This window comes from Ruditapes philippinarum, unplaced genomic scaffold, assembly GCF_026571515.1.
Source record: "Ruditapes philippinarum isolate M1 unplaced genomic scaffold, ASM2657151v2 ctg4821_1_1_1_1, whole genome shotgun sequence".
Taxonomy (NCBI): domain Eukaryota; kingdom Metazoa; phylum Mollusca; class Bivalvia; order Venerida; family Veneridae; genus Ruditapes; species Ruditapes philippinarum.
The window spans coordinates 68,629-140,717 of record NW_026860278.1 but is presented as its reverse complement, the minus strand read 5'-3'; the positions used below and the strand labels follow the sequence as shown (position 1 = coordinate 140,717).

Sequence of the window (72,089 nt, the reverse complement as noted above, 5' to 3'; positions counted from 1 at the left end):
TCGTATGATAAATACACGCGTCAAGAATTCAAATTGTTAAATGATATAAATATCTATTAATTCACAAACAAAATGTCGCTTATCTTAAATAATGCATAAAACTTTATAAATTTGGCAGCAATTTTGGCATTTTAATTACGTCTACACTTCGGAAAGTCAAAACGCCCGTTCGATTATCGAAGAGTTATTAAAGAGTTATACTGTAATGTGGTCTTTCGGATCATCATCGAAAGAACAACAACCTTTCAAGTACAAATAAGTAGGTACCAGTTAATGCAAAATGCTGTCATATTTGCTGAGCAATTAAGCGCTGTACAAAACACATATTTGTTTTAATAAACATAGTTGATTTTTATTCACAGAAATATTCAAAGCTCAATGAAGATCTTCAATCACGTCAAAATTGTCAACAAAATATGCAAGAGCATGTATTATCCCTTTAAGTTTTATGATTCTCTTATACGAGTGCATAATATTTTAAGATACGCCATCAGATAAAGAATAAATGTAAAGCTTTGCAGCCACATGGAACACATTTGCCCATTGCAAAATAGGTTTTGCAATAAGTATTGTATTTGGGGAGATACAACGAACCGTGCATTAGTTAAAGAGGCTTGTGTCATACTCTTGAAAACCTATCTTGAAACTGCTGAAGAATCTGCAGATAGGGACTTGAAGATTGAAGTGAGGATTGAGTCCGGGAAACGCTTTTTAATAACATAAAATCTACGTAACGTAACATTTATTCCTAACTTGGTGTATAATTAAATAAAAGAATTATTTCCGTTCAAGAAACATGGTAGAATTATGTGTGCCAGAAATGGAATGATGTACAAATTAAAACAAATTCACTCGAGAAAACTTTTGTGATTAATTTGATATTTTATACAATATGTAGTATGTACGTCCAAGAAACTCTGCATCGCAAAACAAAATATGCATTGCCCAAGTCTGTCTAAATGAATTTGTGGTTACAGATTTAAGCATTGATAGAAAAACACTTCAGTAAAATTTTTGACTATATACAAGTATCCGGGTTGAAATGTTGATTAAATTAAACTGCTACGCGGTTGAAAATGTTTTTTACCTAACCTCTGATGCACTTGAAAATAATATACACCAAGCATTTTGTCGTGCCAGTGATATGAATCTTCTAGAAAACGTTTGTTTCCCATCGCAGTATTATTATCACATCCACAGTGTATTAATTTCACAATGTCTCAATGTTAAATCATTTAAAGGTAACAGAGCGCTTGCAGAGTGTTTACTTGTTATACCGATATGTGAAATAAACAAACGTAAATTTTTTCTTGTTTACTTGATTTTCTAGCTTTTTTTAAACATACCAGCGTTAATTATAATGATGAAGAATGTTTGGGACAACACTTATTACATGATTTCAGTTGGTAACAACAGGGCATCATCTCAACCTTAATGTTACGTTTTCTCTATCAATGTGTTGAGATGATATTTGATGATTTAACGGCTAAAAAGGAAAAAAGGAAAAAGTTGTTTGGCTTGAAGCATTATTATAGTTATGATAACCTAGTAAGCAAAATATAATTTATTATATCATTTGAAATCATCGTCAGTACACGTTACATTAGAAGTTCATAGTAAAATTATCTTAGTATTGTCTTTTTACATCTTATTTTGACAGTTTTCTTGTTGCATTTGCCATCATACAGAAATCGTTTTTGGAAGTAATTTACATATCATGAAATGAGTTTGATAAGCAGCCAAAAGTATATGAAAACATCCGGGAGCTGGCGTTTCACTGTTAAAATTATATAGTTATCTTTGTGTGTGAAGTAAATCAGCCCTTGCATAAATGTTTTGAACCCTTTTAAGTGTTTAGATATAGATGATAATAATTATGCTCCGCCTATTTTATAAAATATTGAGGATATTGATATACAGTTTTTGGCTTTCTTATCGTATCACATATGCCTACTATTTTACTTTCTTTACAGGTGAATACTTACCATAATTTTGTAATATTCAACATATATCAAGGGAATTTATGACATATTTTGATTACCATTGGAAAAAGCATTAAATAACGAGATGTGCAAATAAAGAGACAGTGACAAAGTCCGCCGTATTTGCTTAGTATTTTAATCCGTTACCAAAACATGTATTTGGTACCCGTTAAAAAGGTCAATATTGTTGATATTATTTATAGAAATCTTAAAAGCTCGAAGAAAAAAAATATAAATGAGGTATCGAATGCCTTATTTAGTATCATTTTCATTGTTTTATGTACATTAAAGTCTATATCAATTTATTCAGCACTTCAAAAACGAACAGCTCGTTAGATTGAATACAAAAATCCAAGCTTGAATGAACTGATTTATTCCAACGTAAAACCAGGAAGACAAAATTAGTTTTGATGATTTATTTAAGGTTTGACGAAATTTAAATTTCAATGGCTTGTGTAAAAATATCGACACGAATTTAAGTATATGCGACCTTCGTCCACATAATGTTATGTTACAATATGCCTAACCTGATACTAATTTAAGGAAACGTAAATCACGATTGCTTCAAATAGATAAAGTTCCAAATTTATTTTCCACAATATAGAAATTAAACCTCACTTCGTGTCATATCAACGTCAGCGCCATTAACGAAATGTTATTTGTCAACATTGCATTTGTGTTTAGTTGGTTTACTTAGCAAATGGTGAACTTATAACTTCTTCAATGATTATATTAAGCACCAGTCAAGAATTCTGATTCCAGCCATGACGAAAAGTCTCATATTGTGATAGCCTGAAAGATAGGTGAACTTTCAGCAGAAAATAATATCAATTTGTTTTTTGAGGGAGGGTAATTATTGAAAAATGTCAATTAGAATAGAATAAGAAAAGAATGAAAATTTACATGCTACCTTCTTCGACGTTTCCGAAAAAGACCGCTATCACGCCGCTCTCAGCCTCTTATGTAGGTGCTAAAAGTAACCAATGAATCAGTTATAAATTCTGTTCTTGGGTGGAATAAAGAGTTTAATCTTTAGCATTGATCTATATATTGTTAATAAACATGTTTGAAATACGTTTGCTAGTACATGTAATAGAATAATGCAAAAATGTAGACACATTAACTTGAGAGTGCTCTTTGTGCATAATTAATCATCTAATTAATATTTCACGTCTAAACATCATTATTTTGTAAAGTAACATTTAATAAGTCATATTTGAGCAAGTAATTATTTATGATGATTGACATGTAGCTTTATTATAATGTATAAGAAGTAACTATGTAAAAATAAAAAAATGAAAAAGTGTAATAAATATCATGATTGAATCATAAAACGTTTCCTATGAATTGATATTAATGAATCATATTTGTTATCGAAATAAAAACTCAATACGGATGTTATCTTAGTGTTGCATCGACCTTTATATTGTCAACGTGGCGTCTATCATACATAAAGATAGTACTGACGTCATTCTACGAAGGTGGTCAGCAATTTACAGATCCTTATATGGATAAACCATAATTTTATTGCCAATTTTCACTTAACATAAACCGAGTATCGACATCCCCTTGTATGATATGAGGTTATTTATTTTTTATGGGTTGACATGATGTTTGTTAATTTAACAGCAATCATGCTACAATAGCTCATAGTTTTCAACATTATTGCTATATTTACATTTTCCCTGTTAACAGAAAATTCTTATATGCATGATGTGATACAATGTCCAGTTTTCACTGATTCACGTATGATAAGATGTTGGCTGATGTTTCAAAATTTACATAACGAAGAGTTCCTTTAACAAATGAATGATTTAATAGTATTGATTGAATATATTTCGTTCAAATATTAATGTCTTAATACATATTATGTCAAATGTGAAATAAACCGCCTGTGGTGTTTTTGCTGATCATGAATAAATGATAAAATGATAAATGTATGCGTCAATAATTCAAATAAAATTGTTAAATAATATGGATATCCATTAATTTACAAAAATGGCATCCATCCTAAATGATGTATTTTTTGCATACAATTTTCTCATTTGTTTACGTCTACATTTTGATTGGCAAAACACCCATTCATTTGTCAATGTAATGCGGTCTCACAACAACCTTGCTATATTTGCTGAGCAATTTAGCGTTTTACAAACACATTAAAAATATTTGTTTTTAATTCAATTCAATTCAATATCTTTATTGCATTAAACGTTTTACAATGCTTATAGCACATACAAATATACACATTGGCAAATAATTAATATTGTTGATTTTTATTCACATAAATATTGAAAGCTCAATGAATATCTTCAACGGGTTAAACTAAGATGTCTTATTAATTATATGGGAATATTATGTACTATAAATCTATACTAGTTATTAAGCACATTAAATCGTTAAAGCTGCACGCCTCGAGATGAGCAAAAATATTTCAAGAAATTCAATCTTTAGAAAAATGTATTAAATGAATTAATTATTTACATGTTATGTGCGATTAATGACAGATTTTACAGTATCAATCACTATAATTCTACTGCGTAACTAACGCAGTAAGAGGTATTTATGTATATTTTGACATCATTTCTTGGTAATTTACGTGGATTGAAAGTGGTTTTCAAATTTTTCATGAAAATTAGCATGAATCTGGAGGCATGCTGCTTAAAAATTTAGAGGTTAAACAGTCAATAGAGAATGGCATAAATATAAAGCAATAAGCTTAAAGTAATGGCATATGATACCTTACTGTAGACACAATTTGTCGTTTGAACTTTAAATATGAATATTTGTACTGTTATGTACTTTAGCCACTAGAATTAGAACAGCCAAAAGCAAATACGAGGTAGTACAACATGAGGTTGGAAAATTTTGTTCTAAATTATCAATGAAAATTGCGCTTCAAGGAGTAAATTGCCACATTGTTTCTTGCCAATCTAAGGTATTTATTGTAACACTACAATAAAGAAAAGAAGGCAATAGGTTATACAAATTTACAAATTCATATGTACTTGTTATATTCATTGACGTTTCACAACTTTGATAGACAAAAGTCAATGCAAGGTTATCCTAAGAATTGCTATTGGACTACAACCATCGTACATGTAAAAATTTAATTTGTTTTTTTGTACTTATTTTGGTATATGTAAAATCACCATTTTTTCTTTTACCCCGTGTAATTTTTTTTCTTGAAATTTTCCCCGCCCCAGAAAATTTAAATTTTTTGTTCCATTTAAATTCGGGAAATCTAAAATTTTAATTTTAATTTTGGGTTTTAACCAAAAAAGGGACACCCGCCGCGTTAGCAATAAATGGTTTCCATTATGATATTTGAGTTTTGTGTCATGTAAAAATGATTGCCAAAATATGTAAGAGAACAAAAACAGAACAGAACAGGTATTTTATTCAGATTATACCTCATGTTGTATATAAGAGCATGTTCATCACTTTTTGGTTTCATGATTCACTTATACATGTGCATAATATGTTAAGATACGCCATCAGATAAAGAATAAAAGAATTGCAGACTGCGAATTAAATATTGTATATGGGGAGATACAAAGAGCAGTGCATTTGTTCAAGAGGCATTTGCCATACTCTTGAAAGCCATTTGTGAAGCTGCTGATGAATCTACCCAATCCAATTAACACGTGAAAACTCCCAATGATTAATATGATAATTTGTACAATATCGTTCGACGTACAAGCAACTTTGCATCGCAAAACAAAATATGCATAGCTCATGACCGTCTAATTGAATATATGGTTACAGATTTAAGCATTGATAGAGACACACTTCAGTTAAAGTTAGGTAAACACACACAAAAAATATATGGCTATTTATCCGGGTTGGATGGATACTGAAAATGTTGATCAAATTAAATTCCATCGTCACGTAGTTGAAGATGTTTTTTTAACTAACCCCTGATGCACTTGAAATTAATATATACCAAGTATGTTGTCGTGTCAGTGATATTAATCTTTCAGAAGACGTTTGTTTCCCATCAAAATATTTTTATAACATCCACAGTGTATTAATTTCACAATGTCTCAATGTTAAGTCATTAAAAGGTAACAGGGCGCTTGCAGAGTGTTTATGTGTTATACCGATATATGAAATAAACAAATCCATTTTTTCTGTCTTGTTACTTGATTTCCTGGCTATTTTTATTTGATTTCTATACGTGTTATTTACATACACCAGCGTTAATTATGATGATGAAGAATGTTTGGGACAACACTTATTACATACTTTTATTTGGTAACAACAGTGCATCACCTCACCCTTAGTGTTACGTTTATCTACCAATGTGTTGAGAAGATATTTGATGATTTATTGGCTAAAAAGGAAAAGTAAAAAATTGTTTGGCTTGAAACATTATTATAGTTATAATAACCTAGTAAGCGAAAAAATTATTGTATCATTTGAAATCATCGTCCTCAGAACACATTACATTAGAAGTTCATAGTGAAATTATCTTAGTATTGTCTTTTTACATTTAATTGTGACAGTTTTCTTGTTGCATTTGCCATCATACAGATATCGTTTTTGGAAGTATTTTACATATCATGAAAATAGTTTGATAATAAAAGTATAAATGAAAACATCCGGGAGCTGTCGTATCACTGTTATAATTATAGTTATCTTTGTGTGCGAAGTAAATCACCCGTTGCATAAATGTTTTGAACCCTTTTAAATGTTTAGATATAGATGATAATAATTATGATCCGCATATTTTATGAAATATTGAGGATATTAATATACATATATTGACTTTTTTGTTATGTTAAATATGTCTACTTTGTTTTATGTTTTTCAGTTGATTACTGATTTATCTGTGAACATTATATTTGATAATTTGTCAGTGAAAATTATCAAAATATAATGTCACACTTTTCAATGACGAAACCACTTTTTTAAGATTTTTCCCATGTGGTACCTCAGTTTTATGTTTGCTGACAAATCTGACATTGTCAGGGCTGTTTAGAGTAAGGCAAAGCTAAAATTGATAAATAACTTAAATTTCAAAAGTAATAAAAAGAAGAAAACTACTTCAATTCATTCAAATTACCATTCATCAAATATCGTCTCTATTTTTTGTCTAATTTTTACAGTCTGAAAAATATAATTTCTTCCACATGGGAAACTGCTCTTCATGACATTCGGGCATATTTAAGTAGCCTACGAGCAATAACTGCCTAATGCAGTATGAAAACTTGAAAAGCAATGGCAGCCATCAGCCCGAATAATATTTAAACAACCCAGCGTTCGTAAGACAGCCTTTTAACAATTCCACATTTTCCAATTTCCTGGCCGCTTTTTGGATGTTTACACATCTGTCAACACTTATTTATTGTCTATAACAATCCTCAAATAAGTTTTCCTTCTTCTTAAAAGATGTATGACTGACAAATCCAAATGATATCCCTCTGAATCAAACACAACTATTTTCCTCCCATCAAATACACAACTTTTAAAAAACGGCTGCCGCTTAAATTTTACAAAGCCAGGTCTAATATAAATTCACAGTAAGTAGGATGGTGTGACTTTTTCTACTAGTAGAACTGTTTGTTTTTATTATTTAAGCATGCAATCAGTCATATATTTTGAATAAAATGAATAATATCACCGCCATATAACCTTGATTTTTGAACTTATTTGTCAGCCCATGACTTCTTGTAGTTTATGAGAAATTCGACTAAAATGAGGCTAGTGGGGAAAACAGATTTTAACATTGAAGTTAATATCAATGAAATTTCGTTTTAACTTGTTTTTAAGCATAGAATAAAAGAATTCTTGTTTGTTTGTTGTGTGAGATATAATTTTATTTCATCTCGTGAACTTTAAAAACAGTATTCTCACTCGTGGCTAATACGAGAAATAGAAAGAATGAAAATTTACATGCTATCTTCTTCGACGTTTCCGAAAAAGACCGCTATCACGCCGCTCTCAGCCTCTTATGTAGGTGCTAAAAGTAACCAATGGATCAGTTATAAATTCTGTTCTTGGGTGGAATAAAGAGTTCAATCTTTAGCATTGATATATATATTGTTAATAAAAATGTTTGAAACACGTTTGCTAGTAATAGAATAATGCAAAAATATAGACACATTAACTTGAGAGTTCTCTTTATGTATAATTGATCATTTAAACAATATTTCACGTCTAAACATCATTATTTTGTAAAATAACATTTAATAAGTCATATTTGAGCAAGTAATTATTCATGATGATTGACATGTAGCTTTATTACATAAGAAGTGAAAAAATGAAAAAGTGTAACAAATATCATTAATGAATCATAAAACAAGTTTGCTATGAATTGATATTAAATAATCAAATTTGTTATCGAAATAAAACTCCCCCAATGTGGATCTTAGTGTTGCATCGACCTTTATATTTTTAACCTGGCGTCTATCATATATAAAGTCAGAACTGACGTCATTCTACGAAGGTGGCCAGCAATTTAACGATCCTAATATAGATTAACCATACTTTTTTGCGAATTTTCACTCAACATAAATCGAGCATCGACATCCCATTGTTTGATATTAGGTTATTTCTTCTTCTATGGGTTGACATGATGTTTGTTGATTTAACAGCAATCATGCTACAATAGCACATAGCTCTAAGCATTATTATAAACGTTTTCCTAGTGACAGAAATGTCTTATACAATGTCCAGATTTTACTGATTAACGTACGATAAGATGTTGGCTGATGTTTCAAAATTTGGCGAAGGAAGAGTTCCTTTGACAAATGAATGATTTAATAGTATTGATTGAATATATTTCGTTCGACAATTGATGTCTTACTACATATTATGTTAAATGTGAAATAAACCGCCTGTGGTGTTATTGCCGATCATGAATAAATAAAAGTATGATAAATACCAGCCTCAAGAATTCAAATTGTTAAATGATATAAATATTTATTAATTCACAAACAAAATGTCTAAAATTATGAATAATACTGTATAAATTTGGCAGTAATTTTGGCAATTGTTTACGTCTACACCCCGATGGACCAAAACGCCCGTTTAATTGTCAAAAAGTTATTCTGTAATGTGGTCTTTCGAATCATCATTGAAAAGACGACAACCTTTCAAGTGCAAATAAGTAGGTATTTGGTGATGGCAAATGCTGTAATATTTACTAAGCATTGAGTTTGGTATATTTTGTATTTAATTATCAATGCAATCACGTGTCTGGCCATTCTATTTGCTAGTGAATTGTTACATTGGTTTTCTTGCCAGTCTAATGTATTTACTTTACCAAAGCACGATAATGATGGAAGAAGGCAATATATGGTACAATTCGGTAAATACGTATTTACAAATTTATCTATACTTGTTATATGTATGAACGTTTCACAAATTTGATAGACAAAGGTGAATGACGGTTACCGTTATAATTGCTATTTCGGTATAACCTTGGTACATGTAATAATTTAGTTGTCGGGCACTTGATATTGTATATGTACATCACCATTATTTCTCTTATAACATGTACTAGTATGTGTTGTCATGCAATTTCTGTCCAGAAAGTCAAATTGTTCCATTTCATTATGAAAGTCTAAAATAGTTTAAGCTATGCCACTCAAAGTATGACACGACCACGTTAACAAGAAATTTATGTCCTGAGATACCATGAGTCGAAAATAGTTTCCATTAAACAAGACATTTGAGTTTTGTTTCATGTAAAAATGATTGACAAGATATGTAAGAGCAGAACAGAACAGAACATATAATTTATTCAGATTTGTACATAGGACATCATGTTGTATATAAGAGCATGTATCATAACATTTTTTTCATGTTTCACTTAAACAGTACATTATATGTTTAGATACATCGTCGAATAAAGAAAGAGTGGCTTTAACGCATTTGTAAATTGCAAAAAAATATTATGATATGGGAGATATATGTACAAAAATCAGAGCATCGGACGAAGAGGTATGAGCCATACTTTTGAAAGCTATACGTGAAGCTGTGGAATAATCAGCACAAACAAATTAACACGAGAAAACTTCCTGTGATTAATATGATAATTTATACAATATCGTTCGTCCGAGCAACTTTGCATCACAAAACAAAATATGCATAACTCCTGCTCGTCTAATTGAATATGTGGTCACAGATATAAGAATTGATAGAAAAACACCCCAGTTGAAGTTAAACACACAAAAATTCGACTATATATCCGGGTTGAATGAATACTGAAATGTTGATTGAATTAAATAACATCGTCGTTGAAGATGTTTTTTACCTAACATCTGATGCACTTGAACTTTATATATACAAAGCGTTCTGTCGTGTCAGTGATATTAATCTTTCATAAGACGTTAGTTTCCCACCAAATTATTTTTATAACATCCGGATTGTACTTATTTCACAATATGTTAAGTCATTAAAATGTAACAGAGCGCTTGCAGAGTGCTTTACGTAATTTACCCGTATATGAAATAAAGAAATCCAAACTTTTTTTCTTGTTTATATTTGATTTCCTTGTTAAAATGATGTTAAAATGTTGACAAAATTTACATGAGATAGCTTTCTGTGTATCATTATTAACTTAAGCAATATTTACGTCCAAAAATTATTTTGCAAAATATAATTGATATTAGGGTATAACCTTGGTTAATGTAATAATTTAATTATCGGGTACTTGATACTGTATATGTAGTCACCATTGTTTCTCTTATAATGTGTATGTATCTCACAGCAAATTTTTGCCAGAAAGTCAAATTGGTCGAATTGTCTCATTCATTTGAAAGGATAAAAATGATTAAATCTATGCAACCAACATGTGACACATCCGCTATTTGATTAATTTAAGCTTCAAGACATCAGGATCCCGACTAGTCTTGGTTCATGTCAAATTGATTAACAAAATATTTATGAGCGAGCATTGTAGGAGCACATTTGTCTCGGAGCACATTTGTCTCACGAGATGTGACCGATGTGCTCGTAAACATTCATATTTGCGAAAAATGGGAAATGAGACAGATGTGTTGTGTTCGACATACAATAGAAAGGACACTCGAAGCACATTTATCTCACATTTTTCCATAAAATTCTAAAATGGTAATAATTATGCCCGTCCACGGCCACGGAGACCCCTAAATGATCTAAGGAAGAAAATGAGATGACCATCCCGCACGTTTTTTGTTTTCATCAGAAACATATTAAAATATCGCCATTTTCAGAGAAGTGATGCTTTCAGATCTGCCATTGAAAAGCACTTACAACGTGCATGAGTTCCTAAAAGAATCCGGTTAATGCCATAATTATGGAATATTGGGTCTCGCAGAATCGGGCGAGAGGAGACACGAAGCCAGAAGCGGGGCACGATATTGTAACACAAGATCTCGCAATGTCGAAGCATCCTGTACCACAAAATTTCACGGCTCGCTTCATGTTTTGCCGGAATGTCGCTTTTCTTGTCGCTCGCGCATCGCTTCGTGCATGTGTTTCTCAAATGCCTGATGATGACAAAGGAACCAGTGCGGGAGCCGTCTGGGCTTGTCGCCTAATGGCGGACAGGTTATTGACACTTTTTTCACACTGCATGTCTATAGACGTCAACACGTCAAGCTATTTTCTGTTTAATTTTCATCATGGAAAGGTTTTTGATATTTCGGTTGTAAAAAAATGCGAGCAAAGGTTGTATTTGATTAAGTAATTTTCAATCTTATTTATGGTGGTTCTTCTTTCACGTCACAGTAGTGTAATTCTTAAGTGATTTTACAGTAACAAATCTGACGCTAGAAATTTGTCTTTCATCATTTCATATCAGTTGTAACATATCTCTTTAAAATGAGATAAGGATTTGATTTATATAGAATATAAAGGGAATTCTATTTAGTGGTATATTGCCTCTTTCGCGTCGACGTACGATATGCGAAGCGAGACGCGAAATTCAGGTGAGATGCGAAACGAGTCGCGATATTGTATCGTTCAAATATCGCCCAAATACGGTGATCCGTAACATTTTTGTCTCCCTGAAACCGACATGCACGATGGTACAATGGTGATTTCAAGCGCGAAGGTACGATGATGAAGAAACAATGATGGCACGATGCTAAAATCACAATGATGCGATGACACGGTGTTGAAAATAATATCGCGTTTTCAACATAATGCCAATGCAGTTTCATCATCGTACCATCGCATTTTTATCACTGACTATCACGTTTTCATCATCGTGCCATCGCTGTTTCACCATCGAACAATCGTTGTTTTAAGTTTGTATAATCGTGTTTTCACCATCGTACCATCGCGTTTTCATCATCATGCCATTGTGTCATCGCGTTTTTACCATTGTACCATCGTGAACGGGGTTCCGTATGTTTCAGTATTTGCCTTCAGGTTTAGCCAATCAAATTCCTTGAATTAGAGATATTATAATTGATAGTTTTACTGTAGATTTTAGGTTTTAGATTTCATAAAAAAAAAACATTTGTAAACCTATTTTTGATTACATTTGACATAAGGTAAAACGGCAAACCTAACAAAAAATCTGCATGAGACAAATGTGCCTTCTTGTCCCTTAAAAATTCATGAGACAAATGTGCTTTCTGGTCCCTTAAAAACTCGATCGGAGCACATTTGTCACACAAATGAGATTTTTGGGGTAGACATTTGAGGTCCCATTTGTCTCACGTTGGACAAATGCGACCGCATCGGTCTTACGTAAGACAAATGTGCTCCGAGACAAATGTGCTCCTACAATTGTGTATCATCGTTTCTTTGTTTCGTGATCCTTTTATACGAGTGCATAATATATTAAGATACGTCGTCAGATAAAGAAAGAATAAAAGCTTTGCAACCACATAGAACAAATGTTCCCATTGCAAAATAGATATTGTATATGAGAAAAATACAAACAGCCGTGCATAAGTTGAAGAGGCTTGTGTCATACTCTTGAAAGCCATTCTTGAAAACTGCTGAAGAATCTGCAGATCCCTACGTTGTGTTATGGATAAAGTTTGTTAAACTTGACTTGGGGACGATTTGCCGCTTTTCATGGAATGGCACTAACGTGTCACGTTATAGGTTCCCAGATAACTGCCATATGAACACATCTGCGGATGTTTCAAAGTTCTAAATATAACCAGTTGATGTTAAACGATGAACTCTGCTTAAGCCGATGTTAAGGGAGCGTGGACGGTAGCTTTTAATAACCACTATCGTGCATGAACAGACTCAATCAAACCGAGCCTGCAACATTTACAATTTTGCCGTGTTGGGTTTTCTTTAGGGATTCTGTTTTTCTCTATTTTCTCTATTATTATTTTGAAGTGCGAATGGAGTGCTGGGAAACCCCTTCAATAACATATAATCTACATTACATTTATCTCTAACTTGGTGCATGACTAAGTTGGAAAAAATGTCGTTACAAGAACTGAAATAAAACGTGAGACATTAGCTACTGGCATAACTTTTAAATCAATTAAATTGAATCGATTGACTCATACCTTTTAACAAAAGATGTTTATCTGACAAATGTAAGTACATTCAAATTATGCTCATTTTTGTTATTCGTCATTATACGTGTGATAGGAGACCGTTTTCATAACAGATACCGAGTCCGAATAAGTACGCATACAATTTCATTTTAAGTTAATGAATAAATAAATAAATAAATAAATAAATAAATAAATAAATAAATAAATAAATGAATGAATGAATGAATGAATGAATGAATGAATGAATGAATGAATTAATGAATAAATCAATCAATCAATCAATGAATGAATGAATGAATGAATGAATGAATGAATGAATGAATAAATAAATAAATAGAATAAATAAATAAATAAATAAATACAAATTAGTTAATTAATTAATTAAATTGCTGATTATGATAATTTCTTGATCCAAATATATATGTGTGCAATTAACGTGCTTTTTTCAAATGCTATTTGTCTATAGCTCAATGTAATAACCACTGTAAACCGCTACCATTTATTTGAAACTTTTGAGTGGAGTTTTATATGTTTAGTCATCAGATACACGCAGTTGAAAAAGACCGCCTATTACATGTATATACTCTTTGAATAGTTCCCAAATTTGAAAGCAGCAAGACACTTTAATTTAAAATGGTCACAACTAGAAGAATTTTGAATCATTCAAGAATACTGCCAGCAATTAGTAAAGTAAATGTACATATTGCATAGAAATATAATCATAAGATATGTTTATCTAATCGAAGTGAAAAAAATAGTTAATTCCGAAAATGAAAAGTAAAATTGTAGTAAAAAATTGAATATACATGTATGTATCATTATAAAGGAGATACAATAATTGTTCATTTTCATTTAAAATATTTGTTTTACATTTCGAAAAAACGACACGAATATAATTCAATGGTATAATTTATATTCCGAAGATTCTTTCTTTCAATTCTACGTTAAGTGTCAATTTCTATATTCGTCTGTGTAGAGATTTTTTTATCATTGAATATATCACCTACTTTTAAAATAATTGAAAAGGCAGCTTTTCATGAAATCTTGTTTTGATATAGAGTATAAAGGTCGGATGAACTCTTAAAAAGACACTTCAGTTGGTATTTTAATGTATTAACATGTAGCTGACATCGAGTCAATAGACCGAGCAGTCAGAAGAGAATGTTACACAGACCGGAACGGTTGTTGTTATCACAAATCAATGTACTGTAGATAATTTTTAATATTCCGTCTGTTTAGAGTTTTAAAGATATACTATGCTCAAATTAAATATTCAGCAATATTGATAATTACTAAACCGTCTCTTTGTAAATATATAAATAAACATGTTTTGACTTCACACAAAGTAGATATGTTATGTTTAAAAGTAGATATGTTATGTTTAAAATTCAATGCACTATAGGTGGTCACAATATGAATATAAAGGCGTGTCATTAAAACAAAAAACAACAAAAACTAGCAGGTTACTTAACGTTAATGGCTAGTGAAATTAGGCATCATTGAAAAGTGACATCGCTAGTCTGTGTGCATTCGAGTTGGTATAAATGGTGTTCGGTTAATACGAAATACATTACGGAAAATTGTACATCTAAATTTAACAGTCATAAATTATACAGTGGATAGGATAAATAAATTCTCATAGGTATACTGAAATATCTGCGCATGATATGAATATCTAATATAAATTTGATACACAATACAATTATTGAAGGATATTTTGCGACCATCATTTACATATGTGTATACGTACGTTCCGGATAGTTTTCCGAATATAATATCTTTAAAATAGTGATGTTATGTATAATGCCTGTATTAAAATTTTCAAAGTTTAAAAAGTACAATATCAATTATATCTAAAATATAACTGAGTAAGAAATATAAAGGGCATGTTGTACTGAGGCTAATTTTATTGACTCATTTCCTGCATTGCATAGGTTAAAGCAAGTGAACGCTCCCCCCCCCTCCTTACATCGGCTTAATCAGTATAATTATTGTGTTATTAAGAGGTTAATTCAAATGATGAAAACTTGTTGACAACGTTTTTTTTTTGTATTTATATAAAGCAAATTGCTGATGAAATTATACTTTTATTATATTAAAGAAATGTATAAACAAAATATATTCTGAAAATATATGTATTTGTTTTTTCCCCTTATATAATTTATTATTCAATTTTGCTATATCATAGCGTTGTAGAGTAAAGTAACAAGTATCCCAGATATATTAAGATTTGAATTGTTTGTATGTCCTTGCTCGTGTGGTACCCCTTTTGGGTGCCGTTGCTTTTGGATGTGTCGGGTCTGTGTTCCGTAAACGATTCTCCCCCTTGTTGCTTTTTATTGTAATAATTATTGTAATATTTATTGTAATATTTATTCTAATATTTATTCTAATATTTGATACGCGTAATTTTTAACATGTTATTTTGGAATCGGTTAAGTTTAAGATTTTCTTCGAGTCATTAAAAATAAAACCTTGTGAAAATAAATTGATAGTGTGCTTTGTCGAGTTTTACGATTTAAAACATAGTTTATCAATAAAATTAAAATTCATTTGTTATAAGTATATCCCAGTTGCACGGCATAAAAGTAGAATATAATGTATAACAGTTAGTTTAGTATATTTTTCTTCATAAATCTCATCGTCTTTATCAATCTCACACAACTTATTTCAAGAACTGGAATAGTATCAATATGTTTCATTTGACGGCATACATTTCTTTCAAATTAACACATTTTTCACACAGTCTTTTTTTAGTCGGTATGCAACAAAAAACCGTTATCGACTTATAAAACTATTGACTTTTCTACCATTTTAACCCCTGAAAGATATATAAACCTATGGACAGACTGTAAAGAAAAGAAACATTTAACAGACCAAAGCTACCTTTGTCGGTAGATTCACATCTGCTATATAAATAAAAAGACAATAATACATATTTTACTAAGTCTTACAAAATAAACAAAAACACAATATATTTCTATTAAATAAACACAATTTATATAATGCATAAGTAACCTTACACAATGTCTTGTGTATCAATCTAATTTAATTTAAATGGTTGTTCAACATTGCATTACAAATAAAAGCCCTATCATAGATCTTATGTTGTAATATCAGACAATCTACCTTTAAGCCAATTTTAGAACTGACATTAAAGGACGCAAATATCACTGATCATTCATCGGTGAAATTTTTTTTATTGAAAACCGATAGAGTTCAATAGACGTTATTTATACAGGTAGTGTTTGCTATTATAAGTTTTGCACAACGTGACACTTACTGTTTAAAAAATACAATTGATATAATTTCCTAAAATAACGAATTGGTACATCGGTTAAAGTTTCAAGTTAAGCATGAAACGCACTACCCGTGCCTTAAACGAGGTTGTAGATGTCGACAGTCAATGTTAATGTGCGATCGTGAAATATATATAAAGCAGTTAAACCGTACACAACAACTCTACCGGGGTATATCATTACAAATATGGACATTTAAACAATTAAGATTTTTCAAACACCTGTGACGTGCATGTTGACTGTATTCGCTTATTAAGGGAGAAAATAGTGTGCCATTGTTTTGCTTTTTTTTTCATGTGGAGTTAGATATAGCTTGACTTCTTAACAGGTATGCTTTGATACGTTAAATCGATAGTTTCATTAAGGTAACAGTTCATGCGTATGGAAATTGGCAAAATGTTAGACAATGCTATTGATAGTTAAACTGAAGTTTTACCTTTGATTTATATGAACCCGTTATTAATTCTAGTATATCTATATTAATTATTATTTGAAACATATTTATAACGCTGTACTTTTATTTGCGTTTAAAGTCATGAGCATAAGTTTCGCTTAACTGCTTATTGATTATATTATGATATAAAAGCTCTGTGTCACGGGTATTATAACACTTTCGCAAATTACAAAACGGTTTTAATTCAGAAGAACATTTTATACACCAACAAGTGCAAAGATTTAAAAATAACATGCTAAAATCATAAAAGTTGTATGCCAATATAACAATATCATAATTGACAATTCATTCAAAGTAGGTCATGCATGCATATACAATTTCGTACATTCAACCCTGTGTTGAAGTCAAAATAAGACCCGGGTGGATTGAATTACTTCAACAAAAGGTTAATTATGGAGTAAAGTATGCGACACGTGGACAATTTTAATCAAATGAAACTTAAAAAGTTTGAATCATTTCGCTTGGTATATTGCAATGTCACAAAGGGTCAGGCCGTTCTTGTTTGTCATCTTATTTAATATATATGGTGATATTACTTTAAGAATTTTAAATTGTACAAAAAATGCTTACACATAGTATACCATTTGATTTTGGTGGATAGAATACACGAAAAGACCTCTTTTCATCCAATTACCGGAAAATATTTTTTATCCAATACCCTGAAAAAACCCTTTTTTTATCCATTAGTGATAGGTATATATATGTATAGAGTATAAGGTCAATCAATTCTATGTCAGATAAGATTGAGGAGGAAAATACTACTGTATCAAGAGGCAATGTCAAATGGAACTTTAATCAGACAATGCCCAAAATTTGCAAGTAAGTCTTGTAAGCATTGTTGCAACCTTGTACTTGCAAATAATGAAGTTAACAGACCACCAAGACCATACATACACAATTATAAACCATTATTACTACTCATTGCAGGTGGAAACGACCTTAAATATTTTACAGTTTCTAACATAAACGCTCATCAAAGATATCCTACTTAATGTGTCTCTTAAACTTGCACCAGATTAACGATAAATCATGCTCAAATTTGATGTTTGAAAATATTGAAAATTGCTACACAGTTTCTCTGTAAATATGAAGTCAACATGTTTCGAATTCACACAGAGTAGACATTTTAAGTTTAAAACCCTATACAATATAGGAGGCCACTATAAGAATAAAAAGTGTCATTAACATAACTGGCAGTTGTTTTTTTGTGTGTTTTTTTTAAGAAATACCAACTTTACTTGACCGGTAATGCAGCTTCCCATACAAAATGTTAACATTTTTAAAATTCAAATTAGACATATTTCGCGAGAAGTTAATAGATTTCAATAAATTTCTGCGATAGAATTATTTTACCCAAAGATGAGTATAGTATATCTTTGGTGTTTGGATGAACATCACGGTTTAAAATGTTATGTAGACAATATAGGCTGTTGCCTATATCACAGCCTTTGAAGTGTTTATTAAATATTTATAATAAATACATTATCCTTGCCTCCAGAAATCTTTAATGTATTTTGAGAATTCAAAAAATCTTCATACATGTAATGTATTATTCGTGTAATTGATACATATACTCTCAAATATGTGTACCTACTTTTAATATTTTGTAAACAAAACTTAAATGCGAAGGTGTCATTTATCAGTATGCACAACCTTTTTAAGAGCTACAGGTCCTTTTTAGTTTTAGAAATAAACAAATGCACATCCGCATATATCAATTTAACACACAAATGTACACCCGTTTATATATAATAAGAACAAGTGTTTAGATATGTTTCAAAAACGAAATGTTTAAAAATTGTACATTATCAGACAAACTATTTGGCAGTGTCACTAGAAATAGTCAAGAGTGAATTTTGCGATAATATTATCTTGAAGTTCAAAGCTATAAACTGAATTTTTGACCTTCGATCTTCAATATCAGTGCTATCTTCCCGATACTAAATATTATCATTACATGGCATATTAAAGATACTGTTGTCAAATGCATGCATTCCGTTCAGATAGTATGCAGTGGTTTTTAAATGAGTTGGGGTTCCGACCAGTAACACTAAAATATCATTATTTGAGCTACAGTATATTGTTATCCTTTTATTCATAGCTTTGAACCCACCCCAATTAAAAAAATATATTAAGTAAAATTGACTTGGGAAATAATTGGAAAGGTGTTAATAAAATAAGTTTTAAGGAACAATAACCTAAATGTTCACAATATTAATATAACGGAAATTGTTACTATTAAAGTCAGAAGGGGACATTGGCATTTTTGTGCACCTCTTTCAAAATAATATAAATTAATGTTCGCTTAACCTACAATCATAATCAAAGTAAAATATTGAAGGCTGAAAAAATAATCAAGCTTAATCGAACAAAAAGACAGCAAACATGAACCGAAAGCAGTTTTTAATGTTACATAAATTATATTTCTCCATGTCCCTTTATCATTTAGTTGGTCGAATGGTAAGAAAATTGGGACACTTCTGTTACGTTTTCATACATACATTTCGTTACTAAGTTATCAAAGCTAACACATTGTCTCTTATGTTTTTCATTATGCACAAACTGTCAAATATATTTATAATTCTGTTTCAATGTTAAAATTGCGTGCCATTTTTCTTTACATAAAAGTATCATTTCTGTCCACTGTATACAAAAGAAATAGCCTTCCTTCTTCTTTTTTCCTCTAATTATGTCATGTATTAACAATTTCTGGATAGATCTAGTAATTTAACATACAGTTTGTTTAGCAATTTGATGTAACTGCTTCTTGATTGTATGGGGGTATTACACATTTGTTTCATAAATATACAGAAACGTTTTGACTCTCCACATACTTGATACTTTAAAGTCTACAAACTTAATATTTAATATTAAATTATTTACTATCATAGTTTTTTGTTAGTATAAACCTCACCTTATTAACTGCTGCTTGAGCATCATTCTACTTTTTTTATTCATAATTGTCACCTCTTGTGTCATGTTTATACATGGAATGAGAGAAATAAATAGTTTTTGACTTAAGTTTATAAGAATTTATTTTAGTTCAAATGTGTTGAAAGCTATAAGCTTATTGAAAAAAAAACTCAAATTCATTTCTTGAACCAATCAGTACTAAGCATTGCAAGACGTTGAAAGTTTCCTGCTAACGAAAACAACGGCTTGCCCCTACACGCGGCTAGCAATGTTTAGATTACTAGTTCGGCACATTAACCCCTCGGTCATGCCGCCACTCAGTTTTTAACTTTCACGTGACTAAAATCTTTTTCAAAATTACGATACAAATAATCTCTGGATGGTTATTTAAAAAGTATACTTTTCATTGATGGCACACATTTTATTCCTTGTCGCTGAACTTTGCACTACAAAATGTACTTTAGACAGTATACAGTTTTAAATTACACCTCTTTTATAAAAGTAATAAATGTAATTTTCGATATCAACGGTTGACCAGTTTTTCTAAATTGGGCGGTGATCACAATTTCGAGTTGCGAGTGGATCAATATAAACACATTTTCATTCAGACCAATCATGATTCTTCTGACAATAAAGGTCAATGTCAAGGACGATCAAATAGACGTCATTTATTTACCTTGATGAAGTTCAAATTTGCGTTCTATTTGATTTGCTTTGTTCTTTGTTATGTTTTGCCTTCCGTTCTTCATTAAATTGTTCATTTGATATCTCTGTTTACATTATTATTTTTTAAATATATATATTACGTGGATATTAAATGACATATGAATTCACTGACTTGCGGTTGGCTGCAAAGAAAAATGTTTTTTTAATGATATTGAATGTTCGTAAATACATGTGTTTCTGCCTCAACAAAATTTAGAAAATTGTCAAATTCTGGATAGTTAAATGTGCGCCGTCTTAAACCATTTTGTTAAGTTACTTTTCAATTCTTAAGGGTTCGTATTTTTGTCCGATATTTGCCGCAACATTGTATTATTCTTATTGATATAAAGTGTGAAATATCATAGTTATTTTTATTGACTTTCTTTTGAAATTGATCAAACTATGACTTAGGTTAAAAATAAATGTATACATACGCCATCAATTTTTGCTGTTAAAAAGGAACCTAGCTGGAAACTAAATAACATTTTCAAACTATTATTGTAAATATTAGACGCACAGAAATAGTTCTAACGGGTATAAAACCTACGTAGACATACATGTTTAAATGCAAAGCCGCTGATATGTAAAGTTAAAATCTGTACATATGCAATGGAAATCAATTAATATACGATTTTAACTTATTAAATTCATGGTCATAGGGCGTTTAATTCTATAGCTAAAGATATGAATAATGTTTAACTCATTATTGATATTTTTAGGATGTAAACTTTCTGGTCACGAAAACTATGTTCACTATTTTAATAATTCAAATCATGTACTGTTTTTATACCTTTCAGCCTCTGTGTAAAACTGCCTTTATTGCTAAACCTTTGGGATTAAATTGTTTAATTTTCCTACTAATATAAAAAAATATGAAGGAATAAACATTACCAGGGGGAGCGACGCTCAAGAAACGCCGCACCAACAAAACCCTGCCACACATTATCCAAACATTTATGTTGACAAAACGTCTAATATTCTAGTATATAAATCACGTTTTCTTTGTTTACTCTAAATATAGTCATTGTTTATTGGAAACGTACATAATTGTTTATTGAACACAATCATTATATTTTTGAAATCTGATGTATTTTGAAATAATCAGCTTACTGGACATCAAGTGTAAGGAGTCTAAATGTTCTTGCTGTCGGAAAATACATTTTGAGACTCGTTTGTTCGATCGTCTCTCCGTGCGTCAGTCTAGGCAAACATCAAATGGTTTATGAGCTTAATTCTATCCATAATCGTACTTGAACAAAAATAAATAAAATAGATGAAAAAAAAAATAAATAAAGAATAAATAAACCACAAGAACCATCGGATGAAGTGGTTATTTTCACTCGTTAATGAGGAAAATGCCAAAGTAACATTTACGAAAAAAAAAACACGAAGTGTTCATTCATTCATTCGTTTGTTCGTTCGTACGTACGTACGTACATCCATCCGTCCATTCTTCTTTCCATACATGCATATCAATTATATCAAATAATGGTATATTTTGATTTATTACCTCTAGTTACAAAGGTCAATGCGCTTCGTGCAGTTGTATTTCTATAGGTAAAATCTTAAGGCATATACTTCCTGGTCTGAAGAAATCTTAAACAACGTCATTATAAATACAGTTAAAGTAAGAAAGATATAAAAGAGGAAAGGGTATTGTAAGAAATGTATTGTCAAATGTATTCAATATCTGCACACACTATCCTACATAATACGTAATTCAAATAACTTGATTTATAGTACAAAAACAATATTGGTTAGGATGAATTCAAGATTTCAACTTCATGCATTGAAATCGTAAATTTACAAAGCTGAAATCGTGATGTTCAAATTATGAATTCATGACGTTGAAGTCATGAAATTGAAATAGTGAGTTAGTGAAGTGGAAATAATGGATTAGCGAGGTTGAAATCGTGGCTTTATATAGCCTTGTTTTCATTTTCAGAGTCTAATTTTGTTTTGACAGTTGTATTCTCACCCAATAGAATTCAATATTGTAGTCAATGATGTATAATGACCTGATAACATTAAAAATATATGGCATAATAAAAGAGTTTGTACAACATGTTTTAAAAAAAACGCAAAGAAGAACAACATGACTGTTTCATTGGACCATAATATGTAAAACATGCCCATGTGTCATTTTAAAATTTCATGTCAGTTATAGCTACTTCCATTTCAAGTGTATTATCAATATAATGAAAAATGCTATACAAATGCAACGTTCAAGTCAAACAATTTTTATTTGTTATAACAAAAATTTGTTTGCTCATGTTGTCTCTATCACATAACCTCACATATACTTAAGTGTTCATTAACATTGTCACATATTTACTGAGAGGCATACTTTATTTGACAGTACTTGCTTTTTCTATCTTTTTAATCAAAGTAATAATTTCATCTTTGGCACAAAATTACTTTTTGACAAAGATTAAAAACGCTTAAACGATAATGCACTGACATTTGTTTTTCTTTGTAAATAATAGTAAAATAATAGTAAAAGTAAAGAATCCTTTAAGAAATGAATATCTGGTTTCGATGATTAAAGATTGCAGAGCTATATCAAGTGTAAAAAAGTCGTATTTTAGAAGTCAAAGTTGTATAACAGTGCTATTTCATGACCTTTTTTATCTCTTTGTAAACCGTTTGAAATTAAAGAAAATTATAGGGGTATATGCTGATTTAATTTTAGATATACCTCGCATGATTAAACCTTTCACAGAAGGTACATCTATCTTCAATAAAAACTACAATATGATTTATAACCCTGCTTACATAAAATATACGTATCTGACCCATTTGCCCACAAATAAAATGATTGTCAATGAGTAATTTTAAGAGTGCAAAATGTCATTGTGTGTATAAACACTTAATATTGAAATTAAATAATGTTTAAGTGTGAATAATTTGAATACGGATACTCCGATGGCTATGTTTAAAGCAAGTAGGTGCTTGATTATGGCTTAAAACGTTTACAAAAATACGTTTTACAGTGCCAAACACCACCACTACCAACAACAACAACAATAACAGAAAAAAAAACAAACAAACAAAAAAAACAACAACAAAAAAAAACAACACCAAAAATCAAACAAACAAACAAAACAAAAAAGAAAACAACTGCCGTGCAATTAATCGTATTTATATTTAGAACATATCGCCTTAAAAATATTTATATTTAGATGCAATATTGGGCTGTAGACATTCTTAGAAACGTGATACTAATACAATAGTTCACAATATCACTTACTTATTTATTCATGTGCTAAGATCAATACCTGCGTGTGTAGCCCAATAGATTGACATTCCTATGAATTATTGAAATTAATCATTACGAATGCGTTTGCTAGTATAGGATATAGGTCATTACGGGTTTAGTAGATTTTATTTCAAGTTAAAATTAATGTAAATTTTATATGCATGATGACTCCATATTCATGTAACCTCTTGGTCTTCTAGTTTTTTTGGAATATCATTTGTGTTGTTTATGAATTCTTATTGTATGAATGCTGAACACATGGTAAAGAGTTGTTTATTTGATAAGGTGTTTATCTATGTTTAGTGTGTTTACTTCACTTTAATGTTATTATATTTTTCTGGTCCTTCGGGATCATTGAGTGTTGAATATTGAGTACTGTCCCGGCCGGTGCTAGGGGCGTGAGGGATGTTGCACATTGTTTTATTATCCCTTATGTAAAGAGTCAATCAAACCGAGTCTGCAATTGTCATGTAATTTTGATGTGATTAATGCTTCCGAGGGGTCACCCTTTTCCACATTTTTAGCAATAATTTTACCTTTAGGTACCAAAGGTAGAAGAATAACATTCAAAACATTTCAATCATTATATCATTCCAGATTTCATGTATATTATGCTGTTGTCCATATAATATAGTATAAAACATAAATATATGCATTTTAAGTTGAAACTTTGTATCATAAAATACATCTATGCTTCACAGTCGAAATTGTCATACATTTTTTCTTAGTACCAAGTGTTATTCAAACCTAACAGTCTGCGGTCTACAGCGAAATGGGTCTGAATTTCCACCTGGTCAGTAACGGTCCACCTTTGAAATATGATATATTTATTGTTCAAAATATGATCGATGTCTTATTAATAATGGCTATCTTTAACAAATTTTTTATTTATTTGTATTTTAGCATATTATATTCTTGTATCATATTCTACTTTATTTTATTTAGTTATAAAACATGTAATGCGCAGTTGCGTCGTGACGATTTTTTTTAATAGAACATCAACATGATATTATTTATAAGACATGTGGACTGTTAAAATATCAAATATTTTCTTAAATTAGATTTTCAAGTACTTTATTAGTCATATTACTTAACATATAGCAAAAAATTGATAACCGTCATGCTTATGTAAGATCGATGTAGGATGGCTTGCAGCGATTTTAAAGCTTTTAGCGTTAATTTCAAAAATATGTCATCATGAAATATAATAAGACTAGATTTCTATTTGACGACAGTACCCTAGGGGTGCACGTGAATGTTTTTACTATCAGTTAATCGTGATACGCAATTACTTCGATATTTTTTGCTGAATAGTATCATTTACGTAATCTCCGGCATTTTTGCTGACTACATATAGACAATATTTGTTTTATGATCCTTTTAAATATATCATTTCAAACACACGTTTAAAAAATGAAAGTGTCTTGTGTATCTTTCCGATTGAAGATACTAATACTTGTTTTAGATTTCAGGTTTTCGCGACTTTTACTAACTTTTTACTCCTTTTATGTTTGTTTAGATATTTTAAATTGCTTATTACGTATGAATAATGCTTACATATTATTTCTTTTAATCACGTTAGTTTCGTTACTGTGAATCATTGGACACATTTAAAAGTCACCATGAACAATTTTATAATTCTACTGGCCAAAGTGTTCACACTCGAATTTAGAGTACGATTTACAATGCTATTTCACGGAAAATCTTGCATTGAAACCATACAATACCACACCTTTGATACATAGTCAATAATCTATCCGCTTTTTTTTTTATAAAACTTTGTTCATTATAATTAATACGATGGTTTAAACATAATCCTTCGACGATCGAACCTCGAACCTGTAACCTGTTGTATTGCGGTCGTTGTACCACCAGTAGGCCACCGTTTGGGTTTATGATTTGTTATTAGAACACGTTTACAATTTACAGAGCAAAATAAACATACTTTGTGTTAAAGCAACATGGCTTCAGATTCATTTGAATATTTATTTAAAAGTAAAATATTGTGTAGTGAACAAAGAAAGTTATTTACAATTTGCAAAGGGCACTTACAATCTACGCAAAATACCAAAAGAAGGTCAAAATATGCAAAAATAGCCCTTGCTGCGTTAGTCACGTGGTAGAAATATGGTGTTGAATACTGCAAAATCAGTAATTAATCGAACATAACATGTATATTATTACTTGAATCACGAATATTTTTATTTTTCATAAAATCTTTAAACATTTTGCTCAAGTTTTATTTTCTTGAAATAGTTTAGCTCTAGAGGCATGCAACTTTAAAATGCTTATCAAAAATATTATGCACTCTAAAAATGTCAAATACTGCTCAATATAAATATTTTACCTACAGCGTGAGATATCACCTAAATGTATCTTCATTCTACATTTTACATAACGTAGTCTCAACCGTTGAATGTGCATGATTTTCATGTGTCCTATTTTACAATATTATGCACATTATTAGATGAAATGTAATATTTATATAACTTTAGATCCGGCTCATGGTTTTGTTATCATTGAATAACATAATGTTTAACATATCTCATCAAAAGAATTCCACGTGAAATACCATTATTTTATTATACAGAAGAAAGTATAACAATCCGGTAATAAGTGCATTATCGAAATGAATGGTAATAAACAATATTTTTATATGAAATATTAACGTTAATATTGCGTTGTAAACATATCTTCACACACATGTAAAACTAAAAAGTCGCCATATATGACCTATACTGTGTTGGTGCGACCTTAGACCAAATCATAAAATATAAAAAGTTTGAAAAATCGAATCGTACTTGTTTTGAAAGATGTATAAAAATGAGATAAGCATCCCATAACTCAAATGTCAAACATTTGATTTAGCTTTCCTGCATAGGGTAGAACAATATAAAGCATTTAAGATACAGGTTAAAGTTGAGGCTAATGTGTGTTATGTCAAGTCAATGACCGTCCTGTGAACGTACTAGACGTTTTTTTTTCTTTTAAAGCCATTGAAGCAGTGCATATCTAATTCTATTTTATGACAAGGTAATAGACAAGATAGGTTCATGTATGCCATGTCACGAGTGTAACGGATACACACTACTAAATTCAAACCTATAATTTGCTCCTACTTCCAGATGCCAGGTCAGCCATGGTGTATATATTATAAGGGTATTAATTTCACGTCCTGATAAATATACCATCGTCATCACCTCTTGATATCGTTATACAATATAAACTAATTTTTGTCCTAACACGCAGTCATTGAGGTATTATATTACAAAATAGAAAACCTATATCTGTGTGGTGTCGCCGATATGACGAACATGTTTTGGTTATTTTTGGAAAATCGTGATTTTTGTCATACTGCTCCCTTTGATACCTTGTTTATCTTATAAATAAGTATATTTTGAGTTTACTTATACTTTTCAAAACAGTGATTGTTGATATACTATTTCCATGCGCAGATGTAATATTAAAAGTATTGATAATTGCTTCACAGACTCTTTGTAAATATAAATTAACATGCTAATATGTTATGTTTAAAATTCAATAAACTCTAGGAGGTCACAATATGAACATAGAGAGTCCTTGAAAAAACTGGCACCTTTTAAAAGAAAGAAAACCTACTTTATTTGACCTGTAATAGGGAATCAGCTTACCATTCATAGTTAATTCATTCCTTTATTCAAAATAGACAAATTCAGTAAGAATTTCATAGATTTCAATAAATAAATAAGTGATTAAAATATTTTACTCAAGGATGAGCATAATATATCTTTAAAAACACAACTCTTTTTTTACTCTTTCTATTTACAACATAATCATTACTGCTGCAAGAAACTTGTAAAATTGGTTTAAATTAATGTTAAATTTATTTCACATTTATCAATACTTGTTTTTGATAACAATCATTATACATTCTCTAAAACCATTATGTAAACATTATATCAAAATTTCTGTTTCTGAGTCATTGTGTATCTTTAATTGTTTCTTTAAAATATAAATTAATTTAATTACTTATACATATTATTTATAAATGTATTTTGTAGATTGATAGCTAATGTATACTTTAATTGAATTCTTTTAAAGCCTTGCAGTAGTGTAATAAGAATTAAAGAAAATTGGAAAAAAATTTAGATTCAAGAAATTATTGACATGAAATATGATTTATTAATAAATTTCTGAGTGACTAGCACAGTTAGGGCTACTTTTGCATATTTTGACTTCTTGTTGGTTATTTACTTGGATTGTTACATGTCTTTTGCATGTTAATTAATTTTTTTGTTCACTTCCCAATATTTTACTTTTCAAGACTTTTTCAAAATTTGTTATGAAAATTAGCACGAATATGGAGTCGTGCTGCTTTATATTGTATATATATTCTATATAAAAAATTTAATATTCATTCGAACTAAATTGGGAACATTTCTTTCCAATCAAACTGATATTTACCATTTAATAATTGTATCAACCATTTCATTAAAAGTGCATCCGTTTTGCTTTAAATTGCACTTCACTTAACACTATATCGCAAATATCTTTAATCATCGACTTAAGAGCGAACTTTAAGTCATGGCGTGTTTTACATTCCATTAACTCACAAAAGTTTTATTTGATGATAGTCATACGCAATAGGCAATCTTGTTTTAATGAAATGAATGTTACCCAGCCTACTGATCTATTTCATGATATGAAATTGTAATTTATCACACTAAATATGCATTAGTGTCAATCTATATATTTTCAATCAAAGCACTTTTGCATCTTATTAAAATACAGTGTAAATGAGGCGTAAGTACTTAAGTATTTGTATCTTTAACTCTTTAACCAAGGTCATTGACTTTCAAGATTTTATTTCGTAACATCAATATAGATCATTGCAAATTAACATTTTCCACTGCAATGTTACAAAACAGAATGTGTGTCTTCTCCTTATTGGCGTTTTCTACAATTATACAAAAACGCGCTACGAAAAGAAATATCATGAAATACCTCTTGAATATTAATACTAATTAATTGAAATATCACCATTTATATAGTTCAGTTATAACTAATAAGATTTCGTTGTATTTAGTATAAATAGTTATTGTAATATATGCTACAATTCTATATCGTTCTCTATGTGACGAAATATTGTTGTGTTTTAACATTGTGTTCCAACGCAGGCCTAGTTACGAGCAACTTGCTCTTATTTTGGTATGTTGCGATGACCAATGTTTCAGCATTAGTTAGTCTTTCCAGGACTATGTATGTGTTTGTAAATAGGCACGTCTTTATTTATTTCAATTTATACATGACGTTCGTTTGACTTTCAAATAGATTAATTTCTGTTACAAATATTAAGTCTTTGTGAACGCATAATATCGTGGTTAACAGGTTATTTACAATCGGGATTCTGTTTTCTCTATTTTTACTGCAATAGATACTGTCTAATTTAGGACGTGGTCTTTGCTTACAATGTTCTATTTTATTTGTTCTGTTTTCTCAATATTTTAACATTATATGACATCTTTTAATACGCTCTTTTCGTGTTCAGTCGGTTTTATACGAACACTTACAAAACAATATTCAGGACATACGTAACTACTTGATAAGTTAGGAAAACAAACCAACCAAACCCAAAATATTAAGTGCACTGCAACCGTATACGGCATATCAACAAAAATAATACTCCCTATACCCCGTCATTATCATATGAACACACCGACGTATCTCAGCTTTCACCCCCTGATATCATGGTATCCCTTCCCAATGCTTTCTTAATGCTTTAAGAAAATGTTGAACCAATCCTTGCGATGAAAATAAAAAACCTATAAAAAACATGTTTCATAATTAAATTTACACATCATGAATCTTCGATTTATGATATGCCATGTGTCAAAAAGTATTTCCGACACTCCTTTTTATATATTTATTTTTTAGTTTAGGAATAAGCATATTGAAATGCAAAATATGTTTGTAATATCAGTAGTTGTTTTTTACATAGCTACACCGTCAAGTTTGAATTACATTTACGTTTTAAAATTTATGACTACAAAAAATACGTAGATTTATATTCATAAATACACCGGGAAGATATTAAAATATCTTATGAAAGATATTTCTGTATAATACCTTAACAAATACAAGTTTTATATTAAATATTTAAGTAGACATTTCAAAACAGTAATAACGGTCCTTCTTAATATTTCAATACATTATAGTTGCTTTGGTAACTGACTATACACATGTACAAATAATATCTGTGAAATAAATTTATTTATCCGTTTGATTGTTGAATTTATCACATATACATTTCCCACAAGAATTGATAGCATTCGTATTTTATGGATTTTCAAAATTTGATTTAGTAATTTATCATTCTATTTCTATATGTTACATTGTCATGACAACCCAATGTAATTTTTGAAAACCAATACTAGTTTCATAGAAAAGTAATTTTGTTTTATAAGAAATGTTTACTATGTATAAGAAGGATCTTTACAATCTTTGCATGCAGTTTAATCAAAGCAGAGAAAAGTTTGAATATAGTAAGATACTATATAAGCTTACGAGCTTTATGAATTTATTTGTACGATGTTTGTTATTCATTATTGTGAAAATAAAAAATAAATAAATTTCTAAGTCTTAAAAGGCCATCTGTCATATAGGCGTTCCCGTCTCAAAGCTTGATATCAAAATACCAAAACGCATTGATGCATATTAATGAGTCAAAAACCACGATTTTAATCTAATTAATAATATTCACTTGCATATCTTTTATTCAACGTTTTTTGTCTTTAAATTGTATTGACGGTCGAGTCTATGATTGGTTTAGATATTATCATAAAATGTCATAAAGGTATTTCATTTATACGTTCATGTTAGTTACTTGTACTGTGAATTACAAACAAAATGTAGACCTCCAGTAATGTTCTATTTAGGACTTTTGATACAGAGGTGCCCCGAACAAAATACGTGTTAGAATACTTATATTTCTATTAATTTGTTAAAGTTTCACTTTTAATTCATTTCTGTTATAAAATTATATTAATTACTATACTATCACTGTACAGAAACAGTGGTGTTACACTATATATTTAACGTTTTTGAATGCAAAACAATGAAAATTGTTATAATTTTAACAAATTGCAACATAAATCAAATTAAAAATATGAAGTGACTGAATGTAAATACATGCTAAAGTTGGGACTGAAGTTTATTGGAAGAAGAAAAATGATAGTTAAAGTTCAAAGTTGAAAATACACGCCCAATTTAAAGTATATAGTTACTTGAAGTTCAAGTCACAATTTTTAATAATCTCAGATTGCAAAATCAATGAATTAATGGCAAAAGAAAAAAAACATCCAGTTGAGGAGGATGGTTTTTTTGTGAACTTAATAATAACAAGTCCTTTCACAAGTTGCTGACTGGATAAATTGAAAAATACAGCCTTGATGACCTCAATATTTACCTCACTCTGGCTATATTCTCTCGTATATAAGGTCAGCAGCTTGTATAACTAATGACATGATAGCATTTCATGGCAACGTGATATTTCTACAGAACAAGTATCTAGCATAAGATAAAACTATTCCAAACTAGAGTCTGGTTAACCTGGTAATAAAGACAGAAAATACACATTTATAATTTTGACAACAAAAAAAAGAAGTCTTAAGAAACAACACCCCCTCCGCCGAGACCCTCTACCCCCACAAAAACAACAACAAAAAAACACACACAAAACAACAAAAAACAAAAAACACAAACACAGACAGACTTAAAAAACTTTTAAATGTATGATAAATTGTGCATCCTCGTATGAACAGATGTTTACTTTATATATGCAAACTCATGGTTTTATATTTTGACGTCGAAATACTATCTTATTTCATAATATACACAATTTATTCTGCATGTAAACATACCTAGCATCTACTAAATCAAATATGTTTTCCACACTTGTCTATTCTGAAATTTTGCCCAAAGGCTGCAGTATTCAATACATTAAAACTAATTTTTTTGGAAAGGGGATTTTCGCGATGCAAAAAAGGGAAAAAACCAAATGCGATTCAAATTTTAATCAAAAAAAATGAACTACTTGAAAGGTAACTTTATCCCAAACGTACGTTTAGAAAACGGATGGGGGATTAAAAACCAGAAAACTTGTAGTGGTGCTTCCCTTGGGGGTGGTAAGTTTTTTTTGGGAAATTTTTCAAGGACGGGGAAAATTTTTGTATGGAAAAAGGGAAAAAATTTCCCCAAACTAAATTTGTCTTCTCATTTTTTTTTTTTGTCAGCCCTTTTGTTTGTCAGTTATTTCAATTTCATTTTTAAAGGGTATTTGACTCGCTATAATATAATTCAATATATAATTCAATAATATGTGCATTGACTAATGAGGTATTTACAAATAAATCCCATATATTTGAATAAATAAAAAAATAAAGTAATTCAGAACTTTATATTTTTGTTACTGACCCTATGTTGTAGCGCATATTTTAAAACTTAAGTTGACAGAGAGATGACACTTTTGATGTCATTGTGTGAGTAAAACAGACCATTTGAACAGCTATAATAAGTATTCTCATCTGTAGCATTTATCTCTTTTGCAAAACAAACTTCACTGAACTTGTAATTTTCTGCAATAGATATTGTACAATTAAGGATGTTGTGATAAAATTATAGTTAGGAAGGAGAAACTGATATTCGAGCATAAACTATACCAAAGAAATAAGGAATACATAAAGATATCTCAATTTTGATATAATACAGATGGTACAACGATGATATTGTCATAATTAGTCATTGAGTTTACTTCAAATTATCTTAGAATTATAATTAATCTGAATGTCTAATGGGCAAACTGAGCAGCATGACTGAGAAGTGATCGAGCGGTTATCTAAAATAATTCATAATTAGAATGTTGATATTTTTGTATTTAGAAATGGGGGAATTCTAAGAGAACAATGAAAAACAGAGAAACAGTTTGTTGGAAATGACATACTCGATTTTTATATATTTGTTTAAACATTTTTATGCCAAACACTGTATTTTACATGTACTTACCCCATAATATCACATGATAAATCTGAATTGCAACCATCAGCATTTAGAATCTAATGCAAAGTATAAAAAGTTGTGTATGTAAGGAAATAAACCTAAATAGTTTCAAATTCTTACCTTCAAATTTTTAATTCTTGAATGTCTACAATTGTACCATTTTCCAAAAATATTTCAAATATTGATATAAAAATGTATCATTTAAATACTCTTATAAAGTAACTATTCAGAAATGTTGATAAAGTTCTAAGTGATTCAGAATGTTAAATAATATTTTATTTTGTTAAAGGAAATTTTATTATCTGCCATATGACTATTTGAGCCGTGTCATGACAAAACCAACATAGTGGGTTTGCGACCAGCATGGATCCAGACCAGCCTGCGCATCCGCGCAGTCTGATCAGGATCCATGCTGTTCGCTTACAAACCCTATTACAAGTAGAGAAACTGACAGCGAACAGCATGGATCCAGATCAGGCTGGTCTGGATCCATGCTTGTCGCAAACGCACTCTGTTGGTTTTGTCATGACATGTTTCATTGTAACATAGGCTCATTTTTCTCACACTTGCCAACAACGTTTATGTAAAATTATTTCGTGGTTTGTTGTTATATTCCATACTATCAACGTTAAAACTCATTGTATCGCGTACCTTCCACCATATATCAGTTCATTTTTAATATACTAGTATTAGGCTTTAAAGAATAAAATGTTTTAAAGAAATGTAAAGAAGACTTTTAAAATCCATTTTATAAGATGAATGCATGCATGCAAAAAAAGGGCAATACTTGATATGCTCACTTCATATTGTTATGTCTTAAATGATACGTTTTGTTTGTTTATTTTTTTTAAACATATTGTTAGCATAGATTGTTGGTTAACTTGCCATATTTGAGAACAAAAGATGTCAGTAATATAATTTCTAAAATGTCTTGGCTGGCTTTTTGAACAGATAACATAACTTCCTTATTGAAATACATTTTACGTAACTTTATTTACTACAAAATAATATACGAGTATGTAAATAAGGACCAAAATCATATCTTAGGAAATATCTAACGAAATAAACCTTACGTGCAAATATGAAATGTTTTGTAATTGCACATACTTTTAGCTTATGTTGATTTTCCACTTTTTCGGCCGTAGTCTGTTTGTTTTCACAATGACTTCCGGTAATTTTATAAGCTATACTCCACCCTGCCGCCCCCGGTATTTGCTGGACTGATTGTTTGTGTACTATTTTATTATTAAATATAAGAAATAAGGGTGAATGCTAAAACCAGCTTTACCACGACCGTGTGATTTTGTAAAAGACACTCATTGTTTTTATCAATTTCATAATATTTTTTTCTAATATATAACGTCGAAGATAATACGCATTTTTCAACTTTACTGGAACAGTAGATATAAAACAAATATAAAATACAAAACACAGGTACTTACTAAATCAGTTAAAAAACAAATTTAAATATAAACTGAAAAGAAACTGAATATACCCCCATCAAATTACTTGGCTTTTACACCGCAAAAACTTTGTCATTATCATATGAACAGACACAGACCGACACAACTCAGGTTTCATCCCATTGTTCACCTATTCCCAACATCACCATCAGTCATGGTATCCCCTACACAACAGCCTTCTTAATGTTGTAAGTCATGTTGTACCAATCCCTGCGACGCAAAAGAAAAGTCATGCTTTAGAAGTTCATAAACACTATGTGAATCTTTGATTTATGACAGGTCATGTGTCTCAAAATATAGTTTATAGAATAAAATTAAAATTTTAGAAATTAGCATATTGAAGTGCAAAATTTATAGCTATGCTTTAAGAAGTTGTTTTTTACTTTGCTTTACCGTCAGATTTTTTATTTTATTTACGTTTTAAAATTTGTGAATATAACATTAATACAGTATTTAATTTATAAATACTGACAAGACATTATGAGAGTATTTTATTTGAGAAGTTAGTGTGTCATTTCTCAACCAATACAGGTTTTAATACATGTATATAATATTTTAATCGATCATTGAAAGAACATTTACAAAGGTCTTTCATAATAATATTAAAACAACGATGTTCCTTCTTATAACAGCAAAGCGAATGCATAGATCTGATTTTATAGTTGAATTCCTTTGAAATTTGATTAAAATTAATTTATTGCATATATTATGACGTGACGTCATTTGCGTTCTACAAACATAGAATAAATGCACGCTGAATGTAAACTTTACACTATAGGTGTGTCAATGAAAAAAGTTACTATTTCAACTGCAAAATGTTCTTATTTTGTGTATGGTGTAAATATAATACTATATTCGTCTAGCTGTACCCCTTTTCCAGATAATTGTACTGGTTGATTTAAATATATAACCTATTATATAATTTTATAACTCGTTCAACTAATTAATTTATGCATTAAGTTCAACTTCAGGCAGATAACCTATTGTATGATGACTTGAAAAGCATTATTAATTCATTTCCAAAAGTTATGTAATTAATAACTGTGAATTAAACAAGACTTAAATTCGGATACTATAAGGTGAGCACATTTACCCGTCTATATTTTGATATATAGTTGTAATTTCAAACGTTGTATTGGTGCATTGTTTCATAGTTTGGAGTGCAGATAGTTACCTGCACTCCAGTTACCTTGCTGTCTGTCGTGGACAAAAATTGAGCATACTTGTTCATTGGCACATTTTTTTCTGGGGTTTACTTATTGTGACGACAGGGAAAGGAGTAACAATAGAAAAAGTCATAATCAGGTGCTCGTACATTGGTTACTTTTTTCTGGGGTTTCAGACAGACAGTGCAGACAGGGAACGTGTTTTTTTTTAATTTTTGCCTATGATACATAGTAAAGAGAAAAAACACAAAAACACTTCGCAATCTTATTAATACTCGGGGGGCTATGTCCCCTCATACAAATTAGTCTGGCTCGTGTTACGATGTTCATGTTATTTCATATGCCACGACTATAATTGAATAAACACTCTCAATATTTTTGCTTAATTTTATTTAACATTATGGCTAAAATTATTTTTGGTTTAGTGATCATTCATGCCTTTAGTTTTCCTTAAGTATTGGAAAGATAATTCATTTAAACGATTTTGCTATTTATTTAAATGTGCTATCGGTAAAATATATAAACCGAACTCTTAACCAAATGTAGGGCTTGAGATATTATATTTGGCCCAATTTTTATTCAATTACAAATAACGCTTAAATTTTAGTTGTATTGTAAGTATGGGGCGTTTTGTTTTTATTATCGTTACATATCTTTATAAGTTTTAATGTTTTATTATCAAAATACACCATGAATATGTGTTTAAAGGAGAATCGCGACTAAAAAAGAAATGTTTATAGATTTGCAAATAAGTAATCCATGATGTTAAATAAATTTTTGTTTGAAAAGTTGTTTAAATGACTTGCAAATAGCGGTTAAAGTTTGCTGTTGCGTCATGTTTTGTTATATTACAAATATAAAATCTCGTCTAAAACAATTTTAGACATTTGAAAAAGCTATAAAAGACTTCAAGAAAGATAATGAAATTAAATAAGCGTTGAAATTTATTTCATCTATTTAAATGTAGCACAAGTATCTGATTAACATGTGTTTTTATTACTTAAAAGTCTTAAATATTTATTTCTACAAACATTTTACTTTCAAATTAATCAGATATTTAAATACTTATATGCTAAGGGCAATAAAGTTCTGTTTTCTCATTTTGAATGGCTAAGCGGGCACTCAAACATTAACATAAAAGTGCGAAAGTAAGGCAATCTATATTTATCATCCCGGTTATTTCTGTTATGTATGTCTTAAATGGTACTTATAATTCAAATTTCAAATTCAAGTATTAAGAAACAAAATATTTGGTCAAAATTTTACATTTGAAAGTCCAAAGATTATAAAACGACAAAATAGATATAACCTATGCCTGGAATATATGTCATACACTTTTTTACAATGATCGAAATCGTCTTTTATTGCGCCTTACTAGCAATAGAATTTCCCGTGTAATGTTTTAATGATATTACACTTTGTTAAGGAAATTTATATCAATTCTGGGTGCGTTCAAATGCGCAGAATTACAATCAGGAAGGTCTATGAGCCTTAGTGACTAATTACAAAGCATTTGAACTATTACCGTGTATTATTATACTTTATTACATGCTTTTCGGTGGTTTATAGAAATATATCAGTGATTTAAAACTGGTAATTTCACTGTTTGAAACAGTGAAATTACCACTTTGATAATTTCACTGTTTTGAATTTTAGCCCCTTACGTTGTTTCAGTGAAATACCAGCGTGCACAGAACTGGTTACCAACTTAATGACGTGACGTCATAAATGACGTCACGTTGTATTATTATTTGGCGCGCTTTTCATTCAGTATTAGGTTTAATGTCTTTTTAAAACGTTTCTTTGCATATAATAAAAAGAAAATTTGTTTAGTTTAGTGTAAGATCGAAATATATTTCACCTTGTGAACACCAAAAGTTCATATTTCACTCGTGGCTGCGCCACTCGTGAAATATACCTTTTGGTGCTCACTCGGTGAAATATATTCCGATCTTACACTGAACTAAACAAATATCCTCTATAGAATGCAAGAAAAATTAATCGATTTCCATTTTAACGTGCTAATCTAATGAGAATTGATGAAAGTATGTTAAACTGCATTTAGGGTAGAAGTCATTTACAGGACGTCATTTGGTTGAGTGACGTCATATCTGACGTCTTGACATGTAAGCATTCCTTAGTAATGGTGTGCACATATCGTGTAATAATGCAAGTTGATTGCCCTATCTCTTTGAAAGGGGAATCATGTAGTGTGTTAGAATGAAATTTAATTTTGGTACAAGCAGTATCAAGTCACAACGCTGTATATTAACATATGTTTGACGACACCAATGCAACTCGTTTTTTCCATGATAAGTCGTTCATATTATAAAGATCATGGCAGATAAATTAAATTAAAAGAGATATAATTATAGCTTGTAGCTTTTACCATTTCAATTTTACATGATACGATCCCATTACATACAATTACTGAAACTTACACCATATCATTTTAAATTGAGTTTTACAAAATAGACAGGTATAATTATAGCCCTTTTGTAGTTCGTAACGGAGAAAATGTAAAAAAGAAAGAAAAGAGATTGAAATGAACAATTTTGATTTGCATATCTTGAAACAAATATATAGAAAACGAAATGTTAGCCAAGATGTAATTTCTACAAATTAGAGCATACACTCATCACATTTAGGTGTCTTTATGGAAAATAAAATAAATATAATTTTGCTAATTTTTTTTAACATTTATATTTTTTTATATTTTAAGATTGTGAGTAAATAGAGCTTTTATTTTGCAGTGACACGTTGTCTATACGACAATACGATATACAACTTTGATCTGTGTTGTGTCATTAAAGATGGACATTTGTTGCTTCTTGTGTTAAGTTTTAGGCTTGTTTTTTGTCTGGTTTTATTTGTTTCTTCTTTCCAGGATGCTCATAAATCTGATCTGAAACTAAAAAGAGTAGAAATCGATATTTGGCATCTTTTTGTGTCATTATGCATGACGTAAGACATACTCGTGACTACCTTTGTGACGTCATGGTCGCACATGCAATTATGTAAAACAAAACTATCACTACAAATATATTTTCTTTTGATTGTTACAATTGACATAGCATATATTTTAAATTATATAACTTCCTTTTTTCAGATAGATTTAGAGATGAAAAACTACAGGAAGTAAATGCTGAAAACAGCTTAAAAGCAAGCAAAGAAATTTTCTTAATATTGTGAACCTTGTAAAGCGATTAAGTTGGTGTTGAGATCGTTCTATATACACAAGGACAATGCATACATCAATCAAGGGTAGCATTTCCGGACTTATAGTGCTCGTACTTTACTTACATTGTAATGGCCAGATGGTAACGCCATCAACGACACCTGGACCAGTCTCCACAACCCCACCAAGTCCTTTTGCAGGAGGTAAGTGTCACATGTTACAATTACATTTCATTACTTTAAGTTTTACATTACAATTACATTGTGCAACATATTGAATCTTATGTATTTTTTGATAATAATCAGTGAATACTGTGTGATGTCCTTACCTATTAATAAAACGTCATGAACTAAAATATCTTACCATCGATGTTATGTATTACAGAACAGAACATTTTTTATTAATGTATGCAATACATGTATCTTGTAAATACAACATCAAATTAAATACATGCAATGCAATACAACATCAAATTAAATACATGCAATGTCATGCACATGAAAAACAAACATGTTTTCAATATTATACAGAGAATGAACAAATTCTCTTAATGGAAAAAAGTGTTTTAAGAATCAGAACGTTTTGACAATTACATGAACTATGACTTCAATCCAGTCAGAAGTTTCATCATAACTTTATGAATTTCCGTAAAATCATTATGACATTATCTTATTACTGTATAATCTGCTTGGAACAACTTACTAATTAAAGTATAATTATATCTTGTCGGTAAATTGAAGGTCAATCATAACTTGTTTGTTCATTTAGAGTCATGTAACCGGATACTTCTTTTTTTTTCAACGTGATCTCGGGGTGTTTGTCAAAAGTAACTTTATTACATTTGAGGTGAAAGACACATTGTTTGCAATATCATTGCGTACGCTATATCTTAATTATTGTTAAACAAAACTGTATACGGTTATTGTCTGAATTCATCTTTTGTACAAAGATAGTACTACGATAGTCCTAAAAATCTTTTTCTTAAAAAGAAACGAAACAACAGACAAAACGTAAAAAAGACACATTGAGTTTTTAAAACAATTTTTAAATGTGTATTTTGCAAGATTATATTCATCACCTTATTTTACCGGTATGAAACATTTTCACCTTTTGTTTCTAAAATGACTTTGAAAATAGCTTTTACAGCAGGTATTTTGATAAAATTTGAATAATATCTTACCACACAAAACTCAAATAATTCTAAATACGAACAGAAACGTCAATATTTTCACATAAATTTCATTCAAGCAAAGACAAAATAATTACATCTAAAATATACTTAAATATATCGTATGCTCGGTTTTTGACATTAATAAAGTACAATTTGCTAACGTTTGAAATAACTTTGTTAATTCATAGGATTTCAACAAATTAGATACATATTTGCTTAAACACGAAGATACCATCTTGTCGAAGGTGAAAGATCAGGTTCAATAATCAAGGTCATTTCCAATTATACAGATACACGGATAAATGTCTTAACAACAAAAAAACTTGAAAAAGGGATAAAAAATAATGATAAACTTATCAATTCATTTCAAACTGATGAAAGTACTGACCATACTGGCAACTGCTGCAAATTTAAACGATTTTCCCATTTTTAGCTGAAGGTTGATCCCTCGGAAGCATTAATAACCACAAAATAGCATAAACATTGCAGACTAGGTTTGATTGAGTCTTTACATGAGTGATAATAAAAAAGTGCAACATCGGTCCACGCCACCTAGCACAGACTTGATCGGTACTTAATTTCCAACACTTGTTGGAATCAATGACACCGAAGGACAAGAAAAATATAACAATACTGAAAGTCACGGGAACAAACGTAATCGTTGAGATAAATGTTTCAAAACAATAAAAATGATAGAAACTTATCGTTTTACCACGTTCAAACAAATCTTTCATACAAAGAGCATAAATAATTGCAATATTTTCAAATTTAATTTGTAAGCATAAACAATGACCAGACCATTTTCTACCGTAAACGTACTGATTTATTTTGCATTTGAATGTTATTGGTGAAAACGGCAAGGTCTTTTTGTTAAGATGACTGCCCTGTAGATCTCAAACCATCGCTCAAAACCCTACTGGGAGCTCACAACCATGCTTATTTCTTCAATTGTAAAGCACCTGTACTGGCAATTGGAAGATAAAATACTTGAATATTGACCAAATAAGCTACAAACTCTTGCCAAATTCACACCGCTAGGCTGCCAACTTCACGAACATCTACAAACTTACTACATTATCGAGTTGTAATATAAGAAACTTAAGGCCACCAATTAGAAACTAAAAACAATCAATGCATATAATCGATATTATCGAATGATTAATTCTTTAAGTTAGCATATTCAAGCCAGAACCCTTTACTTTCTTTCACAAAAGAAAAATTCACAAAATTATAATATAATATAACCGCCTCCGTGGTCGAGGGTTTAGAGTCAATGACTTCTTATCCAGTTACCTCTCTGGCGTGGGTTCGATCCCCGGGAGATGCTTTGGTAGTTTAGCGCGGAGGAAGGTAGTGTAGTACTGGTGTAACTCTCAAGGAACGATAGTTAGGAAACTACCCGCCTAGGTATGACTGAAATACTGTTGGGAAAAGGCGTAAAATGAAACAAACAAACAAACAAGCAAACAAAATTATAAAATAAAATTCAAAAAATGTACTATAAACAAATTAAGCTTGGAAAGGGTTTAAATACCTTATAACCATCTCGTCGGAATAAGAATTACATGTATTCAATGTTCGTTTTTCTTTCAAGAAAACATTGTATTAAAAAGTAGAAAAGTTTGCAAATGGGCGTTTATATCTGTGTAAATATTTACTCAGTAGTTTTGCATGAAAAAGAGGACAATGATTTTTATAAAGCATAATTTCGAATGTTATCATAATAAAAAACTCTCTGTTGACAGACAGACATCGAACTTTGTAGAAAAACAACTTTGCCCTGTCATTCACACGGATTTATTGAAAGAGTTGATATAAAAAGCTCCCCATCATAATGTTAATATACAGGACACATATTTATATTGTATCCTATTTTGGGGACGTTTCTGTTGAAAATGTGTTAGAGTTAAGTCGTATACATAAAAATATACAGTGCTTTAACTGGAGTGCAGGTATTAGCTACCCGCCCCCCAGAACATGTCCATTGATTGGCTTATTTTTTTCTGGAGTAACTTATTGTGACGACAGAGAAAGGGAACGCGACAGAAATGTTATATTCAGATGCTCGTTCATTGGTTACTTTTTTCTGAAGTTTAACGTCTGTGTTTTGCTCGCGTGCCCTGTTCTGTTTGGTGCCCTGCTTGGCTACTTGCCGTGGTCCTGTGTTGGGGACAGGCAAGGAATTCTTTTATATCTTGATTTTCATATTTTGTGCACAAGCACAACCAGATCAATGGTTGCTTTTATTTACAATATCACGAAGTTTCACCACAAAGGGTATACCAAGTTAAACAGGTTATTTGTATACGCCTTGAACCGGAGATTGCGGTTTTTGAAACACTTATGATTAATATAAAAACGTGCAATGGGAATAACCGCATTTAAAACAACAACAAGAAGACAAAAATCAGCAAATAACAAAAAAAGAATAATAAAATATAAATAAAGTTATAAACAGATTTTGTATATATATTCAAATCCTATTAATTTTCATTCTAAGTATCTTCATTTTTCTAAGAGATAGAATTTTTACTGACAAAGATGATACAAATTTTAATGTTTAAGATATGAATTTTATCATACTTATTTTGTTTATAAAGTTTGATTTCTGAATACTCTGTCCTTTTAAATGCACCAAAATTATTTATACAGAGTATCGTTAGTACAGACGATTTATGCAATTGAAAACGAGTACCAGTCGCTATGTAAATGATTGGATGTTGCTATCTTGTTAAAACAATATATCACGATGGTGCACTATGATACAAACTAATAATGTTGTATGAATGATGCTATCTTTTCAAACATACGTCTATAAACAAAGGTTACTTATTTTAAATATGATAAAGATCTGGAGAAAGGGTGATCCCTCGGAAACATTAATCCCAACAAATTTTAACGAAAACTGCCAACCCGCTTTGATTGATTCTGTACATGAGGGATAATGAAAAAGTACAGCATTGCTCACCTCACGCCCTCTAGCACCGTACTTTTCTTTGTACAAATGGGTGGATCCAGGATCTTAATGGTGGTTTAAAATTCAGGATAAATTTTACTGAATTTTTAACCAATGAATAAATAGAGAGATAAAAGATAAATAGGTGTTCATAATGCAGAGGTGTTGAACTTAATAAGTAATAGCACTTACGTAAACAAATTTAGTTGCCATTTTTTTTGTTTATTTAGATTCAAAATTGCATTTATTGACTACATTACATTTAGCTCAGAAGCAGTGGCTTTTTCGTCTAAACCTCGTAACAGTGGTTTAGAGGTTTCGAGTTCGTACTAAGTTCCTTCCTATGTAATTAGTACTTGTTTTAAGAAAGGGCAACGAGATTGAAACACAAAATTCACAAGCCTTGTCAGTATCCAGCTAAAACACAGCACAGTGTAGCGATATGCATTAAAATAGACTTAAGAAAATAATGGTTTGAGTGATTAACGTTTTTCTTGTTCTCATAAGTCAACAAAACAGTATACATTTAATATTAAAAGAAAATTTTAATATTTTGAAAAGTTTTCATCCAATCGTTTGTTGATTCATAAACAGTGATAAACAAACAAAGGATGCATAATTATTATACTTTACTTATATTAAAAACTATTTTTCAGTCTGGGTTTTGAAATAATAGAAATATGTAGAAGCTGTCTTGGCAAAAAGTGAAAATAATAAATAATTGCGTATTAATATATCATCGCCCCTTAAAAGAAGAAACATCCTTGAAATTTATAAATAAACGTACAAATATGAAATAAGGGGGAAGAGTGTTGAATATTGATGAATAACATTTATGTGATATCATCATCCATTTTATTAATTTAGAACATGGTATGATAATGACGGTGATGCACGAATATGGTGACCCAAATGCCGCCCAATTACGTCATCTTGAAATATATTTGGGATACGAAAACTTCTCAGGAGCAGTGCCAGGAATTGCTTTCTCCAACCCAAATATTCATTTTCTAAGTATTGACTACGAATTCCAGACTAAATGTATATATCTATACGACTATCATTTAAGGTAGGTAAATTTAAAACAAACTATTTTCGTATTTCAAGAGGCCTTTAACTAAAGCTTCATCGTTTTCGAATTATATCATAATTTATCTGTTTCTTTTGAGTGATATTCTTTAAAACATATCATTTAGATGTTAATCAATTAAACCGTGTTAAACGAAGTAAAGTGCAATAAAAAAAATTCTGTTCCTTATATAAATCGAAAGGACTAATGATGTATTACACACAGTACAAATATGTTGGTGACGTCATGTATATCAAAGTCATTAGCCATTAATGATGTCTGACTAATTTTGATGCAAAAACCGATGCCAAAATAACGTCGTTATATATGACATGTACCCTGTGCCTTATTATATATTATGTCATGTGACGTTTCATTTACAAAACGTTGGTGTGTATTGCACTTTAACCTAAGATTCCTTTTATAATCTGACCTTGTATCTCCTATATATTTTGATATGCAATATTAAAGTAGTGTTACATTCATATCATATGTCCTTTTTACTTAATCTTGGTAGTGAAATATACAATATTAATAATTGTAATTTTCCTCACACAGATCAATAGCGATTGGTTGTGGATACAACACAGCTCTGAATGTTAGTGAAATGACCTTCAAGTTTATACATGTTGGTGTGTCTAGAGGGACAGTTCAAGTTGCCGTTGATTGGATGACACATATAGTATACTGGAGTGATTCTGTATTCCGTTGGATAGTCGGAGCACCTGCGGACATTAATTTGGTCGACAATGATTATTACAAGATTATTGTTGATAAACATTTAGATGCCCCAGATGGGCTTGCAGTTGATCCACAGGCACAGTTAGTATACTTAGATTTTCATTATTTCTTTCATTTTCTCAATCTAATAGGTTCTCTTAAGTCACTTGTGTGTGTTGACCTTTCATTAAGTTTGAATCTCTTATTTCGTAAAATTTCTCATTCATTATCATATCGCTACTTTAGTAAATGAGTGAGACAATGTCGTATTCCGGTATTATCGGACAATATATGCTTGAATAATTAAATGCTTAAATCTCGCTTTTTCACCCATTGAAATACACTTTAAGATGCCTAATTTATCTGTTATTAACGATTTATATAACATAATGAATGGAAAGTGTAAAAAGCGTTTTTTTTTCTATTTTATGAACATGATTTCTGCAAACGCCTGGAGGTTCTGGTCCAGCACTGTAGTGAGTTAAATCCATAGAAAATACACAATTCTATTTTCTGATCTTTAAGCATTTCATTTCCACTCTGTACTTTAGATTATTGTTCTGGTCGGACAACGGGAAACATCCTAAAATAGAGCGCTCAACAACAAGCGGGACTGAACGAAGGACTATTGTAAGGAAAGACATTTCGTCACCTTTATCAATGGAGGTGGACATATTTGAGAAACGAATTTATTGGATAGATGCAGCCTACGAAACCATAGCAACGTCTGATTATGATGGCAGAAATGTTTATACTATAAAAAGGATTCCAGGTTCTAATTTGTTGGATATAGCACTTTTCCAAGTAAGACGTTTAACTATCATTCGCTTTATTACTAGTTGAATATAACGATCGTTTTTTCTTGTCCCTAAGGCTTTTTTTGTAAGATGCACTCAATATTATCTCGGTAGATTATGTGACATATGGTTAATGTTTTAAATCTATTTTATTGGAAGTGACACTTACCATACTGCCCTTTCGATTCTCACTTTTTCTTTTAAAACAAAGCATATGTCGATAAGATGTTTTACATTTTATATGTATGTACCTGCACATTCTATTTGCTGTCTAAAACTTTCTTATATTGAAGAATTTGAAACTGAATAGGCGAAAGTTCCTCAGTACTATAAACACAACAAGTGTCCAGTATCCAACCTTAACCCGCCGGACTATAAAGTACCATTTAAGAGCCAGACTAGCATGCTCCACACCTGTACAGTCTGGCCAGATTCTAAACTGTTCGAAGCCCATTTTTTGTATTACGATATTGAAATCCATAAAATGGAATGTGCAGTTAAGAATTCAAAGCTGAACAAATCCATTCCACAAATTCCACAGGTTAAAGGTTAACACTAGGCCCCAAATTTGCCCACATTTATTAAGTTGATGCACACATTTAAAAGCTTGAAACTTATTTATAAGGAATACACGTTCCTCTTAAAATATAAAAAAAAACCCAAAGATCAACAAGGAAGGGTGGCATTCAAGGCACGCATCCCCAAACAAAACCCAGAAACACATGACGTCCGACAAGGAAAACCAAGCAAAACCAAGGAGAGGGTTCTAATTCAAAAACAAAACCACTGTTATTTTGGGTATCTCTTCAGGGAGCAATATTTGCAAAATGTTGTCTTCAAGATTGTTCATATGTAGTTTATTGACTAAAGTTTATATATCTACAGTCCATCATATACCAACTGTTACGTATACATCTACTTGCAAACCATCATTCTACAGTTCAATTTACATTTCACATTCATGTATCTTTAAGCTGTCAAATTCTATTGCCAAATGTATGTTTATAATAAATATTTGATTTCTATATCTATTTCTCAAGAATAATGATTTTTACAGGAATGTGTATATGTGACTGATATACGAAACAGTGACTTGATAACGGTTAACAAAACCGATGGTCCACACAAGGGAAAACTTGAATCAACAACGGTCAATATCTTCCCAGAGACTATTTACGGAATTGCTGTATATGGCAAGGAGAAACAACCGCCATTAAATGGAACAGGTTTGTAATAAATCAAATTTAAAGGCACATTATACCCTAGAAACGAAAATTATTTCATTCTTTAGAAAGAGAAAATATGAATGTTAAAATAATTAAATATGTTAAAGGACATGCTAGATGATTTTCACCTAAAGAAAGAAGCGCTGAATGAAATTATTTGTCATAAATGTAGCAAAATGTAAACTACCTTTAAGTAGTATTTTGACTTCCATACAAAATATTAAAACAATATTACTATACAAATTGCCAAAAAGAGAACTACATGTATACTTATTGCCAACTGGGATAAGAAAGCAAAAGATGATTAAGATGATTGACCAATTACTTACTTTTTGAAAACTATTACATAAGATTAAAAATGAAGTTTTAAAACATTTTAGCCATAACGGACCTATAACTTAATATATGTGGACCAAAAAATGAAGTTTTAAAAACGGTTCTTGGCCATAACGGATCTATAACTTAATGTATGTGTACATATAAATAGTGTCATAACAATCTACGTATTATACTTTTTGTATACATTTAAACAATGCATGAAACTCTATACTAAACAATTGACCTGTTGTTACCTAAAACATAAGAAGAAAGGTCCACAAGAAAGCTTAACATTTAATTTAAGCCTCACTTAACAGGAAAAATAAAAGCATAACCCACACAGGACTATCGATAAGGAGCCCCGTTTTGCCATCAAACCAAAAACAGAGGGCACAAGGGTAAAGCATGGACGGGGAGTTATTATTAACAATTCAATAAATAAAAAATCATGAACCCACGACAGCAACACATCGTGCACATTTGATGTTTTGTTTATTGGAATATTTCCCATTTTAGATAAACACAATATTGTTTCATTATTTTAATTTGGTTAAAAGAAATATGTATATATATTTTTTCAGATTATTGCGCCTTGAAGAAGTGTGATCATATGTGTGTCCTGACAAAAACTGGTGCCAAATGTTTATGCTCTGAGGGATATCATTTAAATTCGACGGGTCAATGTGAAGGTTAGCTTGCTGTTTCTGTAAACTTAGTATTTCTATAATATTGCAATTATACGACTATTGCATGCCAAATTTATGTTACGTATTGCGCGATCAAAAAGCCAAATATTTCGGTATATTATAATCGGTTGCCACAGCAACATTGTCATAAATGTTTATAAAATTGTTATTTTCAGACAACAATAGCTGAAAATAATACAATATAATATAGTTTACTTTAACAATAAAAGTCACAGTAAGGCTGGGTCATGTAAAGCCCACAAAAGGGTTACATCTTATGATTCGTGACTGAGACTTGATATAAGATTATACAAGGGTATAGGTTATATTTTTATCTCAATATGCATTTGAAGTTTCATGACAAAGTTAAAATGTATGTATACGAATGAAACAAAAAAAGTATGCATATATACAATATAAATAACCTAAATTTTGCTTTTATTCTAATTGTTTAGTTAAGATTTTATTAACTAAATTTTATATATTAATAGTAACAACAATTCAAATAAAAACGGTGTATGTTACCCTGAATCTTTCTTACATTACCCATTTCATTATAAATATTACAATATAAAATTTCAGCATCTTATTTGGATTATCGTAAGGCGCTTGTTATCGCTAATCAGACACATATATGTCTGGTGGACCTTCGCGCCTTCGCACATACGAACCACGATGTCGTCTGTAGATATACATCGATAAAACCAAAGAATGCACCCGTAAGTGTTACTTCACTCCAGAGTTGTTATACTTTTTCTGGTCCTTCGGGGCCATTGTTTCACTTTTTAAGTGTTGAAATTGACTATCGCTCAAGCCGGTGCTAGGGGGCGTGAGGGATGTAGCATATTTTCATTGTCCCTCGTGTACAGACTAAATCAAACTGAGTCTGCAGGTTTCATTTCATTAATGCTTCCGAGAGATCAACCTTAATTTGTAAAGAATACTTGTTATAAACATATTTGCATGAATTATATAAGGCGAATTGTTTTTCTTACATGACTCCTTTCTTTTAAAACAGTATAAACTGCTTTTAATTAAAGGATATGCTCGCTTAACAATATATTTATGAATAATTAAGATTCTTTAATCCTCATAGGTAAAACATGTTTGTCAACAACAACACCGAAGTCCACAATAAATCGATACATTATGCTAAATTAAATTTCGATTTGATTTGTTAACTATGATCTGTAGACATTAAAAAATAAAGAGGATATTCAAGTTTGTTCTATAAATACATAATATATTTTCATCGAGTGGTATGAAATATGATAATTTTCATATTTTCATATCACTTACTTGAATTTCTTGTTTATTATATACATGTTTCTCATTCTTTTTTAGACATTTTGATTTGATTGACTTCCGTTTAAATTTTGTGTATTTGGCTCAATTTAGAAGAAAGTAGTCTAGCAAAACGCTAGTGAAAATACAGAATTTTTTTTTTTCACTGCAATGAAAAATATTTTTTACAGTGAAAATACGGAAAATGAAAATACGAATTTTTTTCATCAATATTTCTCAATAAGTCATTTATAAGTATATAATAAATGAGCCGCGTCACGACAAAACCAACATAGTGCGTTTGCGACCAGCATGGATCCAGACCAGCCTGCGCATCCGCGCAGTCTGATCAGGATCTTTGCTGTTCGCTATCAGTTTCTCTACTTGTAATAGGGTTGATAAGCGGACAGCATGGATCCTGATCAGACTGCGCGGATGCGCATAGATGGTCTGGATCCATGCTGGTCGCAAACCCATTATGTTGGTTTTGTCATGACGCGGCTCAAATTTATTTTAAGGTGACCACTACATCGGCTCCGTCAGGAAGGAAGAAGAGACAAGTTGTAAATACAACTCCTGGTAAAGTTTCTACTTCGCCACCAAACGCGTCAACTCCTCCAGTATTAACTACCCCTGCTCCAACTGGTAAGTGAACAAACTACCTTTCAAAAAAACAAACAACCTGAATGTCATCTTAAAAAGTGTTTGGTCACACGGTTTTAAACGTTTCACAGCAAGAAACTACATGTACCTACACACACACACACACAATGTCCACTTAGTACATGCACCCAAAGTTAATTTAGTCTACCAATATTTTATGTTTTTCTTCAGTCTTCCGATAAAGTATTTTTATTATAATAGTTCATTTAAATCTAGGAATTTCTAACTAGATTTGTCTTATTTCAAAATGAGAGAAATTTTTTGGGTCATCTGCATTTTCTATAACTGGTCAAGTGAATTTGATATTTTCTTAAACAATTACTGCCAGTTTAATGAAATGACACTCTGTATTCAAACTGTGTGAAATGTTTATAACATAACATATCCGCTCTCTGTGGACTCATAAAGACTGTAAGGAGAATACCAATATTTTAAGATACCAAATTTGAGCATCATACTAGTATATCTTAAAGAACTTTGCGAATTTGTAAGGCTTTGTAGTGCCTTTCTTATTTATTTTTTCTCCCTTTTAAGCCGCACCGGGTGACCTTATAGTCAAATTTGATATGGATATGAAGAGTAGAGATTTTTATTTCGCTACGGCTGACAATAAAATCTATAAACGACCGATAGACCTGCCAATAGAAAACGATGCTAAAGATTTGATAGCATCTGCTACAGGAAACATTAGTGGTAAGTAAAATAATTACAAATTTATGCAAAACGTAATTCGTTTGTTTTAAATGAAGGGCGCAAAACAGCATTTGCCATTTTCCCTCCTTGTAGTCAAGAAAAGTTTACCTCTTGCATTTGAAGGGTCTGCTCGCATCCTGTACAGGATATGGCTACGCTACGCCGGATTATATTTATATGTTGTGTGTCGTTTTATAAAACTTCATTACCAATCACGTAAACCACCTTAAAAATTTAAAGTTATTTGTAATTTATTCTTCAAATACTTTTCATTTTAATTATTAGATAAGTTTTAATGAGTGTGAAGGCAGCCTGTCCACTTCTTTTATGAAGGTATGTTCAAATAAGGCATTTCCAGTTTCTAAATAAGATAGTAATAAAAGAAGAGGAAGACGCTCAAATGCGTGAGGAAAGTTTTCCATTATCCCTCATGAACATACTCAATCTGCAATTTTCAAGAGATTTTGCTGTTTACATTCCTTCAGAGGGATCACCCTATATCACATTTTTGTATAAAACATATTGTATTTGACTGTTTGTTTTGGTACCTTATAGGTATTGCTTTTGATGCCGTTAACGGAAAGAACCTTTATTGGTGCGAATATGATACTGGACATATAAGGGTAGTAAATGTTGGAACAAAAGCAGCTGCCAAAGTTGACGCGCTTGTGATGAAGAAACCCCGCGAACTGATGGTCCTGCTAGAACGAAGGTAACATCACTTTAGTTTGAGACTTCCTTCAAACATTTATGGACACTTTTGTTGTTAGTAAAAACAAAAATAAAACTGAGTAAACTCTTGTAATATAAATTTAATAGCCGAACTTAACCGCATTTTTTTTAAATTTGAATTGTTGGTTATTAGCAGTAATTGCCTAATTGGCACCTCCTCCCCTTGCCCCATCCTTGTGTCTTTCGGTTATAATTCATGTCCCTGCTTGGCCCCTTGACGATAGCCGTGTATAGCTGATAGTATTTTCTTTATAATTTATATTACTTTCCTTTTTTGTCGGAATATTTAGTTACGCAAAATTATGTTTATTTTTGTTTAGGCGTTTAGCAATGATCACTGGTGAAACAGGGGCAATGTCTCTTGTCACAATAGACTTTGATGGGAGTAATATGGTAGTGGTCGTCAAAGAAGTAACAGATATTTCAGCATTTGCCTATGACAGGGAACAAAGAAAGTAATCTATTTAAGTACTCACTTACACGTTCTAAATTATTCAGTTTCTTGTTATTATATAGATTAGTAGAATTAGAGTTGCTGTAGTAATATAACAATATCCTTACGGAGGCTATATAATTATTGACCGTTAATAATTATATTTAATTCATACGTTTTTCCTAGATTGAGAAGAGATCATAAATTCAACAGAATTATAACTACAGAGAAATCGCAACACTCTGTTTTGTTTCTTACATTTGATAAAGCATAACATGAAAACAACAACAACAACAACAACAACAACAAAATAATAATAATAATAATAAAACAACAACAAAAAACCTCGGTTCCAATGAAACTAGTATATAGATGAAAATGATGTACACTTACGTCAGCCTCAGTCATAACACATGTATAGATAAATACATTTTGGAAACCTTTTTGAAATTTAACCTTGAGGACATCACCTTTTGCATACACGTATTGACATTTACATGACTGTTATTTGTGTTTTATCTATGTTATAGTTCTATGTTATGTTATATATTATCTTAACTGTTATTTCAACATAAGCCATGAGTTTTGCATTTTATTACGTACTTCATCATTACATTGTTGATTTTTATTTTCAGGTTCTATTATGTCTCCGGGAGAAACATACGCAGTGTTAATCTAAATGCAACAAATGATAGAGTAGTTTTTTATGGAAGAGATGGCAACATATTTCACCTTGTTCTTTATAAAGTAAGAGATGTTGTGTTTTTCTCAGATGCTAAAGTAGCATTTTATGGAATCGATAGCAACATATTGTTCTTTATAAAGTAAGATTTGTTTTTTAGATGCTAAAGTAGAATTGTATGGAATCAATAGCAACATTTTTCACCTTGTTCTTTATAAAGTAAGATTTGTTTTTTAGATGCTAAAGTAGAATTGTATGGAATCAATAGCAACATTTTTCACCTTGTTCTTTATAAAGTAAGATTTGTTTTTTAGATGCTAAAGTAGAATTGTATGGAATCAATAGCAACATTTTTCACCTTGTTCTTTATAAAGTAAGATTTGTTTTTTTAGATGCTAAAGTAGAATTGTATGGAATCAATAGCAACATTTTTCACCTTGTTCTTTATAAAGTAAGATTTGTTTTTTAGATGCTAAAGTAGAATTGTATGGAATCAATAGCAACATTTTTCACCTTGTTCTTTATAAAGTAAGATTTGTTTTTTTAGATGCTAAAGTAGAATTGTATAGAATCAAATGCAACATATTTCACCTTGTGCTTTATAAAGTAAGATTTGTTTTTCAGATGCTAAAGTAGCATTTTATGGAATCAATTACAACATATTTCACCTTGTTCTTTATAAAGTTAGAATTTTTTCAGATTTTCGATAGCAACGTATTTTACGTTGTTCTTTATAAAGTAAGATTTATTTTCAGATGATAAAGTAGGATTTTATGGAAATTGCACCTTGTTTTATAAACAGTAAGTGCATATCTTGACAAATGCAATTCTTGTTACTGACAAGTTTTGATGATATTATTTTGAAGAAAAATTAATGTGTTAGAAGAGATTACAAAACGATAACATAGTTTGTACGTGTTGCTTTAAAAATGATATAACTTCAATATTTAAAGTATTACTTATACATAGTTTTATTTCTTTCCATCTTACCAGAACTTTTTAGCGTGGGCGTTCACAGCTGGGTCATATAAACATCTCATTCGAACATACGATTTAACGACAAAAACAAGTAACGCACTAGGATATTTTGATAACTCCACGTTGATTGATATTAATGTTCTAGATATAGATCTTCAAACCACAAACCTTATTAGTAAGTATCTTGTTGCCGAGAAAGTATGATAAATCAGTGACTCCAGTACATGCATGTGTCGCTTATACAAACAAAAGAATAAAGAAAAACAGGATCCCAATAGAACGCCAAAAACGACAAAATTGAAAATGTTACACGCCCGATTTCATTGAGCCTGTTCATAGACGGTTAACCGGCACGACCTTCTTCCAGTCTTACCAAAATACTTATTCAAAGAATACTGGTTTTATCAATTTTGCATTTTAATTGTTAGAAATTCACAAACGTTTTTCGTACAACCGAAAACACGTCATTATTTTTTTAGATATGATTTTTAGTTTAATATACCTTCTTATTCATGGAATAATGGCAGTTTAATTGATTCTGATAAATTCAACGCCACATAGAGAGATGCTCGATTATTCACTGTTATTCATTGTTTTCACTAAATTAAGTGGAAAAAAATGTCTTGTCATTTTATATATTTGAAGTTTTCCCCTTCTTTTCAGATTGTTTTTCATAAAGAACCAAATACATGTAATTATGTAATCAGCGTTTATCTTTTGTATTGAGATAAACGTGAAAATCTTGTATAAAATACCTTTTTTTCAGGTCCATGTGCTTATGAAAATGGCAACTGTTCTCAGATTTGTATTACACATTATACAAATAACGTCATGACTAAAGTATGCGAGTGTCGCCTTGGATACAGCCTAGGACCTGACATGACCAGCTGTAGATCAAGTAATTATTTGTTTTTGTGTTTTTTAATTAAATGGTTATTTCACTAATGACAAGCGCTGTGATTTGCATAACATAGAAATTTGGCCAAAAAATGGAGATGTAACTGTACACGATGCAAGCAATAATTCTTCATGCCATAAATGTCTAATATCGCAATGAAAATTCTGCAGAAGTCATGCTCGTTATTTGGTATTTAGGAATAATTTCGGTATAGTAGTACTTTAATCGAAAAACAAAGAATTGCAGAACAAGAGGATTACTGTAATAAAGAGTTACAGTAACTAAATAACACAAAAACATCAAAGAACTAAATTTTAACAACAGGCTCGTGTATTGTATTAGAGCAGATTGTAACGAAAATGTAACTTCTATCTTTGCAACAATAATTTTTGCTTCATAATGAAAATAGTCTATTATGATTAAACTTATATTTTACCAAAGCATTTGTTTTCATGTGACTGAACTAGTATGAAATTATAATGTTACTAAGTTGTATACTTGTTCAAAAACAAAATTTGATGTTTCTTTCATCCTTGTCCGCAGTTGATACATAAAATCAAATATGATAAAGATCCATTTAGAAAACCCCTAATCGGCAAAATTGAAAATGTGTTAGGCTTGATTTCATAGAGTCTATTGCGCCATTTCAAACCGAGCTTGCAATATGTTCAGTTTTACTGCGTAAAGGCATTCGTCTCATTTACGAATCAAAATAATCCAAATCTGATATAAAGTATACAACAAAAATCTTTCAGCTGTTGTCGACGATAATTTTATTCTGGTTGCTGATTGGACAAGTGAGGCTCTGCAGCAGATAAATCTCGAAACTGATGGAATAGCAGCTATTCCGGGAAATGACAATGATGAATACATGGGTGTTTATTTTGACGCCGATACAAAGAAAATGGTTTGGGCAGAGTATTATGATTCAGAGATAAAGAGTTCAAATCTGAATGGAACTGGCCTCAAGGTTCTTTCCGATCTTGGTAATACTATTTTAAAATAGTTCATTCATTTTCTGAACTCAAATTGCAACATGTTTAAAGTATGGAATGTTTGGTTCAATATGTTAATTATAATATGAAAACAAATGTAATAACTAACGAGAATTTCAAATGTATTTGACATTATTTAAAGCATATGATGTCTACAAAGTGTGTTCTAAATATCATAATGTGACAGCTATGTGTAGATAAAGAACATACATGGGTACATGATATTTTATTTGTTTTTCAGGATATAACGCTGTGTGTACTATACACGAGTACATGTCATTAAATCCGTATTTCAGGATATAACAGCTGTGTAAATTAAAACATGTACAGTATACTTTATTTGTATTTCAGGATTAAACAGCAATGTAAATTTACCCCGGTACAAGATACTTCATTTGTATTTCAGGATTAAACAGCAATGTAAATTTACATCAGTGATATACTTTATTTGTATTTCAGAATATAACAGCTATGTAAATTTAAACATGTACAATATACTTCATTTGTATTTCAGGATATAACAGCAATGTAAAATTTACACAGGTTTCAAGATACTTTATTTGTTTTTCAGTATTAAACAGCAATGTAAATTTACACAGGTACAAGATCCTTTATTTGTATTTCAGGATATAACAGCAATGTATCATTTACACTTTACATTTGTATTTGTATTTCAGGATATGACATCTATTTTAAATTTACACCGATACAAGATACTTAATTTGTATTTCAGGATATAACAGCTTTGTAAATTTAAACCTTCCAAGTATACTTTATTTCTATTTCAGGATAAAACAGCAATGTAAACTTAACACCAGTACAAGATACTTTATTTGTATTTCAGGATATGACGGATATGCTTACCGCTTTAACAAGGATATGACTACTAAGAACTTATATTTCACTGCATACTACGACACTTTTATTGGTGTACTGACAAACAAAGGAGATTTTATAAAATTTGATTATGATTTTGAATATGACGATCTCGGAGATATTGTTGTGCATCCTGGAAAAGGGTATATTTCATTTCATCAGTATAATTAACTGTAACTAATATTAGTATGTAAATGTTTCTTTGCAGTTTTTCTAGGCATTTATTTTCTATGCATTCAGTTTATTGATAAGTAAACTATGTCTACCTTTATAACACTAGAAGCTAGAAGACCAAACAGATATATCAGTAATCATACTGTAAGCAATCCGGTTTTCATTTTTCTATCATTTAAGGAACAGGAATACCTTTACTGGCGGGCAATACACCGCTTGCCATTGAGTTACGACATTGTCGATGCATTTTACTCCCCGTCATTCTCCATGAACAAGTTCAGTCGTATCGGATCTTCAACAGTTTCGAATTCTACCACTTTTGACGTTTTTTTAAAAGCTACCATTTTCTATTGTACCGCTACTACTGTTGTCTAAAAAAAAGTCCCAAGTAAACCATCAGAGGCTTCAACATTTTTAATTTGTATATATGTGTTTGGCGTCTTTTTAAAAATGTTCCATTTCGTTCTTAATATTATCTTACTAAATTCAGATGGATGTATTTCACTGTAACCGGCTGGGGTCAGGCTTATATTGGTCGAGCAGACATGGATGGGAACAATGTTGTCGAATTAATAAAAGGAGACCATGTCGACTTTCCGGATGGTCTGGCTATTGATTATCTGCGTAAGTAAAGTAGTATTTTGTTGTTGTTTTGTTGATTTTTTTATGTTAACTTTGTAAACTTTACAAAATCAGCAATTATGATACTATCAACAATTTCAAAAATTCTTTATTTTTCTGGTTGGCTTACTTCAAATAGATGCATAATTTATTCATTTGGGACCTAATAGTTGTTATTAAAATTATGATACTTACTCTTGACTCCTTTGTACCTATAAAAAAATAACTATTTCGCATATCCACGTCCTTGCATTTTTTTGTCTGTGCATGTTTAGCGTGCAGTGGGAACAAAGTCATTGGCTATCCAATATTTTGATGTTCACGTTAAAAAAAGTGTTTTTATCGATTATTAGAGGTGTGCCAACTAGACAAGTAGCACATTTAGTATTTAACCTGCTTGTTATATATATTTTTTTCATTGATAATGAATGATTTCTTCTTAAACGAGTCACCAAAAAAAGAAAATATTTCATCATTACAGATGACCACTTGTACTGGTCGGACGCAACTTTTGACACGATTCAACAATGTGATCTTGATGGAGCAAACTGTAAGACTATTAAAAACATGACCAGTACATACCGTGATGAACAAATAAGGGATTTGGAAACAGACGGGACTTACCTATATTACTCCGCGTATCATAGAGAGTACGTCACTATTTTGATTTATATAAAAGCACCGATGTCACGGGGTTGGAACCCCATATGTATCTCAAAAATGAGCATCGGTAAAAATTATATGTGAATTTCCGTCGTGGGTTCTGGTGTGTCCAATACATGCAATGTGAATGAAGAAAATGTCACTAAACGGACTCACAAAACAAAGATTTTACGAAATCTCACTACAGACCGATGCTTAACATTCAGAAAAATCTTGGTTTAAATATTTATTGACATTTGGCGACAAACGAAGGAATCGCTGCTCTAAATTGCATTTGAGCTCAATATGTGCTGAAGAGATCCATATGTGCATAATATAAATAATATGCAACATAATTACGCATCACTTTCATAAAGCAATCTTTAATTTATTCTATTGTGTATTATTCTGTAATAAAAACATCATTATCCGAAATAGACACATTTTCACGAGACGAGCTTGAGTAACATAGTATCCATATAGAAATAGATAAAAGACATTCTACATACGAAAGGTTTTGAAAATACGTAAATATGGTGGGAAGGCCTTGTTGATTTTGATTTATTGACGTCATGTGTACTGCAATCATTCCCTTTTTATGCCGTCATACATTATATAATTAACTAATTATTCATTCGACTGCACTGTCTGCTTAATAGGGGAGTAATGTGAATCGTGTTTGAATTTGTTATGACGCTGTAAGAAAGTTAGTGATAAACTTTTTGAAAAATATCAAAAAAAAAACTTTGCATATTTACTTTCCACATCAAGAAACGTCCTTGCATAATATTTACATGGTTCATTTCATGTCCATAGTTGCAATTATGGGTCAACGCCTATTTGACTTATTCTTTGCCTGCTCTGTAACTGATATAAATTTAAAAATCCATCTTTTGGCATGCCATTCAGGCCTCGACATTAGCGGTGGTCCGTTGGTCCGAGACCACTTGAATTTGGCAGGACCAGCTAATTTTAAAACCCACTGGTCCGTTGGACCACTTGAATTTTCTGGTTGATGCAAAGCTCATTTGGAAGAATGGCGATTTGGTCAAAAACAGTTTATGATTTTGTTAAAATCTTGTGTCAGATGTACATGTATATGGTTCATTAATCTCTGATTAGTTAAAGAAGATCTTAAGTCATCGATAACTTTCATTTGAAGTCGCTAAAATTTGTTTTGCAAGTTAAAAGAGTTTAGAATTTGTGATATTAATTTAGGTACAAAATTCATTCAAATGGTGCTAGTAATTATGCATCGTCGGATACCGACGGCGGAACCATTAACATTTATGTTATGTTACATGTTAATCAACCGTGAGTATTCGATGATGGTAATTATATGATATCGGATAAACTTAATTTCAGATACTTGAATAACGGCAGCAAACGAAATGATCTGGAAAAAATACATCTAGTAATTCTTTGCTATTTATCTTTATGTTAACTGTATAACGACAAGAGATCTATTTCTCCTAGAGTTAAAATTAATTTAAAAGGTTAAAAATACTCAATGTAAAAAATGAATATCAACCAACAAGCAACAGGGAGGTAAAACTTCTGTATTATAAATCTGTGAGAAAAATAAGCTAAACTACAGTTATACATAACGTTACATTGTTATTATTTTAATAATTTAGATATTTTCTTGGTTTCAAAGACAAGAATAAGATAATTATTAGTTTCATTAAAATGTTAATCTATAAAAGATACTATGTTACTGTCATGATTATAAGATGTACCACGTATCAACAATGAATATTTGAATAACAGTAAGAAAATAACAGACACAAATGGTTTCACTATTCCCTTACTTGAGTTGAGGGAGAAATCACTTCAATATGAAAGTTAACATAAATAAGAGCTCTGTTGTGTATTTTTGAATGAGATAAAAACAAACAAACAAATAACTCTACGATAGAGTACCTACTGACTTGCTCTCCCTTTTCTATTTAGATGAAAAATATATATCTAAAAATATCTGTTTTCTTTAAAGGTTAATAATACATCTTTGCCATCAAGGTTAAACATTTTTTTCTACATTTGCAGTAAAATGATATAGTAATGATAACTGACCACCTAACTTCTGGAAGAACCACCTAACTTTCAAATCTAGTGGTCCGGCGTACCACCTGCTAAAAATGTTAGTGTCAAGGCCTGCCATTAAAAATGCTGATGAAACGGCGGTTAGTGTAGTACTGTCGCGTCCCAATTATTTACAGCAATGTTTTTCTGTGTCTTTGGTCATCCAACCAATCAGAAACACCAAGCATACTTCTGATTCATTTGGCTCATATGGTGTTGGGTTTACAATATTGGTCATTGACAAGTTACATAAAGAGTAATCGAGGTTCCGAGTGGAGAATTAAATTTATAAAGAGAAGCCAACTATAAATTGAAATTTTATGTTTATTAAAATTCTCATTTCTGTTTCTCATGTGATAAAACAGTTATGATATATTGAACTCAGCTATTATGTAAAAATAATCATGACCTGTGTCGGCATCCTTACAGAAAATGTGCTCGGCCAATATTCTGTAAAGAAAAACTTTTGATGTCGCACCTGGCCATGAGATTTCCACATAAAAGTCTGTCACTTTATCTATAACTTTTGGAATATTTAAGTGATAGATATTTTTATAAATGTAAACATTATTATTATTATAGAAACATATTATATGACATGATAGCTTTACAAAGTTCAGTACTTTTAGTTTGTTTGTCCAAGTTGCGTATCCTTTATTAGTGAATTGTTTATCATACGAGTACTATCCGCTCTGCGTCAGTATTTTCATGTACTCGGGCCTTTTAGTATTTCTAATGCTAGCATACGCTAGTAAGCCTTTTCATAGTGGTAATCAAACACACTTATTTTATATTTGAATTTTAAGCCAAAGCTACGAAACCTAAATTGTTTCTAGACATTGACTATTTAATGATTATATGGAGGCGGTCCGTAGTTTTGTAGATGGTTTTCTACATCACTTATGGATCCATTCAGCACATATGAAGCTCAAACAAAATTTTGAGCAGCCAAATGTGAATAAATGTTTAAATCAGGATTTGTCTGAATGTTAAGCATCGGTCTGTAGTGAGATTTCGTAAAATCTTTGTTTTTTGAGTCCGTTTAGTGACATTTTCTCCATTCACATTGCATGTATTGGACACACCAGAACCCACGACGGAAGGAATATCTCGATGGAGACTGCATAGAAATCCAAAACAAAAATGGGTAATATAGAGGAGAGTCAGGAGGGTAGAATCACATTTTGATTTTCTTAGAAAAAGGATTGAATTTTAAATGAATGTTTAAAACGATGAAAACTTACCCTGCGATTGTCCTATTTTTACAGTCACATCTGGTGTTATACTTCACATCTGGTGCAGCAGAAATTCACATATAATTTTTACCGATGCTCATTTTTGAGATACATATTATGCATCTTTTTAAAGATGTTCGGTTTATAGTTTGTGAAGGTGTTAAAACCTGAAACATTATGCTTATACTATATATAGCGTTTGGAATAAACTTGAGACCTTTGATGTCATTTTTTTTTCTCTTAGAAAATTATTCTAGTATTTATGTTATACATTTTTATATTCGTTTGAATACCCCTTTAAATGGATAATGTTTTATCATAATTGTGCTGAGTATTCAAAGATACTGATATTGGTTTTCAAGCTTTTTTTTGTTATCTTAGTCATGTCGTACGCCTTGACCTTTCAACGTATGCAGAAAAAAAAGTTGGTGAGAATCCTGCATTGGGCAAGCTGGATACCATTGCGTTCTATAGCAGTACAAACAAGAATGTTCAGCCAGGTATGTTTATGGAGATACAAACAACAAACTTGTATGATTTGTATAATAAGTATCAAACAATATACTTTTATATTAAACAAGCTTTTCAACTTCCTCGTTTCTACACATCATAAAAGAAATCATATCTTCTGATTTTAGAAATGGAATACCGCTCTATTAAGATTCTCCCAAAGACATAATTACAAATTTGATATCTGATATTATGATTTTACACTAAAATTAACTTAAAGATTATTTGTCTCCTTTTTCACCTTAGTTTCCAGAAATCAGTTTTGGCTTTTTATGTATATTTTTGTTGTTTTTCACCGACATAAATTATAAAGAAACTCATAAAAACTGAATATTCCTAATAAATAAAATTGCATGATATTTTTGGTTAAATTACTCACAGTTGCCAAAGCATGTCAAGCTAGAGGCGGGCTTGGGGATTGTAGCACTGTTTGCTTTCCGACGCCGACGGGAAGGACATGTGGATGTCAGAAAGGTGTTTCATTGAAACCTGACGGCCGAGCCTGTTCAGACAGTACGTATGCATAAACTATCAACTACTTTTTAGTCTTAAAGATTAATCCATCCGATAAAGGGGAAATTAGATTGGGATGACGAGTATAAATTGTGTGTAACCATAGGCGGGATAACCTTATTGTTCATTGGTATGTTTATGCAAAAGAAACATTTGTTTTTTTGATGGGGGCTTATTTTGTTTGCGTTTTATTTAACGGGGTCCATTGAAGTCGCCCCTTTCCCTTTTTGAAAACTCTTTTTTCCTATTTTATTTTTTAACTTTTTGGTTTTTACTCAATTTTTCGTGAGACTGTTTTCCAAAAAGAAATTTTGAAAAAATTTAACGTTTTGTATTTTGTTTTTCAATCATATTTTGTGGAGCAACCCGTGTTAATTTTGTAACAAAATTTGTTTCTTTTTTTAATTTGTTGTGGGGAAATTGTATTCTCGTTTCCCTTTCCCGAAAAAACGCAATGAAACCCAAATTTTGGTTTTGAAAACTTGTTTTTTATTATTTTTATTTTGAAGGATTATTCCTTTCGAAATAAATTTTGTACATCGTTAAAAAAATAGCCGGGAAAGTGCATTTTTCAAAAGACCTTAATTCAATGTTTTTTTGTTACGATCACATCTATTGTTTATGGACGAGCGAATTTTTAATTTAAATAATTATTTTTGTTTGAGTCTACCAGTGCACCAATGTAATTCAACAAAAGGTCACTTTGTCTTCCAATAAAACAAGTACTATTGACGTAACATTCGAACCCTCTTGCTTACGTTATCTCGACGACAAATGCATGTTCAAATGTCCACAAAGCTACGTTCCTATTGACAGTACTCCACTTGTGTGTACAAAAGCCGGATGGAACAAGGAAATTAGTTCCACTCCTCTTTGCAGAGGTATGTTAAAGATATTTTATCATTTTAATATGGATAATCGCTCTCTTTAAATACATTTTCATTCAATTTTAATATGCAACTAAAATATGTGTGTTGCGAAGTAAACTTAACGTTCTTATAAAATAGAAATTATGATTGATCATGGCATTGAATATGTTACCTGTGCTATGAAGTAAAAAGCTATGATTGCTTTCCCATGTTTTAATTTAGAATAATTTATAACAATTTTGAGGCAGTGTTTTTACCCATTTTCCTTTTAAACATCATATTTTTGTAAAGTCTTATTTTCAAGCAACAAACGTCCAGGTTCTTTAGCTATTTTATGAAACATTTTTAAAACAGAATTAAAAAGTAAATGTAGTAAAGGGAAAAAAAAGTGTTTACACTTATGCATATGCAATGAAGTCTTTTAAAAATTTACAAACATAAGGTCATATATAATTGAGCGCGTCACTGAAAAAGCCAACAGCATGGGTTTGGAGACCATAGCAATGGCGTCCAGACAACCTGTGGTCCGCGCAGTTGATCAGTAAAATGCTGTTGCATATCAGTTTCTCAACTTGATAATAGGGTATTGTAAGCGAAACAGCATGGATCACTGAATCAAAAACTGCGCGGATGCGCAGCCTGGTCCGGATCATGTTGGTCGAAACCAATTAGGTTGGATTTTTGGGTTATTTTTATTCCATCGAACACGGGTTCTGGGGGGAAATATTAAACATCGACATCCAACGTTGAGTAGAAATATGGTGATAAATACTGCATAATCAGTCATTAATTACAAATAACATGTTATTTATTTCTTAAATTGTGAAAAGTTTTACTTTTTCTTAAAATCTAGTACATTTTTCTCAAGGTTGATTACTTTGAAATATTTTGGCTCTTTTGGAGCCATGCAGCTTTAAAAGATAATTTGAGCCCGTCTTGTTACATTATGCAGAAATAAATACTTAATGCATTGAATTGAAATCACAGTATGTAGAAATGAATACTTAATGCATTTAAATGAAATCATATACTCGAAAAATATTTTTTTCTACACAAAATTGCTCTCCCTGTAGAAGACCCAAATAGTAAGTACGAAGCAGTTGTTGTTGTCGTGTGTATTTGTAACAATCAATTTTGATATCATTGGTTGACGTGTGAAGAGGTTTTGTTGATTTTTTTCAGTTTCTTTTCAATGCTTGTTAATATTTGTACATATCCACACCAGCATCAGATAGAATATTCACAAAGTGTTAAAGTGTCAAACATTAGATAAATTACTTTCGTTAATTAAATGCATGGCAATACTCATAATTTCAATAGGCTTACCTGCATTAATTTCTTCAGTTTTATGTTGCATGGTTAACTGTTTTTATCATTTTCGGGATATTTTTTCTTTTACATTTTACGCCCGGGGAATATATTTTTGTTTCATACTTCGTTGACATTTTTATATGATAGAGCTAGTCTTATTGTATGCACACACATCGATTGTTTAATAATGTACAAGAAACACAAAGTTAAAGTAAATTATTTATATAAGTTTTTTTTTCTTCATTGTTAAAGTAATTTGTTTAAATCAAATAACAGGTGCATGGGAAATAACTTTGATATATTTATTTTTTATTTTTTAGAAAAAAGATGTTCACAGACTATCAAAAACGGACAACTTGCAAGCACATGTGGACGAGAGATTGGTGAAAAATGCGACTATACTTGTAATACAGGATTTACAAAGACCAGAAAAAATGCTGTATGTACTTCAGATGAAACCTACCATTTGCCAGACGAGGAGCTGTGTGAACGTAAATATTAACACAATAACTTAAAATTATTTATTTAGATGATTTTTTCTAAAAAGCCATTTTTGTTTCCAATTCACAAGAATACACCAGTTACAGAGATTCTTGTTAATGGGGTATGTTGGATTACTAAGATATTGTGCTAAAGTACATGTAACTAAAGCACATTTTAAGCAGTCTTGTGTGACTTTTTCAAAAAAAATCATTTATTTTCATTAAAATGTACGTTTTTTTCTTTTGACCGAGTTCAAGTACTTCGAGAAAGTCTGGTGAAATTTAATATATGTTTTGTTTAAGATTTGATGTTTCTCATATAACAAATGTACATGCATGAAAAATCAGAAAAAAATGTGTGCCGCTTCACGACAAAACCAACATAATGGGTTTGCGACCAGCATGGATCCAGACCAGCCTGCGCATCAGGATCATTGCTGTTCGCTTACGAACCCTATAGCAAGTAGAGAAAATGATAGCGAACAGCATGGATCCTGATCATACTGCGCGGATGCGCAGGCTGGTCTGGATCCATGCTGGTCGCAAACGCATTATGTTGGTTTTGTCGTGACGCAAATCATTGTATTTGTGAAGTCTTTAGTTAACATTTTTTGTTTAGTCTTTAAGACGAAAGTCAACTATTGTATTGCCATCATTCTAGGCGATTTTTAAAGAAAGCATTCTGGTTGTAAATCCTCGAATTCATCTTTTAGCTGCAAAATGCACGGAAGTGATTTCAAATGGTAAACTCGGTGATAATTGTGATCGGTCAATCGACTCTACATGCGACTACACATGTAATAAATTTTATACACCAAGTGACAAGAAATCACAGGTCAAGTGCACTGCTACGGGCTGGGCGCCATCTTTAATGTGTAAAGGTAAGGATCTTTTTGACAATGCATTTGCAGTAAATAAGTTTGTTCAATCGCATTATCCTTAAAATATATGATACGACAGTTGACTCAATAATCATTTCATCCAATTATGATAAATTTAAGGATTAAAGTGTCATACCTTCTGTGTTTTGAACACTTGTAGACGTTTATGTTAGGATTTGGTTTATTATCAATTATCTCATCAGAGTCTATGTGTGACGATGCAAGTTTATCAAACGGAATGGTGGCTCCATCATGCAAGAAGCAAATTGGTGAGGCATGCATGTATAAATGTAATCAAGGCTTTGTCAACACAACATACATGACAGTGTGCAAAAGTGACCGGAAGTGGCATCCGTCTGATTCGTGTAAAGGTATGTTGCTACTTTATTTTATAAATTTCTTTTTCTTTGTTTTGATTTTTGTAATTCAAAAAAACAAATATGACACATGACAGCAATGATTTGATCATTTTAAAATAAAAGACAAACGTTTAAAAAATACGACATTTCGTTTGGTACGTACAAATGACTTTTATTGGTTATCGTCTTATAAAACTATGTTTATGTCTGTTTTACTTTTGTTTAAATGAATCTGAATGTCAATATTTAGGTTTAAAAATATCCGAATTAGTTATTCTTGTAAGCAATGAAACGTTTGTAAACAAATATAATTTCACATGTTCAAGAATTCTAATGGATTATTTACTTTATGTGGTGATTTAAATGGAATCATAAGCACGATGGCTTAATCAATATTGTATCAAAAACGACTCAACAGATAATAAGGAACGTCGGTGGTTCTACTCCGGTATCCGTTTGTGCCTAAAATAATACACGGAGGGTCACCTCAGTTTGTCCTCCACCAGTAAACCTTAAAATCGCCATATGTCATTTAACGTGTGGGTGAAACGTTAAGGCAAGCCAAACTTATAAATAATATTTTGCGATTGTAGTCTTTTATCTGGCAGAGCATGGAGTAACAAACTGCAAACATTTTATTTTAGGATTGTCGTCTTAGATTGCAAAGGTTTCAGAAGGTCTTTTTAGAAACAAAGAATCGTATCAAGAACATATTTCATGTCTTTATTAAGCTTATCATGTTTTTGCGTTAACATCTTTTGATTGTTTGTTTTCAGTTGCAAAATGTCCATCTTTGATACCTAATGGAGTCATACAACAACCCTGTAATTTCGCTATTTATTCAACATGTGATTTCGTATGCGACAAAGGCTTTAAGCATTCTGCTAGTCATCCAAATTTGACATGTGGTGCAACCGGACAATGGGCAATTCAGCCAAAAGACAGGGTTTGTCTAGGTAATTATTCAATTATCTATATCTTTAAACATTACGTACGTGTATTTGTCTTTATAAGCTATAAATATTTTTGATCTCAGTATTGAGCACAAGAGTTTGACGTGGTCTTAAGATGTTGGTACATTTAAATTTTACCTCATTCACTTTTAGACTAACATAATCTTACAGGACAAAAATACAACAAATGCAACAATAACTCTATAAGACATATTTCTGATTTAATCAAATTATAAGTAAATCGTATTATATTTTAGAAACAGTAACAATTAGTGGTGCCCAAAAACAAAAGCAAGACGGTGGACTTCCGGCATCTGGAGTTGCAGCCGGCTTTGTGGTGCTTGTGCTAATTGTGGTTGCACTCGTGGTTTTGATTGTATTTTTGTACAGAAGGTAAAATAATTACTAGTACAAAAATTATTAAAGAATTACAGTGTTTTTTTAACTGGTTTACATCATTTGTACAGGATCATCATGTATTTCTAACATGCGCCTGTTTTCTTTTATATTTTACATAAATCATATTTCATGTACATGTCTGTCTGTCTAAAATTTACTTCACAATACTTGTCACATTTTCATAATGACCTGAAGTTTTATTGAGTTGTTGCTTTTAATTATAAGTCAGTTCTATATCGGATTTCCGTGTGTTTATCATATAATAGTTTTTAAAAAAGTAAATGAAAACTAATGGTACAAAATTTTGAGATTGAAAATAAAAGCACACGCATTTTGTTGTTTTTGTTTTTAGGGGTATAACTAGCAAGTCCTGGTATGACATCATTGTTTTTCCCCGTTATATTTGCGTTTGTGTACAAAAATGTGTAAAAGTGTAAAATTATTTCAAATACCTTATATCATGTATTCTTACATGTTATCTGAGTAATTTTCGGCTTCTGGCGGTCATTTTATTTTAAATGTTTCTCTTTTCTACAAAAGTTAAGTCTTTAATTGTTGAGTTTCTTACTGTTGGAATTAATGGACATAAACATGTTGCTTTCTGTGTTACTTTTAACAAAAAACAATGTTTCTTTATAACTGTTCTGACACCATTTAAAGAAGTTTTCAAACTTCAAAATGTCTTAAACGGGTTGATTTTCTCTTATTTAATATATTACAAGGAAAGTGTTGAAATGGGGATTTCGCGAACTTTCATTCAATTCCTTATGGTCAGTTATTATTCCAAATTCCTATAAGTTCTTTGTATACAGGGAAATTCTTGTTAAAAATTTTTTTTCCCGTTATATTTTTTTGTTGTCTTTAACGAAACGTTTTGTATATTAAAAATTTTTGGGTGATAAAAATTGAAAATTGCCCAGTATTTTTTAAATTTATTATTTTTGTGTATTTTTTTGATAAATCATTTTTTTTAAAAATTAAACTTTAAAACCGGAGCATTTGCATAAAATGCACTCATTAATACAGGCATATAAACGCTAAGGATTCGTATGTAATTGATTGAATATATTTAAATGTATGTATTAATATGCAAGATGAATGCTTAAATAAAATAAGAAAGATGCAGCCAATATAAACAGATAATTTCAATCCTGCTTTGATTGTTCCTTATCACCCAAACACCCTTAATATTTAATATTCTTAATAAAAGGTATATGTTGCTTTCAACATAAAAAAGGTTTTTAAGTCTTAAGGAGTAAAAAGAAATCAGAGGTCAATTTGTGTATAAGCAAGTCCTTTGATTCTTGTTAAGACAAATGGAGAAGCCTGTTCCATGCTGTGGGTTCAAATTCCGACAGGGAATTTGGATTCTTTCATGTGGGAGAAGCTATTTAGCTTTAGCTTTTGAAACATCGGTGCCCGTTGTGGGCCTGAAAATAATGCAAGGATAAGCAACTGAGGTCTTCCTCCACCATTAAAGCTGGAACGTCGCCATATGACCTATACTGTGTCGGTTTGACGTAAATCCTAATCAAGCAAACAAACAAGTCGAGAACGTTTTGATTAGATACGTTTAAAACAATAACATGTTTATAGAAGCATCACTAGATTTCAAGACATTATTTGTCTAAAGACTCATGCAATTTTGTGTTGTTAAATATCATAAATCAATTATTTTAGTTGGCGTTTTTCATGTTTTTTTGTGATCAAAATTGGTGTACCTTTCAAAAAAAGGTAAAACAATTTTTTACAAGGCAACCTCAAAAAAAATATTTGTTACAGCACGTCATTGAAAGAATATGATCTGAACAAAGAACATGCTACCCTTTAACAGGAATATGGCTAAATCTGGTTCTCCTTATGCTACCCGCTTTCTTTCCACAATGGTGCCATCAGGTATTTGCCATAGAAAATCCAGTTTATCTTTCAGACCAGCGAACCCAGAGCCCCAGAAAGGATACAATTCCAATATTCCACTGGCAGATCCTTCACAAAATGCCAGCCGGTCACGTAATTGCAACTGAAAAATTATATGAGCCATTCAACGACCAACATCCCAACATAAATGCGTTTGCGGACCAGCATGGATCAAGGCAGAGCTGCGCTATCCGCGCAATTCTGACCAGGATCCATGCCTGTTCGCTTACCAAACCCTATTACAAGCAGGCCCTGGTCTGGATCCATACTGGTTGCAAACGTACGATTGTTGGTTTTGTGGACGCGGCTCATTTATACAGATTTTCGACAACACAATGTTTAAAAATGGGAAAAAAAGCGGTATGAAATTCATGCTGTGAGAAATGTAGATATCTTTTACTAAAGTTTGGTGCATTAATCTGCACTTTATTTAAGGAAACATAATTTGAAATTATTATTGTAATTGTTCAAATAATTATGTGAGTTAGATGTAAGGTACCCACTTAACGACCATCCTTTAAATGTTTTATAAAAACATATTGATGGTTATAAGCGTGCTAGTTGGTCAGAATGGTATACCCTGGACTAAAATTAAAAAAAATAGATTTCTTTAAAGTGAGATTATGCCTATCAAAGTGTATAAAGTCAGTAAATAGGTAAAATCAAAATAACATTTCATTTTGACAAAATTGTAATCAATTAGATATTTTACAACGAAAAACATCAATTATCAACGTGACCAATGGAAATTTCTATAATATCGTTCGGAATATATCGATAATGTTCAATACTTAAAAAGTATGAGGCAGACTATTTATAAATAAGGCCGCTTTTTATTGGGCATAAAAACTTTTGTTTTTTAAAAATTTGGGGTTAAACCCCAATAAAAATACCCAATTTCTTTTGAAAGATATTAAAATTTTAACTCCCCGACGAGGGGCCAATGAATTGACCCGGCGCCCAACAAAAAAAATAAAATTTGGTTTTGAAACCGGGCTTTGGATAACCCACCCTGCGCATCCACGTAGTTTTAAATCGGGCCAAAACTTTTTATCATTTTTCTTAAAATATTATATGGTGTGAAAGGAACAGCAATGGACCCTGATAAAAATGCGGGGAATTGCGCAACGGGCGGGGATATATGGGGGGGCCCGCAAACCCAATTATGTTTGGTTTTTGTCCATGGCACGGCTCATTTTGGTCACATTGAGAAAAAAAAGTTTAAAAGGCTTTTTAAATTTGCATGAAAATGCTAATGTTGATCTTAACAGATTTGCATAAAAAGATGCTATGTTGATCTTTCACAGATTTTGCATAAAAATTTATGTTGATCTTCACAGATTTGCATAGAAATGTTATTGTTGATCTTTGGCAGTTTATTTTTTGCATAAAAATGTTATGTTGATCTTTCCAGATTTACATAAAATGTTATGTTTGATCTTATAGAATTTGGGCATAAAAATGTTTATGTTGAATCTTCACAGATTTGCATAAAATGTTATGTTGATTTCACAGATTTGCCTACTGGGACAGAAGCTCCACAATGAAGGGGGGGGGGGGGGGGGGGGGGGGGGGGGGGGGGGGGGGGGGGGGGGGGGGGGGGGGGGGGGGGGGGGGGGGGGGGGGGGGGGGAGGGGGGGAGGGGGGGGGGGGAGGGGGGGGGGGGGGGGGGGAAGAGTAGAAGAAGATATACGGAATCAAATCCTTTGTAACGACAAAGAGGCCTTTACCAGAGCTTGGTTCATGTCGAGATGGATCAAGGATAAAACTGTTCTTACATACGAGTCATGGAGAAAAGAAAGAGAACAAGCAAATGGCAAATATTGAAATGAAAAAGTGTGCAAAAATATCATATGCTTTGAATGCATAATATTTCATACTATGTGAATGAAATTTAACCACAAAAACTCACAAGAATGCAGCATAATATCCTGTTGATGGAATTGATTTATTAAACGTTTTGTTTTTATGTTTTTTTATTTTGAATCTTACAGGATGTATTTTATCAAACAAACGCTTGTAGCTTTATTTGTTTTTGTTGAATATTCCATTTATTATTTTGTCATGATATTGACTAAATTGATAACGAATACACGTTATTGCGAGTAAAATATGCAAGATTTAATTTTGAATTAACAGTTTATGTTTATGATTTATATTTTGTTAATTTTAATCAGTACACACATTTGAGCTGACGATGTATATTTTTATTTTGTAGTTAATTTTTCGTTCTTGTTCAAGACTAACATATCAGATAATGCAGAGTTAATATTTCTATCATTTGTCGGAAAATAAAAAAAAAACTAATCTCAAAGATACTAAAATCGCGCAAGTTATCATGCTGGATATGTGGTACAAGCAAACTTTTACAGTAAAAGCTTCACGGTGCACTACCCGTCACAATAGCCTAATCAACAACATGTTTCGCTTATTTTCGAAGCTGTAACTGAAAAGGTTAGTTTGTACCTACTTTAATGATTAGCTGGGAAATCCCAAATAACTTTAATTCCGGAGTTAGTCTTGTTATTTTCCACTTGTACGTATAAAGAAATTACTGAAACATTGTGGAAGAATCGGCGGTGAAGTGTGTTTGTTAAACAAAGTTAAACTGACACCTCATTATCCATTCGTAAAGGTCATTAAAAACTTTACAAGAAGATCAAAACGTTTACCGATTAAAGGGTCAAATGCAAGGGGAGAGCAAGGACAATAAAGTTGAACAATACATTATAACATTTACCTACAAAGATACATATACAAAGTATCATTGTACACTGATTACTGTTTTAATACTTTGTCGATATATCATATCTAAAAGACATATATATATTTGTTTATATATATAGTTGTTTAATCTTTCACATACGCAACATAATATTTTCGCAACAATGATATTAATTTACTGTTATTACATATATTATGTATTTTTACGGTACAAATGTATCATTGTTATTGAAGGTGATACGATGTGCGGATTCAGCATTTTTTACTCAATGTGTTTGAATGTTAAATGCAAAGAAGAAGTTTCTTTTTTATATTTTTATATATTT

The 72,089-nt window shown here is 31.0% G+C and overlaps 1 protein-coding gene across 1 annotated transcript; it reads left to right on the top strand.

Annotated features, from left to right (window-relative positions):
- The first annotated feature begins 16,759 nt into the window (after positions 1 to 16,759).
- LOC132759498 (low-density lipoprotein receptor-related protein 1B-like) lies at positions 16,760 to 70,586 on the top strand. The gene is made up of 29 exons (XM_060751280.1): positions 16,760 to 17,071; positions 38,846 to 39,117; positions 43,909 to 44,110; positions 44,669 to 44,932; positions 45,382 to 45,634; positions 46,685 to 46,853; positions 47,753 to 47,860; positions 48,440 to 48,576; positions 49,660 to 49,786; positions 50,339 to 50,497; positions 51,053 to 51,209; positions 51,550 to 51,684; positions 52,298 to 52,409; positions 53,338 to 53,497; positions 54,089 to 54,220; positions 54,976 to 55,206; positions 56,060 to 56,234; positions 56,756 to 56,889; positions 57,368 to 57,536; positions 61,227 to 61,345; positions 61,737 to 61,868; positions 62,534 to 62,749; positions 64,369 to 64,539; positions 65,244 to 65,411; positions 65,615 to 65,782; positions 66,547 to 66,726; positions 66,981 to 67,116; positions 68,957 to 69,132; positions 70,555 to 70,586. Exons 2-29 carry the CDS (start codon positions 38,982 to 38,984, stop codon positions 70,584 to 70,586), a joined length of 4,458 nt encoding a protein of 1,485 aa, XP_060607263.1. The 5' UTR covers positions 16,760 to 17,071; positions 38,846 to 38,981.
- The last annotated feature ends 1,503 nt before the right edge of the window (positions 70,587 to 72,089 follow it).

What these genes read in the sequence shown, in the direction of transcription:
- LOC132759498 (XM_060751280.1), top strand. Translation starts at nt 38,982, where the DNA reads ATGCATACATCAATCAAGGGTAGCATTTCCGGACTTATAGTGCTCGTA. An exon ending in GTTGTGCATCCTGGAAAAGG is followed by an intron (nt 56,235 to 56,755) that starts GTATATTTCATT and finishes TACTAAATTCAG; the next exon opens with ATGGATGTATTTCACTGTAA. An exon ending in GCCATCTTTAATGTGTAAAG is followed by an intron (nt 65,412 to 65,614) that starts GTAAGGATCTTT and finishes TTATCTCATCAG; the next exon opens with AGTCTATGTGTGACGATGCA.